Here is a 72089-nt window from a genome sequence, read left to right as displayed (position 1 = left end):
GCTTCGCTGTTCTGCTCCCTGTGTACATGCTGCATGGTCCATTCTTTAAATCAGTGCAGTATCACTTGGATTTTTTCCAGATACCTTTGCATCCGTTCGTCTTTAACCTCGAAGACGCCATTCACCTGGTTAACGACCAAAAGAGAGTCGCATTTTTCTTCGATTATTTCAGTCCCCATACTCCGAGCTAATTCCAAACCTGCAATCATAGCCTCATACTCGTCTTCATTGTTAGTCAATTTAATAGTTCTAATGGATTGTCGAATGGCATCTCCGGCGGGAGTTCTAAGGACGATTCCTAGCCCGGAACCTCTAAGGTTTGAGTCCCCATCCGTGTGTAACGACCAAATACCCGAAGCTCTTCCCGAGGTTAGCAGAAGTTCTTTCTCAACCTCGGGGATCATGGCCAGAGTGAAATCTGCCACGAAATCGGCCAAAATTTGGGACTTAATGGCCGTCCGAGGCTTAAATTCGATATCATATCCGCTAACCTCTACGGCCCATTTAGTTAGTCTACCCGATAATTCCGGTTTATGCATGATGTTCTTTGGAGGGTAAGTAGTCACTACGCATATCGGATGGCATTGGAAGTAGGGTTTGAGTTTTCTAGAAGCACTTACCAATGCCAATGCTAACTTTTCAAGGTGGGGATAATGGGTCTCCGCATCCCCTAAAGTTCTACTCACATAATATATAGGGAATTGCGTACCTGATTCTTCTTAGACCAAAACACCACTTACTGCTACCTCGGATACGACAAGATAGAGAAACAATTGTTCGTCCGCTTTCGGTGTGTGCAGTAGAGGTGGGCTAGACAAGTACCTTTTTAACTCTTGCAATGCTTTTTGACATTCCGGTGTCCAAACGAAGTCATTCTTCTTCCTTAATAAGGAGAAGAAACGGTGGCTTTTATCCGAAGACCTCGATATGAATCGACTCAACGCTGCTATCCTTCCGGTGAGTCTTTGCACTCCTTTGACGTTATTTACCACTTCAATATCCTTGATTGCTTTGATCTTGTCTGGGTTAATTTCAATCCCTCGGTTGGACACCATGAAACCCAAGAACTTGCCCGACCGGACACCGAAGGCACATTTCTCCGGGTTAAGCTTCATGTTGTATATACAGAGCACATCGAAGGTTTCCTGCAAATGTTTTAAATGGTCTTCTGTTTCCAGGGACTTGACAACTATGTCATCAATATAAACTTCCATTGTTTTTCCTATCTGTTCTTCGAACATCCCATTAACTAGGTGTTGGTAAGTTGCACCGACATTTTTTAATTCGAAGGGCATGACATTGTAACAGTAAGTCCCGTACCGGGTAATAAAGGATGTTTTCTCTTGATCCTCCGGGTGCATCCAGATTTGGTTGTACCCGGAGTAAGCGTCGAGAAAACTCAACATCTCATGCCCGACCGTCGCATCGATCATTCTATCGATGTGAGGCATCAGAAATGAATCCTTCGGGCATGCTTTGTTTAAATCCTTATAATCAACGCACATTCTAAATTTATTACCTTTTTTCGGCACCACCACTACGTTAGCCAGCCAATCCGGGTATTTTACCTCCCGAATAGAGCCTATTTTCAAAAGCTTTGTTACCTCATCCTTTACGAAGGCATGCTTCGGTTCTGCCATAGGCCTCCGCTTCTGCTTCACCGGGGGAAATCTCCCGTCGAGGCTGAGCTTGTGAGTTGTTACTTCCGGTGGCACACCTGTCATATCTATATGGGACCATGCGAAGCAATCGGCGTTAGCTTTAAGAAACTTAATTAACTTGTTCCTGAGCTCCGAGGTTAACTCCGTGCCCAGGTATACCTTTCTATTCAGTAGATATTCAAACAAGATGACTTGCTCCAGCTCCTCCACTGTAGACTTGGTTTCATCCGAGTCATCCGATAAGACTAAAGATCTAGGTACACCGAAATCATCTTCTTCATACCCCGGGTCCGACCCCTGCTGCTCCGCTGTCGAACCCATACACTTTAGTTGCTATTTAGAGTTCTTGCCACTGATTGGCTCGTCCTCTTTCGGATCCCTTTTTTGGGGAATGAGTGGCGCTTCCTCAACCGCAAACATCTCCCTTGCAGCGGGCTGTTCTCCTCGGATGGTTTTCACCCCCTCCGGTGTTGGGAATTTCAACAGCTGATGTAATGTCGATAGGACAACCCTCATGCTATGTATCCATGGTCTACCGAGCAAAGCATTATACTTCATGTCTCCTTCGATGACATAGAACACCGTCTGCTGAATGGTGCCGTCAATATTGACCGGCAAAGAAATCTCCCCATTTGTAGTTTCACTCGCCATATTAAACCTGCTGAGTACTCGAGTTACAGGTACGATCTGATCGAGTAGTCTCAGTTGTTCGACTACTCTCCACCGGATGATATTGGCTGAGCTACCTGGGTCAATCAAAATACGCTTGACTTGTGATTTGAAAATAATAATAGAAATTACCAAAGCATCATTGTGCGGTTGAATGATGCCTTCTGCATCCTCGTTGTTGAAGGAGATGGAACCTTCGGGCATGTAATCCCGGCTGCGCTTCTCACGTACAATGGAAAACTTTGTCCGTTTCATCACCGGGCCTCGAGGCGCATCCATACCCCCGATTATCATGTTGATTACATGCTGAGGTTCCACCGGTTCAGCCCGTTTGTTTGACTCCCTTTCCTTGTAGTGGCCTTTAGCTCGCTCACTCAGGAATTCACGAAGGTGACCATTTTTCAGTAACCGGGCCACCTCCTCTCTCAATTGGCGACAGTCTTCAGTTCTGTGCCCATGGGTTCCGGGGTATTCACATATCACGTTCAGGTCCCGCTGATCGGGATCTGATCTCAATGGTCTCGGCCATCTTGCTTCTGCGATACGGTCTATGGCCGAGACGAGATCTGAGGTATTGATACTGAAGTTGTACTCCGATATCCTCGGCAGGTCTCTATTGGTAGCTGAGCTCCCGGCATCACTTCTAAATGACAGACCTCGACTGTTCGACGGCCGCTCGGTCCGTTTATCATCCCTACCGGAGAACTGGCTGGGACCAACCCTTGATTTTTCCGACCTGAAGCTTGGCTTTTCTGAATGAAAGTACGGCCTGTACCTTTCCCTCGATGGTCTTGACTCCGGCTCATAATTTTTCCTCGATCTCTCAAAGCTTTTGCTCATATTTACAGGTCCCGGGAGGAGCTCAAGTTGGTCATCCTTTACCCGGATCTTTGATTCATACCTGTTATGAACATCAGCCCAGGTCACAGCCTCGTATTCTAGCAAGTTTTCTTTTAGCTTGAACGAGGTCGTCGAGCTTCGAGGATTAAGCCTTTTAGTAAAAGCTTGCGCAGCCCATTCCTCCGGAACAGGAGGGAGCTCCATCCGTTCCCTTTGGAACCGGTTGACAAATTCACGTAATAACTCATCATCCCTTTAGGCTATACGGAAAATATCCGCCTTACGGGCCTGCACCATTTTGGCACCGGCATGAGCTTTTATGAACGTATCCACAAGCATTTCGAAAGAAGTGATTGAATGCTCAGGCAGATGGTCGTACCAAGTCAATGCTCCCTTCGACAGAGTTTCCCCAAACTTTTTCAACAACACGGATTCAATTTCATCCTCTTCGACGTCATTGCCTTTTATGACACAGGTGTATGAAGTCACGTGTTCCTGCGGGTCCGTTGTGCCGTCATATTTCTGGATATCCGGCATTTTGAACCTCTTCGGATCAATTTCGGAGCCGCACTCGGAGGAAAAGGCCTTTGAATGTACCTCTTCAAATCCGGTCCTTTCAGAATAGGCGGAGCCCCCGGGATCTGATCCACCCGAGAGTTATATGTTTCCACCCTCTTTTCAGTTGAGTCTGTTGCACCTTATTTTTACCAAGGCTAAACAAAGCACAACTTATGGAGCTCTGAAATAATTAATTATGTACAGAGTCGCCACCTAGCATTTAAGGTATACTAGGGTACCTATAAATTATTAATATATGCAACTTAACATGGTCTACGAAAATAAGTGAGATTCTAGGTAAGGGTTCAAATTATTCCGAAGGGTAGGTGTTAGGCATCCTTCAGAATCCAAAAATGTGGTTCCCGGCTGGACCAATTTAACTATTCGAGGGATGTGTAAAAAGGCTTGATTATTACTTACAAAAATTAGTAGAATTTAGACTAAAGAATAACTAATATGACTATTCACATAAATAATCGTGCAATATGTATTTTTTACATATGTGATATAATAATTACTTTTTTTAAAAAAGGTTATGTGCAACTTAGAAACTTGGGTATGTGACAAAGGTATAAAAAGAAAATGGACATGAAATTATTTTGCACTCGAAGTGAGTTAACTAATTTAACTAGTTAAGTATGTACGCCTAATCAATTAATTATGAGAGTACATTCTAAAGCCTAAATATTGAGACAAATCACCCAATTTATTCACTTAAGTGTGCTAAGCTATTGAATTAAAACTCTAGCGAAACATGATAACTATCAGAATATTAACTACAAAAATAATAACTGTCTAATATTAATTTATCTAAAACACATAAAATTTAAATCACCTAAGCAGATCATAAATAAATACCACTAGCCTACACCCTAAAAAGTAAAGTTTCACTATATTTTATGCTTGCATAATTTAAGAATGTAAAAAAAAAAAAAAAAATATATATATATATATATATATAAACAAAGAATTTAAGAAGCTATTTGAACTTCTTTGAGTGCCATCTTCCAAAAAATAACTTCAGATACCTGCATGAGACTTAATAAAAAATGTTAGTAAGAAAATAAATAATTATCGGATGAATTAAAAAATAATAAATAAACTTAAAATAAAAATCCGTCTTTGTACATGGAAGGCCTTGGAAATCGACGGAAATTTCTTCATCGGCCAAACTGTCTTTCGAATTGTATATGACCCTGAACCTGACCCTGATGATGTCCCACTTGATGATGCCATGACCAAATATTTTTTTATGACCAAAACTTAGGTACAATAGTGGTACAATAATTGCAAAATTAGCAGGACCCCAGAATAGTGATTTTGGTGAGCAAATAAAGAGTAATATGAATATTTATATCTATGTGTATGTAATAATAGAAATAGTTATTTAGATGAGAATTAATTAAGGAGCATAATTGATTTGATTTTGTGAGATGTAGTAGAACCAGTAGAGGAAGACAACAGAGAAAGATTGCACCAAATGGGTCCTGCGCCTATATGTGGAATTTATTATTATAAAATCAGAAAGTAAGAGTTCACTCAGAATTGCGGACATGAATTTCAAAGATGAAAAATAGTAAGTTTAGCATCAAGATTTTCTCTAAAGCCCCAGATTATTCTGAAGCACAAGTGGGCTAGTTTTTGTGTGAAAATCTTGAAACTAAACGAAACTCTTGAAACAAGAAACAAGGAAAAAGTGAGCCTTTGAAACTGAAGAGAAAAATGGAGTGGCTCTAGCTAGAAACTATAATAAAGAGAAAAGGGAGGAAAAAGAGCAGAAAAAATGGTGAAGGGTGGTGTGGTTGCTCGCTGGCTGCTCCGGTTCACCGGAGCTTGAAGCTCCTCGCCGGAGCAGCGAAGAAGATGAAGTGGGGATTGTTTTGGTGGTGTTGTGGTGGTTGGAGTTCACCGGAGGCTGCTGGAGGTTCGGGAGTGAAGGGGATTCGCGAGGAAAAGGGCTGGTTTTGTGGTGGTGGGCAGCGGCGGCTGTGGGAAAAAAATATGAGAGGAGGGAAAATGTTTAGGGTTTCTTTTGTTGGAAGAGAGTTAAAAATCTGAAAATTAAGTGTGTGTGTATTATGTAGAAGATGAATACCCCCTCCTTTTCTTATAATGCAAAATGGCCCCTGTTTTGTCCAAAGAATAGAAGATTGCACCCTTTTGTCTCCTCAATGCTTACCTTAATCCCCTTTTTTTTTAAAAAAAATGATAAAACCTTGACTTGATCGGATTTTACTCTGCGTTGAAAAAATTAATTACTCCGATTTTCTCTGCACTGTCAGACTGTACTAACATATAGTTAATTAATACATGTATAAATAATAACGCAAGTATAAAATATAAACTTTAATGTCTATGATATGAAAATGTATTGCTATAAAATTAAGAAACAATTATTAATTGCACAAAAAATGATAATATTACGCTGTACATGTGCAAAATAATGATTCTTGAAAAAATGACAATAAATTGAGAAAATTCCTAAAATAAGGATAATCATCAATAAATTGTTGAAAAAAATGTAAAAATGTGTAAAAAAATGTATTTCGTGCTCTTTAACGAATCAGCCCCCCCCCCCCCCCCAAACGTTAATTTTAAGCACGTCGAGCCAAAATTAGGTGTCAACAACTTGTCCCCCTTCGACCGGAGACGATGAAAGAGTTTTCGGACGAAGACGTTGACATGTAGCCTATTTTGGCTCGACAAAGAATTGTTAAAAGAATATGTACGGAGAAAGAGGCCAGACGTTGGTAGAGCTTTGACAATACTCTCAGTCTGTAGGTAGGGTTGCCATGAATAGATAAATGATAAAATGGGAAGGATTGTTCAGGGCTGAAAAAAAATGTTCGTACACCCTCATCGTCGCTTCCAAAATTGCCCCCAATATCGAGCTACGAGATACTGGGACGGTGCAAGATTGCATACTTGCTGGGGAAAGAATGATTCTCGTCCCGATGTGACCGAACTCTGCATAGAACTTCCTACATATCTCGTCAATCAAGAGAATTAGGTCAATGTAGTTCGAAAGGTGATAACTAATGGATGCTGTGGCAAATTTTGATCGTCCAATCAAAATTTTGCCCCAGTGTTGTTAGAATGGTCCTAGCAAGTGTAGGATGAAGAACGGTCGTGCTATGTAACGCCTTTGCTTCGGCGAAGCATGCAGGTTCAGTGCAATGCGGCTGCGAGCATACGCAGGGGCATTTGAAAATAATAAAGAAATGCAGGTGCGGTGCAATGCGGCTGCGAGCATACGCAGGGGCATTAAGAAAACAATAATAAAACAAGGCAGATGCGGTGCGATGTCTTATGCAGAAATTTTCAAAGGGCGGTGCGCGGCCCGTGCAACATATGAAAGGCGGTGCTCAGCCTTATGCAGAAATTACAAAGGGCGGTGCATGGCCCATGTAACATATGAAAGCGATGCGAAGGGCGGTGCGCAGCCCGTGCATCATATGAAAGGCGGTGCTCAACCTTATGCAGAAATTACAAAGGGCGGTGCATGACCCATGTAACATATGAAGCGATGCGAAGGGCGGTGCGCAACCCGTGCATCGTATGAAAGACGGTGCTCAGCCTTATGCAGAAATTACAAAGGGCGGTGCATGGCCCATGTAACATATGAAAGCGATGCGAAGGGCGGTGCGCAGCCCGTGCATCGTATGAAAGGCGATGCTCAGCCTTATGCAGAAATTACAAAAGGCGGTGCATGGCCCATGTAACATATGAAAGCGATGCGAAGGGCGGTGCGCAGCCCGTGGATCGTATGAAAGGCGGTGCTCAGCCTTATGCAGAAATTACAAAGGGCGGTGCATGGTCCATGTAACATATGAAAGCGATGCGAAGGGCGGTGCGCAACCCGTGCATCATATGAAAGGCGGTGCTCAGCCTTATGCAGAAATTACAAAGGGCGGTGCATGGCCCATGTAATATATGAAAGCGATGCAAAGGGCGGTGCCGCAGCCCATGCATCATATGAAAGGCGGTGCACAGCCTTATGCAGAAATTACAAAGGGCGGTGCATGACCCATGTAACATATGAAAGCGATGCGAAGGGCGGTGCGCAGCCCGTGCATCGTATGAAAGGCGGTGCTCAGCCTTATGCAGAAATTACAAAGGGCGGTGCTCAGCCTTATGGAAAAATTACAAAGGGGCGGTGCGCAGCCCATGCAAAAATTACAAAAGGGCGGTGCGCAGCCCATGCAACATATGAAAGGCGGTGCGCAGCCTTATGCAGAAAATTCAAAGGGCGGTGCACAGCCCATGCGACATATGAAAGGCGGTGCGCCTAAAATGTCCTATTAAAGGCGGACTAGCCTAAAATGTCCAATTAAAGGCGGACAAGCCTAAAATGCGGTACTTTTGCGAACAATGATGTTGCCTCTACATGGCATTTGAAAGTGATAATGTAATGCAGGTGTGGAAGGTAACGCCTTTGCTTCGGCGCGAATGAAGTGCAGAAGGTAAGATCCTTGGGCCATGAAATGGTGCCTTTAGGCGATAAGAATGATGCCTTTAGACTATGACGCCCTCGATGTCCTATTGTGGGGCTGAACGAGCCAATGCAATGTCCTACTGTGGGGCTGGCCGAGCCCGTGCCTTTTCTCTCGAAATGCGCCATTGGTGGAATTTTTGAGGGCCCCCTCAAAAATTTTGTCCCAGTTTAGAAAACAAACAAAAATTCGCATACTTCCCGCGAAATGCGATGTGCACTTGCGGTTTTTTTTTTTACTCAAAAATGTTCTCCCAATTTCATGCTTCAGCGGAGAAATACGAGGATCTTTCATGGTAAGACCAGATGTCGATACATCGTAGAGTTAGTAACAACACAACAACATTGAACTATATTTACTGTGCAACAATAAAAAACAAAATCAAGAAAAATAGCAAAATCATGAGAGCAAAATCTAGCAAAATGATTTTTTTTTTTAATAACAATGATTTATATAACATGCCTCAACTTCAATTGGTACGAACAATTAGTATTGTGCATAAGAATTCACCATTATTTATCGTCCAACAAACCAAGATCGACTTATTGGTAATTTCTACAGCTTCAAGTGGTACCTCAGACATACCTAAAGATCGACAAGATTGGTTCATTTTGCTTCAAACAAGGATTATAAACTATACCTATCCTCATGTTTCAAGTGCCCTCACCAGAAAGAAAGTCCCTTTTCACACATATTCAGTATTTTTGAACTTTGAGACATCTAGAGAAGTACACTCAAACTCAAAAAGATGTTCAATGCTTGCAATTGTAATACCATAAGCTTGGCCGTCATGTAAGTATCCACTAATGAGAGAAACCTTAGCATAGAATCCCGTAGGGCTTGTTATGGTGTTGTAATGTAGGCTTGGGAAAAGGGTAGGATATTATTTGGGTAAGGAGTGACTAATCGTTCCCTAAGCGTTGCACTATGTCTGTGCTCAGACACTTTGTTTTATTGTCCCTTTCTTTTGTACTTGTGCGACCTCTTTTGCAAGTTAAAGCCCGTTTTTTTTTTTTTTTTTTTTTTTTAGTTTAGGGTTGCATGCCCGAAACTCTGTGGGGATTAAGGGAATTGACCTGGGTTGCATGCCCGAGGTCTTGATAGTAATTCCAGGTTGTATGCCTGAGTGTGAAAAAAATAAAAAGAAATAACGGGTTGTATGTCCAAGATTCAGAATGACTAAGTTTTTTTTTTTTTTTTGTGGGCTCTTTCTTGCTTTGGAGGTCGTTCTTAGCCTTTGTTTTTCTGGGACGGTCGAATCCCTTTTTTTTTTTTTTTGAAGCTTCAGCTCAGATTTCTATCCGCGGTTGCACGTTTTTAGTGCGCTCAGGGAGGTTGGGCCAAGAGAGAGATAGTGCATGTAAGCACTCAGAAACGGTATAGGCTTATGATGTGGTTGTCAAAGAAAAAGCTTTAGGCTCAAAGGGGGAATGCTAGGGATAACGTCATTTGGTAGGCTAGAAAGGCTCAAACGGGTCAAAGAAGGCCTACGATCCTTTTCTATGCTGAGTGTTACTCATAATTTCGCCTCAACAGACATTCAGGCCAAATTCTAAATCACAATGCAATGCAATTGAACGTTATATAAAGCTCACCACACAATGCACATGAAACAATGAGGTTTGTTTTGTTCTTGTCTTACAAGCATGCAAAAGAATTTTTCAAGTGTCAATTAAAGTGTGAATGAGAGGTACCAAAAGAATCTATAGTTTACCACGAAGTCAGTCCTCTCCATCATATTGATTGTTACTTGTTTCTTTCCTATGCACATTCTAACTGTGTTGGTACCAACCAAGTCAAAGATATGAATCTAAAAAAAAAAAAAATTGTATTTTTTGAATGGGGGTACCGAACCCAAAAAGGGTTGCCTACGTATCTCATCTTTGATGAGAATCAGGTGCGCGTAGTTCGTTTAGATAGGATAGAAAGAAATAAAATATTTTTGTGATTTTTCAAAATAAAGGATTTGTTTTTGTGATTTTTTTTTAATAATGAATACCGAACCCAAAAGGGCTGCCTACGTATCTCATCAAAGAAGAGAATCAGGTGTGCGTAGTTCTCGCTGATAGGGTATAAAATGCATGATTGATTTTTTTTTATTTTTTTAACAAAATGCAGGGTTCAACACGAGTCAACTAAAAATAATTAGATAAAGTGCTAAGGCAGTGCAAAGCAAATAACACAATATTTATTTAAAAACAAAACATGTAACAAATAAAGAGTATGTGAAAAATGAAAAGAATGTTCGAAATAAAGGATAAAATTCAACCTAGCTAAAAACAACTGCAAAATGGAATGTACAGTAACCTAGGAATTCTAAGAGTTGGTTTTCCAATGACACAAGGCTCCCGAGCGGACTACTCGAGTGAGAAGGCTACGCGGTCCCCGTTACTCGGGCACCCCGCGCATACGCCAACTCTCCTAAAATTTGGATTTTACGAAAAAAAAAATCACGGGTGCGCAAAACACACCTCGCGTGTACGTGTGATAGTGTGAGTTTTCCAGAAGTGGAGGAAATATGAACGGAATGCCAATTTATATAAACCGATAACACGTATGAATATTAATATAAAACCACAAAAAGATAGCAATTAAAGAGAAACAGTAAAAGCAATATGCATAATTTACAATAAAGTAAAAAATGAGTATGGTAAATAAAACTTGCTAGTAAAAAAGGCAATAATACAGTGTATGAAATTAAACGCAGATATGTACGTAAACAAATAAGGGAACAAGGGAAAGTATATACATGACGAATAAATACAGGCAAGTAAAATAAAGGAAAAATTCAAATAAAGATAACAAACCTCGAATAACAAATTGAGTCCATATGGTTAGAACCTAAGTGTCCCCAGCAGAGTCGCCATGTTGTTGCACCTCATTTTTACCCGAGGCTAAACAAAGCACAACTTATGGAGCTCTGAAATAATTAATTATGTACAGAGTCGCCACCTAGCATTTAAGGTATACTAGGGTACCTATAAATTATTAATATATGCAGCTTAACATGGTCTACGAAAATAAGTGAGATTCTAGGTAAGGGTTCAAATTATTCCGAAGGAAAGGTGTTAGGCATCCTTCAGAATCCAAAAATGTGGTTCCCGGCTGGACCAATTTAACTATTCGAGGGATGTGTAAAAAGGCTTGATTATTACTTACAAAAATTAGTAGAATTTAGACTAAAGAATAACTAATATGACTATTCACATAAATAATCGTGCAATATGTATTTTTTACATATGTGATATAATAATTACTTTTTTTTAAAAAGGTTATGTGCAACTTAGAAACTTGGGTATGTGACAAAGGTATAAAAAGAAAATGGATATGAAATTATTTTGCACTCGAAGTGAGTTAACTAATTTAACTAGTTAAGTATGTACGCCTAATCAATTAATTATGAGAGTACATTCTAAAGCCTAAATATTGAGGCAAATCACCCTATTTATTCACTTAAGTGTGCTAAGCTATTGAATTAAAACTCTAGCGAAACATGATAACTATCAGAATATTAACTACAAAAATAATAACTGTCTAATATTAATTTATCTAAAACACATAAAATTTAAATCACCTAAGCAGATCATAAATAAATACCACTAGCCTACACCCTAAAAAGTAAAGTTTCACTATATTTTATGCTTGCATAATTTAAGAATGTAAAAAAAAAAAAAAAAAAAATATATATATATATATATAAACAAAGAATTTAAGAAGCTATTTGAACTTCTTTGAGTGCCATCTTCCAAAAAATAACTTCAGATACCTGCATGAGACTTAATAAAAAATGTTAGTAAGAAAATAAATAATTATCGGATGAATTAAAAAATAATAAATAAACTTAAAATAAAAATCCGTCTTTGTACATGGAAGGCCTTGGAAATCGACGGAAATTTCTTCATCGGCCAAACTGTCTTTCGAATTGTATATGACCCTGAACCTGACCCTGATGATGTCCCACTTGATGATGCCATGACCAAATATTTTTTTATGACCAAAACTTAGGTACAATAGTGGTACAATAATTGCAAAATTAGCAGGACCTCAGAATAGTGATTTTGGTGAGCAAATAAAGAGTAATATGAATATTTATATCTATGTGTATGTAATAATAGAAATAGTTATTTAGATGAGAATTAATTAAGGAGCATAATTGATTTGATTTTGTGAGATGTAGTAGAACCAGTAGAGGAAGACAACAGAGAAAGATTGCACCAAATGGGTCCTGCGCCTATATGTGGAATTTATTATTATAAAATCAGAAAGTAAGAGTTCACTCAGAATTGCGGACATGAATTTCAAAGATGAAAAATAGTAAGTTTAGCATCAAGATTTTCTCTAAAGCCCCAGATTATTCTGAAGCACAAGTGGGCTAGTTTTTGTGTGAAAATCTTGAAACTAAACGAAACTCTTGAAACAAGAAACAAGGAAAAAGTGAGCCTTTGAAACTGAAGAGAAAAATGGAGTGGCTCTAGCTAGAAACTATAATAAAGAGAAAAGGGAGGAAAAAGAGCAGAAAAAATGGTGAAGGGTGGTGTGGTTGCTCGCTGGCTGCTCCGGTTCACCGGAGCTTGAAGCTCCTCGCCGGAGCAGCGAAGAAGATGAAGTGGGGATTGTTTTGGTGGTGTTGTGGTGGTTGGAGTTCACCGGAGGCTGCTGGAGGTTCGGGAGTGAAGGGGATTCGCGAGGAAAAGGGCTGGTTTTGTGGTGGTGGGCAGCGGCGGCTGTGGGAAAAAAATATGAGAGGAGGGAAAATGTTTAGGGTTTCTTTTGTTGGAAGAGAGTTAAAAATCTGAAAATTAAGTGTGTGTGTATTATGTAGAAGATGAATACCCCCTCCTTTTCTTATAATGCAAAATGGCCCCTGTTTTGTCCAAAGAATAGAAGATTGCACCCTTTTGTCTCCTCAATGCTTACCTTAATCCCCTTTTTTTTTTAAAAAAATGATAAAACCTTGACTTGATCGGATTTTACTCTGCGTTGAAAAAATTAATTACTCCGATTTTCTCTGCACTGTCAGACTGTACTAACATATAGTTAATTAATACATGTATAAATAATAACGCAAGTATAAAATATAAACTTTAATGTCTATGATATGAAAATGTATTGCTATAAAATTAAGAAACAATTATTAATTGCACAAAAAATGATAATATTACGCTGTACATGTGCAAAATAATGATTCTTGAAAAAATGACAATAAATTGAGAAAATTCCTAAAATGAGGATAATCATCAATAAATTGTTGAAAAAAATGTAAAAATGTGTAAAAAAATGTATTTCGTGCTCTTTAACGAATCAGCCCCCCCCCCCCCAAAACGTTAATTTTAAGCACGTCGAGCCAAAATTAGGTGTCAACAGAGTCTACCCGCTTTGCCAATGTTTCGAGCATTCTCAGAACCTCGGTGGATGAACCAGCTCCGGACCCATTACTCTCGATCATCCGTGTTTCGTCCCTTCTGGGTTTGGCAACACCTTTCGTTCTCTCCGGGCCATTTCATCATTTTTGCTTTGCAACTGGGCTATTGCGACTCCTTGCTCGGCAATAGCTGCTCTCTGTTCCTGCAACGTTTCAAAAATTAAACACAAGTTAATATCATCCAGGGTGTCCGGCACTTTCCGGCCTTGTGCCCGGGACAAAGTAATTGAATTATGAGTATTTAAGGGATCAGTGGCCGGCTAGGCGGCATTTTCCTGGTTCACGATGTTCTGCCGGTTGAGGCCCTCCCTCGAATCAACGGAGTTTGGGTCGATGGGATCTGCTGGTGAGCCTCGTAGCCCACTGTTCTTATTTTCGGCCACAATCTCGTTGTTGTTAACGTGATCAGATTGTCCACTGTTTGCCATTTTGTCCGTTTTCACAGAGACGAACAAAGATTTTTTCAATCTTAACGGGTAAGAGATAGAAGCCAAGATCAAAAACCACTATTATCCTAGCCCCATGGTGGGCGCCAAACTATTTACCCCGAATTTAGGTAATCAATTGAATTTGTAAGTGAGGTATAGGATATGTGGGCAAACTTTAATCTATTTTGGTTTGGAATATATATATGGATTCGTGTGCAATGGTTTGTATATACGAATATATGCGTTAATAACTTGAATAAATACGTTGCTATGGATGATCAAGTAAATGATGTTAGAAGAGTAAGCTAAAGACAATATTATTCCACCTGATTCGGGCTAAAGAGAAAAATGATATTTTGATTTGCTATTACAATGCTTTAGATCCCAAAAATCTAACCCTTAAAAGTAGGGACATGCCTCCTATTTATAGTTTTGCCTTATGGGCCTTGCATACAACATAAAGCCTTTTTAGAATAAAGTAAACCCTAAAAGGATAAGGTTGGGTCGTACGGTTGTCGGTACAATGTGATTAACCGGACTAACGGCCACGATCAACTCGGTCATGCTGAAACCGGACCAACGACCACGATCAACCTGGTCATGGAGAAACCGGACCAATGGCCACGATCAACTTGGTCATGGAGAAACCGAACTGGCTGTGATGCGGAGTTTGATCCGGAGATACTGGACCAAACAAATTTGCTTCACTTTTCTCAGGTCAGCCGCAGCCGGTGCAATTCCATCAGTTCTAAGGGAAGACTCGGTGACCATGCCTGTCTCTTCTTATCTCTAGTCCCCGGTCTCACCGGTCTCACCGGTCTTGCATATATCTGGTTTTTACCGTATACAAATACAATGTGATCCGAAGGAGTAATATGTATACGTTATGTATTTGGAATGTCAAAAATATTTGATAATATTATATGCTTATAAGAATATTATTCTATAAATAATTGGAGAAAATCAAATTCGTTTAAGTATTGAATTTGTATAAGAGTACTTTTAATGTGATTTTTCTTTTATTAAACTCACTTATGAAGGGAGTAGTTTATAAATATTTTATTCAAGCCTTATATAATACTACTCTACTACACAATTCAAAATAACGCATAAAAAGTTAAATGGATTTGGAAGTAGATCTTCCTTGGGGGGGATGTTGTGGGAATTTTTTATTGTCCACATCTTGAAAGGCAAATAAAGACTAAACAATGACAAAATGGTTGGAATTCTCTTCTTTTTTTAAAAAGAAAAAATAGTAGGCATATGTAATTTTCCATCATAGGCCAAAATGGTTGGAATTCATGCTCAACAAAAAGCCACATTGTGGCACAGGTCAGTCCTGCCCTCACTTCTTATGAAGATCATTTATTGTGTTTGAGCCTTCAACAACAACATTGAGGAGTAGAGCTTAAACATTTTGTATCACATTGGATGGAAAAATAGAAAAAAATAATAATAAGATAAGATAAAACCAAGTACTGGCCTACATGTGAACAATTTCACGTGGAAACAGATGACTTGGTTGCTGAAATGTCATTTTCCCAATTTTGTGACATCGATTTGCCCCCAATCACCAATGGTACCAAAAAGTTTAGATAAGTAACATCTGCCTTTTATTTTGACAATTTAGTACTTTTTTGATCTCAATATATGTGATATAATTTCATTTGATACGTAGTTTGAGAAAGAAAGGAACACTTTTAAAATTCATGATCTAAAACAATTCATAAATATTTGTGTAGTTATAAATCATTTCATTAAATATAAAAGAAAAAAAAATTAAGTTATATTATTTCTAATTTTTTTTTTTGGGACGGACTACAAAGAAAGTGCATCACTAAGCGAGTTTGGTTACAAATCTCCAGTGATTTTAGGGGTTTGGGGGTAGCAAGCTACACATAGATTAGTAATGCAAAAATTAATAATGCAAAAATTAGTAATACAGGAATTGTAATGCGGAGATTATTTCCTATTTAATTGTTAGTTTGACATATTATAAATTAGTATACAATATATAATTCAAAAATATTTGACTACATCTTAAACAAAATAAAAATGTACTTATGATTATGTGGGTTAATTTTGTCATTTAAATATTTTTAATCCATATATTACTACTATTCGCATTAAATAATACATAAGTTTCCACGTAACTTATGCATATATTACTTATAAGATATTTTCAAATCCAAACAAAAACAAGCAACCAAATATCAGCGAATTCTGATTTCTATGCGGAGATATAATATTCTCCAAAACAAACCAAACTTTTTAATTATAATTTACCTTTAATTTAATGCTAATTTGTATGTGGGGATTAAATTTTCCAAAACCCAAACCAAACAACCCCTTGGTATTGGAAGAGCTAATACTTGCATAAAAATCAACCATACTTATAAAATGTTTGGTTGGATTTAGGAGGTTTAATCACACACATAAATATCATTAACATTAATTAAAAACACTTTGTTGCACCTTTTTTCCGCCTTATAAATAATATACGCAAAGTTATGCGAGAATTTATGTGTTACTTTCTACGAGATAAATTGTGAAAAAGTAATACGGATATTAGTAATACATTTAAAACTGCCATGAAATAGAAATAATTTTTTATTTTGTTTAAAAAGTAAATAATTATTTCAAACTATTATACTAATATGTAATATATCATAACTAAACACCCGACATGAAATAATTCATGCATTCTACAATCATTTCATTATCGAAAAAGGGTCAAATTTAACTCTGTACTATTAGAAAAGGGCTAAATATACCTCTCGTTATACTTTGGATCAAAATATGCCCCTACCGTTATACTTTGGGGCTAAATACATCCCTCCTCCGTTAAGTTGTCCAAAGTGGACATGTATTCACACATGACATTAGCATTTTGATGATGTGGAGGCCACGTGACATGCCACCTCACAGCCCCAACTACCGCCGCTGCCTCCATTAACCCGTCCAATACTCATTGTCTTGAATAAATAGATCTACGTTGGACTGTCAACTTGCAATTTTTCTGATTCATCACTAAGATTAATTAGGTACAAATCCGCCTTAGCCTAGAGTTTCTTATTAAAGATTGAAACCATGTGTTTATTTAAAGGCCGTTGTTGAAGAAGCTACGTGCGGTTGTCCTTTAGTTAGGTCCTTGTGTGGCATGCTTCCGTCAAGGCGCTGTCATCGTCGATATGACTACTTCCGAACCTACCCTGGCCGTCGAAATTCACTCTGCCACCGGCTGCTCCGCTACGGGCGCCCCCTTTGGGCATAGTGATGATGTGAGGGGAGGAATTAAAATGGGTTGGGGGTGTGAGGTGGCATGCCACGTGGCGTCCGCCTCACCAAAATGCCAATGTCATATGTGAATATATGTCCACTTTGCACAACTTAACGGAGAAGGGGTATATTTGAACTCGTTATACCCAAAGTATAACAAGGGGTATATTTGACCCTTTTCGTTTCATTATTGATTCTTATATTACAATCTCTTCATCCACTATCCATCCATTCATTATTAATCTGTAAATTATAATCCTTGCATTATTAATTCTACACTGATAGTCATAATTAGTCTCTAAACCAAATGACCCTTTAATGTTTCACTTCTGGTTCCAAATTAAATTTTTTATTTTTTGTTTTTTATTTTCCGATATATATAGCCATATCGGGTGGTAGAAGCAAGGAATATATGACTCCAACAGATGCTTAACTACCAAAGCATCTACGGTCAGTCTTACCATGGAAAATTAGCAAATATCTAAAAGAAAAAATTTCACCCATCATCCTTGCTTTTCCAACGGATTGACATAATCTGTTTTCAATTATCCCGTAAAATCTTCTACCAGGAAAATTTAGAAAGAAACGAATCTACACAATTAGTTTTTCTTCAGGGAGGGGGTTGATTACTGATGGTTATGCATTCATCTACGTTTCAACCTGCCATCGGCAGAATTACACCTGTCAACATTTTATAGTTAAAAACAAAAACAAAAGACTCCCTTGCCTTGCGTTAACAATTCACTGTCGACTTAGGATACTGGTTGGGAGTGGAAAATGTAGTAATTCACCCACCAAGACGATATGATCTCCCTCTGAATGCTACACCAGAACCGTTATCAGGTTGCACAGGGTTCGTTGTTGCTACACCAGAACCCCTATCAGGTTGTGCAGGATAAGCTGTTGCTCCACCAACCCTATAAGATCTCCCTCTGAAAGTTGCACCAGAATTATCAGGTTGTGCAGGAGTAGCAGCTGGTGCACCAATCCTCCAACGCATAACCAGTTTATGTCTATGCATCACCAGTTAAAGAAATTTGCAGAAAAAAATATATTCATTTCTTAAGTGCAGAAAAAATGAGCATTTTCTTAACCTCCTCTTGTTAAGATTTTCTAAGGTGGAAATCAGAAATAAAATCCAGATTAGCCAAGGACAACCGGGGGGGGGGGGGGGGGGGGGGGGGGGGAGCCCGATGCACAAAGCATCCCGCGTTAGCAAAGTTCGGGGAAGGGCTGCACCTCAAGGGTGTGATGTAGACAACCTACCCTAATGCAAGCATTAGTGGCTCCTTCCACGACTCGAACCCGTGACCTATAGGTCACACGGAGACAACAAAATAAAATTTAGGTCTATGAAGCATTCAACTGCAATGACCTCTCTGGTGCTGCTCTGTGAAAAGATACTAATATGGTGATTTCAAATAGCAAGTTAAAAGAACATCTAGATGACCATTGGTCAAACTGCAATCAAAAGGATACACCCACATTGGTGTCTTCAGCAAGTTCTTCCCAGTGGCAAGTGGATGCAACACGGTTAAGAAGTAATAGAGATGTCCAGCAATGATCCCCAAGAGATCTGGCAAAATTGGTGAACCAAAAATAACATCTAAACCCAGCATGGCCCAAGGCAAGTAAAATGCCTGCAAGTCGCATAGGAAGAAGCTTTTCACCAATGGACAATTAAGATAAAGAACATACGAACCAGAGAGGCTTGAAATATCTAAATGAAAGCACAGAAGCATACCTTTAAGGTCACAAGACCATAAATGTTGATATTAGCAGTTGGGAATTCTCTACTCCAGACATACAGAAGCATGAAAACCAGTGAGATACCCAAGAACGGGGACCAGAAGAATGGGATTGCAGATAAAGCCTACAGCGAAACAACAAATTGAAAAAATGAAAGATTGGTTTTATGCGTATCAAAGGAATCAAACACCATATTCACTGTAAAATAACCAGTAGAACTGTAAATAGGATAGCAAGGGGAAAAAGTATGAGGTCACAGCTAAAACAGGCTCATGTCTTGGCCTCTTGGGTAATTTACTCTCTAAATGTTCTTCAGCATCTACATACCAACAATGTCAAAGCTCCAAATATCATCATCCACAGAAAATCTGCTGTTCGTCTTTGAAAAGGTCCACTCTCCAGTTGCACTCCATATCTTGCTCTATAACATCAAGAAGCAACAATCATAATTATTTCTTAAAACGGTAAAAAGGAGACCTTTTTGCATTTCATATCTAATTGCATTCTTTAATAGCGCACGACTACCACTCAAAAGTGGTGAGTACTTACATCATTAAGAGGCGAATCCCAAAATTAATTGAGAACTTCCCAAGAAAGAAGAAATTTGCAATCAATCTCCATACCTGAAGCAAATGTAGCATCCTATAATTATTTGAGAAAATAAAACATAAAAAAGGAATTACATGTATCAGGGGTACTCGAACAAAAAGCGTTTCAGGCACCATGATCTAGGTAAGTGCATGTGATGAAAAGTGTTCGTTTTCTGGCCTCAGCATCATTTAATTTAATGCAAATCAACAAAAGAACATTACTTACTATTATCTTTTGTGGAAGTAAAGACATGTAGCACAAGCCGAGAATTGTTAAGAGTAGGCATTGATTATCAAGAAATACTAGAAAATTCAACAATTCAATGATACGGTGCTTTAATCAAAACTATAAGTAGGCGTTTTCCTAAAACTAAAATATTTAATACCGTTATAAAGTAAATGCATTATAATAAAATAAAGTAGCAAGAACAGAGATAGAGAGACAGAAAAAAGTAACTTTTCTTTCCTTTTTGATTTTTTTTTTTTTTTTTGCAATCCCTTTTACAGGCATAAATCGGTACAAGACTTGGAGAAGTCATCCTTCTATGGTAGTAAGAGTGGGGTCCATCACATGGGCATCCACATATATGAATTATTTACAACATTTCCCATGGATGTCCATGTAAAAGAGAAATTCTAGCCCCAAAAATAAAAAAAGTGTACCTAGTTAGTCGTAATACGCATTGCTTTCTGCCTCATTAAAAACTTTACCGGTAAACCAAGTAGGACAAAACCTTGGTTAAGGAAAAGAAAATGCAGCGCGTATTTTACTCTCCCGATGAAAACATCATTTAGTGTCTCGGAGACGACGCGTTCCAATCTTGTATATCAGCTTCACTGTGAACATATCTGTCAAACTATCACTTGAACGAACACCTATATCACCGTTCTAGCGAAGACCATGAGTTAAAAAAATTTGGTGAAATATGTTTTGTTTCGTCTCCTTTAAGGTAGTCTCCTCTTAGTAGAGCTATGCATGCAGGATTGTCTTCGTATAATGTTGTTGGACTATGCCTCTCCAATGAAAGGCCACATGTTTCCTGGATGTCTTATGTTATTGATCTCAACCAAATGCATTCTCGACTTGCTTCATGAATGGCTATTATCTCTGCATGCTTGGAAGAAGTAGCAACCATAGGTTATTTTGTTAAACGTCATGATATGGTTGTACCTCCACATGTAAATAAATAACCTGCCTGAGATCGACCTTTATGTGGATTAGCAACCATAGGTTATTTTGTTAAACGTCATGATATGGTTGTACCTCCACATGTAAATAAATAACCTGCCTGAGATCGACCTTTATGTGGATTAATGGTCCCTCGGAGGTATTTAAATATATGCTTTATACCATTCCAGTTTCTTGACATCATCGGAAAGAATTATTTATCATGGTCCTTGGTGCAGAAATTCACCTTGACGCTAAAGGTCTTGGGAATAATATTAAACAAGGAAATGAAGCATCAACTCAAGATAGCAATACCAAGCCATTCGGGGTGACATAAGGTCAGTATCCCCGACAAAATTATGGAGCTAACATGAACATCATCAAGCCTTGGCCAAGATACAAAAATATACATAGGATCTCTCATCTAGCTTACTTAACATAATATGGAAGGAGAGAACATGGACATTGCTCACTTAGAGTAGAATCATTTCTTTTGGACGTTCGTTTGCATATACATGTAGTTGGACTCATGCCATAGAAGAAAGGAGATGAAGAAGCCTTAACATACCTTTATGACGCTTCGCTTGCTTGCCACAACCACCTGCTCGTTATGCTTCAATCTCAACCTAATAATCATAAGCCAATGCTGTTATCACAATTTGCCAATCCTAATTTTACGTATCTAAGTGACGGGTAATTTCTACGATAATTCGGGTAGCATTTCCTACATTTTTCAGATCCATGATGACCATAATAACAACAACCCATCCTAATTCAAGTTCATATAACTCAATTTATAGTCAGTAGGCCGATACCTCGAGCGACAAGCTCGGTTTACACTCCACAAGGCTATTCCTTTTTTTTTTTTTAAAGTTATAATTGATTATAATTACAAGGTAATCAGTTTACAACTTCAATTTCCAGCTATATCCATCATTACATCTTTCCCTACCAATCCAACAAGCTATCATAATCAATTCCAAATTCTAGTGTCAAATTCATGGATTTCTCATTTGCATGTTCAAATCCCAAGCTATATACACCTAATTCCAAATAAAGGAGATGGAATCTTACCTCAATTGGCTTCAACACCCAATCCTAGCCCAAAACCACATCCACTCCAAGAACGAGAAGAAGAACGATGATCCTGCAATGTTTATGAACTTTCGAGACCCAACTTGCGTAGATTACTCTTGGATTATGATTTATATGGTAAATATATAGAGCGAGAGAAAGAAGGCTTAGAGAGAAGAAAGAGCAAATTTGGGGGTGAGTTGGCATGAAAATTTTGGCCTTAGCACCTATATATACTAAACCCACCGCCTCAATGTGGGCCATATTTTTGAATGGGCCGTACCGGGCACAGTACTAATTTGATTTGCGAACCGTCTGTTGCATTGGAAAGAAGACTCTCTGAACTTGAATTTAGATAGATGATGCATCCCATAGTTCCTTATATATTAGGAGATATACCTCCTGATAGTTGGACCAAAATCCTGCCTAATTTTCCTCGAATTCCGACGAACTTAAATTTCTTCCATTTGCTTGATCCCGAAACCTTCCCAATCATGCTTATGAACCTCCTTAACCTTGGGGATAACGTAGTTGTGCCATTTGAACGCTTACGACACTTCTGCTTCCATGGCCTCAACTCCCAGCGCAAATTAGCATATTGAGGGACGGGATGTAACATCCCCTCCCCCCCCCAAAGAACATTCGTCCTCGAATGTTGGGGTATATGGAACGAGTATTTCGTCGTGAACGTTACACCAATCCTGTTAACAGTAACATCCATCCTTTGTGCTATGTCGCCTTACTTGCCATCGCATACACGCCAATCTCATATACTTCCTTTCCTAAAATAAGAATAGACTAGGCCATCTTTTACCTTATGAGCTTGTTCCGTTTCTGTCTTCTGACGATCATTACCTCCTGCTTGGTATAAACGAAAGTACTTTAGACCTTATTTCCTTTTTGGACTTCCTCTGTCATCTCCTTGGTGTTCTTATTCCTTCACGATGTTTCTACCGACGTCACATTCTAAACTTTAGGTTTGCGACCTGCTGATCCCGATACCGTAACTGACTTTTTGGACAGCTTCAATCAAAACACCTGGGGAAGGATCTCTGATATATTCTCGTAACAACATGTAGAGTACCGAATAATCGAATTCTGACCTCGAAAGAATTTTAATTCATGAATTAATTGCCTTAACTTCCCAACAACTTAATATGGCTCGGCGTACCGTGGACTTTTGCCCATTCCGATTTCTTCGATCATCCTGCCGGAATCTTCCAGATCTCCACCTCAAACTCCAACCTCTGGCCCTAAGCCCCTGATCATGATTTCCGCAGGCTCCGAGCTACTTGCATTTGACTGTTAATAAAGTTCGCTATCCTTACTGCTTGAAGAACTAAGCAGACCCATACTATCCCGTTTTCGTGATTTTCAAACCATCCAACTGAAAGCCTACTTTTTGCATCCACACCCACTCTCATAAGGCACCGTCTCAGTGCTGGGCCCTGGCTATTGCTGTAACCCACTCGATAAACAATGGGCATCATTCCCGGTGGTTCGAAACCTAAACCTTTCTAAAATGACTTCTAGAAGGTAGCCACGAAACGAGCCCCTCCGTTCAATGTGATAAAACCGACTCGCCAAATAAGGTCCAAAGTACTTTCATTTATACCAAGCAAGAGGTATTGATGATCAGAAGACAGATACGGAGCGAGCTCATAAGGTAAAAGATGACTTAATCTATTCTCATTTTAGGAAGGGAAGTATATGAGATTGGCGTCTATGCGATGGGCAAGTAAGGCGACATAGCACAAGGGATGGATGTTACTATTAGCAGGATCGGGGTAACGTTCACGACGAAATACTCATTCCATATACCCCAACATTCGAGGACGAATGTTCCTAAGGGGGAGAAGAATGTTACATCCTGTCCCTCCGTATGCTAATTCGCGCCGGGAGTTAAGTCCACAGAAGCGTAAAGGCGGAAGTGTCATAAGAGTTCAAGTGGCACAACTACGTTAGTCCCAAGGTTAAGGAGGTTCATAAGCATGATTGGTAAGTATGGAAAGGTTTCGGATCAAGCAAATCGAAGAAATTTAAGTTCGTCGGAATTCGGGGAAAATTAGGCGGAATGCTAGGCATGATTTTGGCCCAACTTTCAGGGGGCATCTCTCCTAGTATATAAAAAATTATGGGATGCATAACCTATCTAAATTCAAGTTCAAAGAGCCTTCTTTCCAATGCAACAGACAGTTCGCAAATCAGAGGAGTACTATGCCCGGTATGGCCCGTACAAAATACGGCCCACATTAAGGCGGTGGGTTTGGTATATATAGGTGCTAAGGCCGAAAATTTTCATTCCAACTACCCCAAATTGGCTCATCCTCCTCTCTACATATCAACTTTCTCTCTCTCATATATATATATATATATATATATATATATATATATATATATATATATATATATATATATATATATATATATATATATATATATATATATATATATCATAATCCAAGATTAATCTACGCAAGTTCGGTCTCGGAAGTTCTTAAACATTGTGGGATCATTGTTCTTCTTATTCTTGGAGTGGATGTGGTTTGCGCTAGGATTGGGTGTTGTTGAAGCCAATTGAGGTAAGATTCCATCTCCTTTACTTGGAATTAGGTGTATCTAGCTTGGGATTTGAACATGAAAATGAGAAATCCATGAATTCGACACTAGAATTTGGAATTGATTATGATATCTTGTTGGGTTTGTTGGGAAAGATGTAATGATGGATATAGTTGGAAATTGGAGTTGTAAAACTGATTACCTTATAAATATAATCAATTATAGCTCGTATGAAAAAAGGAATAGCCTTATGGAGGGTAAACTGAGCTTGTCGCTCGAGGTATCGAGCTATTGACCATAAATTGAGTTATATGAACTCAAATTAGGATGGGATGTTGTTATTATGGTCCTCATGGATCTGAAAAATCTAAGAAATCCAAGGGAAATGTTGCCCGAATTATCATAGAAATTACTCGTCACTTAGATAAGTAAAATTAGGATTGGCAAATTGTGATAAAAGCATTATTCTATGATTATAGGTCGAGATGGAAGCATAACGAGCGGGTTGTTGTGCCAAGCAAGCGAAGCATCATAAAGGTATGTTAAGGCTTCTTCATCTCCTTTCTTCTATGGCAGGAGTCCAACTACACGTATATGCAAACAAACGTCCCACAAGAAACGATTCTACTCTAAGTCCGGCAATATCCATGTTCCTTCCTTCCATATTATGTTAAGTAAGCTAGATGCTCCCATCTTGATGTTTATGAGAAATCCCCAAAACATGAAAGGCTATGAAATCATATGTAGGTATATTCTTGTATCTTGCCAAGGCTTGATGATGTTCATGTTAGCTCCATAATGTTTTCGGGGGATACCGACCTTATGTCACCCCGAATGGCTTGGTATTGCTAATCCATGTGTTTCATGCATCATGTATATGTATAAGATAACACCCTGGGCTATAACCGGCGGGCATGGCACTAATCTGCGCTATATATGTATATTATAACACCCCGGGCTATAACGGCGGGCATGGCACTAGGGTGCAATTACACCACTGCAGTTGCGCATGTTATATGATGAGATGAGCCCCAAAGAGCAGCATATATGATATGATACTAGCCCACAGAGGCCTATATATGTATATGTATATGTAAAAAAGTCTGCTTGCATAATGTACGCCCACAGAGGCATCCAGGTTCCAAGTTGTTTCCTTCCGGTCTTCCTTACTTATGTTATCTTTATGTCATGTTTATCCTGCCTTACATACTCGGTACACTTTCTGTACTGTTTTCCCTTGCGGGGACACTACATTCATGCCCGCAGGTCCGACTCCTCAGATTGACGTACCCCATCGGTAGGTTGCTCCAGTTCAGCAGTCGACCGCCCAGTTCCACTACTTCGGACTTGCTTTGCTGTCATTTTGGTATGCACTGTATATATTTATATTTTGGATATGGCGGAGCCCTGTCCCGACTGTTATGTCAGTTAGATGCACTCTTAGAGGCTCGTAGACATGTGTCCTATGCACAGGTTTCTTATGTATAGCCTTGTCAGCTCATGACTAGTATGTAAAGCTTCTGGTATGGCCTTTTAATGACTTATGCATCCTTATGGTGGCCTTGTCGGCCCGTGTACATATATGTATGGTTATAGCCCATGCTTCACAAGGTGATGATGGTTGACATAATTTCTACTCGTTACTCCGGTATACGTAGGCCTTGTCAGCCCTGGTGTTGTGAGCAATGTATGATAGATTTTTTTTTGGATGACATGGGAACCCGCACCCGCTGCCCTTCGGGTACGCACTGGGTAAACCCAGCTCTGTGCAATAGCTCGTAAACCACACATGAGAGACAACCCACACTAGGCAAGCCTCGTGCGACGAACTCAACCAGAAGGCAAATCCCATGCGACAGGGGGTTTCGAACCTGAGACCTCCATTATGAAAACCCCATGCTCAACCGAGTCACCCTTGCACCTAATGTATGACAGATATTACAAGCATTGTTTAGGAAGGCAAGCACCTTACGCCTTTTGGCGTGAGGCGAGGCGTAGCGATCCTTCGTCGCCATTTACAGCCAAGGCGTGGTGTTTTTGGAAAGGCAAGGTCGAGACGAGAAGGGCGAGCATGGCGACACCTTTTAATTAAACAAAAAAAAAAGTGTGTAACTTAAAACCATACAGAAAAAGAGAGCAAAAGATTAATTTTTACCTAGGGTTTCACTTTCAGTTGTCTCGTCTTCCATCTTCCTCCACCGTTGCTGATAGGGTTTTCAAGTAAGCCCTGTTTCTTTTCTTCTTCTTCTTCTTCTTCTTCTTCTTCTTCTTCTTTCTTCTTTCTTTCTTTGACTTTTTTGGGAGCCGCTGCAACAGATTAGCCTTTTTCAGGCAGATCTGACTTTTCCGGCAACTGGCCGGTGACCCAGTTCCGGCAAATTTTTTGTTTCCATTTCAGTATTGTTATTTATTCAAGTTATATGAATTTTTGCCTTTTATTGTTATATAAACAAACTTCAATCATGTTGAGTATAAAATATTTGCTAGTATTTTGTTGAGTAATTGAGTTTTTGGGTATTTATAATTCTCGCCTCGCTTCTAAAAAGCGCTCGCCACGCCACGCCTCACTATGAGGCTTGAGGCTAGCCCTTGTCGCCGCGCCTCGCCTCTCACCATCCTCAACACTGATTACAAGTAGGCACTTGGCCTTACGGTCAGGTGCCAGTCATGCCCCTCCGGCTTGGGGTGTGACAAAAGCGAAGGCTATGATTTTCCTTCGACATTATCTTCGTGAAGATTAAAACCTAAAAATTTAATTGTGAAATATCCACTTGAATTATGGATTAATTTGACGGGTCGATATGACTACCCAAAACTTACGATATTACCAAAAGCTTGATATGAGTGGATACACCTTCAGTTCCAAGATTTTAAAATCACAATTGAGTATAATTTTGTTAGTCACAAAGAAAGTTCTATATTAAAATTATGTGGAGACATTATCTCTAATGAGAACTTACTGGAGAAAACTTCTACGACTTTTCATGCTTCAAATATGCTGCTACAATAGCGATACCGTGAAAAGAGATTTAAGAAATATTCTCAATTAATTACATGCCTATTTGTGGCTGAGCAGAATAATACTTTGTTAAGAAAAATCATCAAGCCCGTCCCACTAGATCTACTCCATTCCCTAAAGCGAATGTTATAGCAACATATAATCAGTCTGAAAGAAAACAAAATGATTCCCGTGGTCGTGGACGTCATAATGGTGGACATAAGCATGAGAACGATAAGGGTTCTCAAGGTAATCCTTCAACAGGCAAAGTCAAAATTTGTCACCGATGTGGTATGAAAGGTCATTGGCCACGTGTTTGTCATACGCACGATCATTTTGTCAAACTTTATCATGCCTCCTCAAAACGAAAGAACATAATGTGGAGGCGCACTTGACCTTTCGAAATAATGATGATGAAACAACTCCCTCAAACAAATATGATGATATTGAGGCAAACCTTACTTATAAAGATGATGACTTTAAAGCCCTCCCAAAATTTTACTCATTTGGAAAGTGAAGACTTTTATGATGATATTGACTGAGGAACTGATCATCTCACTGGGGAATAAAACTATAAGAAAAGTTGTTTTCTTTTGTGTCTACAACTAGATTGTTTTTAAATGTATTTCCTAAAGCATCATGTCTGGCTAGTTTCTACATTCTAGTGCAGTTTGTTAACGTTTCTTTTGTTGTTAGTTTTCACGTTTCTTATTTTATGAAAAATATGAAAATTTCTCATTCATCAGTTGGACCCAAGATCAATTACAATGATATATGTCTTATAGATAGTGCTACAACGCACAACATTTTAAGAGATACAAAATATTACTCTTATTTGGTGATGAAAGAAGCCAATGTTAATACAATATTTGGTAGTACAAGACCAACTAAAGGCTTCGGAAAAAAAACTTACTACTCCCTCCGTCCCAAAAAAATTGTCTTCCTTTTCTTTTTTGTCTGTCCCGAAAAGATTGGCACCTTTCTATGTTTAGAAATAATTTAACTTTATCAGGTGATTTACAGCCACACAAATATCTAAGGCTTGTTTTGGACCACACATTTCAAAAGTATTCCTTTATTTCTTAAATTTTGTGCCAAGTCAAACTAAGACAATCTTTTTGGGACGAAGGGAGTAAGTTTCAAAGACATTCGCCAAAATGACAATCATATTGAGAATACAAATGATGAAAAGATTGAATATTTTTATATTACTACAAAAGATGGCAAGTAAGAAATATATGCTTGAAACATTACCCGCTCTTTCCAGCATTTATTACACAAGTATTAGCATGGTTGAAACACATGTCATAGTAAACCGGAAGTTTACTAATTCAAATGATTTTATTATTTGAATGCCCAATTGGGCCATCCCAATTCTAATATGATGTGCAAAATAATTGAGAATTCATTTGGGCATTTTTTGAAAAACTAGCAGATTCTTCGGTTTAAGAAATTCGCTTGTGCTACATGTTCTCAAGGCAAATTGATTACTAGACCATCAGCAATTAAAGTTGGGATTGAATCCCCTGCATTTCTGAAACGTATATAAGGTGATATATATGGGCCCATTTACCAAACAGGGCCAAATATACCCCTGTACTATGAGAAACCGAGGGAGTACTAAATATGTGTACTCCTTAAAGAGAAGTGTTCAAAGCACATTATATATCAATGAACATCCAAGGGGGAGTGTTGCAAAATATATATATGTCCATTAGTTGGCAATAGGCTTGAGACTATTTGCCTAAGAGCCTTAGGGACAAAGGCAAAATTTGTGGTGAACAGATTTTGATAAGTTTTTCCTTGTCTATTCTGTAACTTGGAGTCCAAGTTCTTGTATCTATAAAAAGGGAGTTATTCTCCCAATTGTAGACACCACAAACAAGTGAAATACAAAGTTTCTCCCCTTTCTCATCAAGCTTTTCTTCTTTGCAATTATATAGTTTTATAACATGTTATTAGTGTTTTAAATAATTCATATGGTGGATGCCCATGTAATGGACCCCACTCTTACTATTGTAAAAGAATGATTTCTCCAAGTCTTGTTACCTTTTTATGCCTATAAAAGGCATTGCAAATAGCAATGTAAAACACACTCAAAAAGGAAAGAAAAGTTACTACTTTGTGTTTCTCTCTGTTATTGCTACTTTATTTTATTGCACTGCTTTTATTTTATAACACATCATATCCTTGAGTTCTTAGGAGACACGAAACCAAGTCTAGTATGAACGAAACCAAGTCTAGTATGAACCATGGCCATTTGATCAGAGCGTGACTAGTAGTCTCCTTGGCCCCTTGGTTGTTTGTGGGGAGAGGGGGGGGGGGGGGGGGAGGGTGGTTTGTGCAGTAGAGGATCGTTCTAAGCCCCGCCTATGGTGCTCGAGTGGTCTAATGACGTCTGAATGACTTCATTTTTATTATTTTCAGGTACCTGAACCTCGCCCGAGGTTTTATAATTGCTGTCTTGTTGCTCTTTTAGAGCAGCTTCCTCCACATTATGACCATTTTGATTGTTTGCTCCTTTTCTTTTTCGAGATTTTAATCTTTGGAATCGATCGGTCTACCACGTTTTAAGCGTGGTTTAGACTCATTTGCCTTAGTTGATCATCCTACCGGAACATAACTCAAATTGGAGCATTAGCAGCTGGAATATGAGATTTAGTAACTCTTGATAGGTCAGTTAATGCATTTTGCAATTGATTTCAATTTTTTTCAGTATTTGCAATATTTGGCTAATAGATTATCTTTTGAACTTCCAGTTCACATTGATTTGTACAAGGATCTAAATGAGATAATGACAATGCATTCCAATCTATCTCCTTTTTCAACTGCTTTTTTTCTCCCCCTAATGCTAGGTATATTGATGCATCAAAATGGCAATCAACAAATATTGCCTTAAATAAATCTCCAGTCATATGTTCCAAATATTATATAATACAAGGAGATTCATACCCAACACATATTCCCAATCTTATTTGGGAATCCATCTTTGTGCGTTGTGGTGGAGCAATTGGAACATACACCGCACATCCAAATATTCTAAGATGGGAAATATTTGGCTCCTAAACAAAAGTCAATTGTAACGGGGAGACATTATGATAACTTATAGGCCTGATCCGTACAAGAATTGTTGCATGCAAAATAGCATGACCCGATATCGAAATGGGAAGTTTTGTTCTTATAAGCATTGGTCTAGCAATTAATTGGAGGTGTTTGATCAATGCATCTGCTAGACCATATTGAGTATGAACATGAGCACCACCGTTTTCCCAATTGATATACAATAATCATTAAACGCTTGAGATGTAAGCTCACCGGCATTATCGAGACGAATTGTCTTAATTGCATAATCTGGAAATTGTGCTCTTAACCTTATATTTGAGCGAGCAATCTCGCAAATGCCAAATTGTGAGTTGATAATAAACACACATGTGACCATCTTGTAGATGCATCTATTAAAATCATATCATATTTAAATGGTCCACGTGGTATGTGAATGGGCCAACATAATACGTTTCAAGAATGCAAGGGATTCAATCCCAACTTCATTGTTGATGGTCTAGTAATCAATTTGTCTTGAGAAAATACAGCACAAGAGAATTTCTTAAATGGAAGAATCTTCTGATTCTTCATTGAGTGCCCATATAAATTCTCAATTACGTTGCGCATCATATTAGAACCTGAATGGCCCAACCAGTCATGCCAAAGAATAAAATCATTTGATATAGTAAACTTCTGGTTTACTATGGCATGTGTTTCAACCATGCTAATACTCGTGTAGTATAAGTCGGAAGAAAGACCGGATAACTTTTCAAGCACATATTTCTTACCCGACATCATTGTAGTAATATAGAGATATTCAATCTTTTCATTATTTGTAGTTTCACTATGATAGCCATTTTGGTGAATGTCTTCGAAACTTAGTAAGTTTCTTTGAGACTTATTATAATATAATGCTTTATCAATTATCAAATTTGTTCCTTCAGTCAGTAATAGATTAGCTTTTCCTCAGCTTTCAATTAATCTTGTACTACCATATATTGTATTAACATTGACTTCTTTCATCACCAAATAAGAGAAATACTTCTTATCTCTTAATATGGTGCTCGTTTTAGCACTATCTATATAAGACATATATCATCGTAATTGATCTTGAGTCTAACTGATGACTAGAAATTTCCATATTCTTCATAAAAATACAATGCACATTATAAGAAACGTGAAAACTAACAACAAAGAAACATTAAGAAACTGCACTAGAAATGTAGAAACTAGCAAGACATGATGCTTTAGGATATACATTTAAGAAAGAAGAACCTAGTTGCAAACATAAGAGAATACAACAAATTTTCTTATAGTTCTATTCCCCAATGAGATGATCAGTTCTTCCGTCAATATCATCATAGAAGCCTCCAGCTTCTAAATGAGTAGTATTTGACAGACCTTTAAAATCATCTTTATAAGCAAGATTTTCCTCGGTATCATCATATTTGTTTGAGGGGACTGCTTCATCATCATTTCGAAAGGTCAAGTGCGCCACTACATTATTTTCTTTTCTTTTGAAGGAGGCTTGGTAAAGTTTGACACGGTACGACAAATACGTGCCTGATGACTTTTCATATCACATCGGTGGCAAATATTGACTTTACCTCCTAAATTATGATTAAGGCATAATCCAATTCTACAAGGAACAGGAGTTCAAGACATGATAACTTTACCATATTTGAGCACATGGAATTAGCTTGGGATTAGGAGAAGAAGAGGTCGTACGCGTGAGTCAAATCCAAGTCCAACAAGGATTGGGTTCTTGCAATTAATTGAACCAAGTCTTGGTTCGATTGGCAGAACTAAAAGAGGCTATTCTACTCCTATATAAAGCATCACATTGGTGCTTGTTGAAGACGAGAGACTCAACTACAAAGAGAGAATAAGAGCGAGATCTTAACACTGAGTGTTCTTCAGCTTGAGAGAATAAACTGCGACAAAGAACCTGTGCCTATCAAGTATAATCTTTATAGTTCTTGTTGCTTAGTTTAATTCTACAAGTTTATTTGTAACCTTTACATTTCTAATGATTTGTATTAGGTTGTTATTGGGTTGTAAGGAACTTCATAGACTGTGTAGAGTCTCTGAAGAAGGTGGAGAAAGTACCAACAATTAGTAAGAATTGTTGAGGTTTGGGGTAGGGGCTGTTAGAGACAGTTCCTTAGGTGTACATGGCGTTGCAACATTAAAAGTTGCTTGTGTTATAGTGGAGAGTTGGGGAAAGCCTATTGAGATAGGTTGTGGTTTTTGCCTCACTTGAGCAAAGGAGTTTTCCATGTGAAAATAATTGTGTTGATCTATTATTCCGTACTTTACCTTCTTGCATAATTGCTGAAAGAACCACGTTCTTTCAGTTTATAGATCGCAGCAAATTAACACTTATGTATGTCTATACATCCGATAAGAAAGGGTATTTATATAATGAATCTTATAACAAATTAAGGAAAGACAATCAATTAGAATAAAAAAAGAATTATATTCTTGTAATTACGCGAGGAAAATAAAGTCTCCTCATGTTAATTAATTAACACAATCAGCAGTGTATTGTATGACATATTTTGGTGTCTGGTTAGAGTCGTAAAGATGCTAATATACAGTGTTTATAAGTCAATGTAAGGATATCTACCTGATACTTAGAGAATACTAGCTCATATAATAATGCAATATCATCCGGACGGCACAATCCCAACTGAGATGCAGCTGTAAACAACAGACAAGCAGTTCCGTAAGCCTTGCTAATAGGCGGAAGTGATTTATAGAACCTGCAATGAGAGAATCAATTAGATTTTGTTGTGAAAACATCACATGGAAGATAATAAAGTATAAAGCAGAAAGCATTTATAGCAATGACCAGAAGATGGACGAAAGCTAGCTAAATGGATAAAAACATGGAAAGCAAAAGATAACAAAGCTAAACGCCAAAGGTTATAGGTAGGAGGACAGCACCCCAAAGCTATCAATTTACTCCAACTCTCAAATCAGTACACACATATATTCCAAACTTCTCCTTTCTTTGGAAATGACATAAGCATTAGATTCTAAAGGACCTCTCACTTGAGCACACACCACAGAAAGATAAGTTTCAGAATTTGTACAACTGCGCAGCGCAAACATGAAGTTGCCATAGATAAATGCTTAACAATAAGCAGAAACAGAATCCATTGGACCTCAGATTTAGGAGGAATCGCCAATATTGAAAGAAAATAACCCCATTACCCAAGAGTTAACCGATAGCGAAACTATTAGAAGAGGTAGACTCTTTCAGGTACAACAGTGGCAGCTCATAGTGAACTATATTACAATCCCCACTCTAGCAAAATAGAAATGGTTAACAGTTTCCAGGCAGTTAATATGGAGCCAAAATACCAAGAAAATTGACCTGTCTTTAGGGAAAGAAATGCATAAGGCTTGTCTCATGCAATTTTAAATAAGTTGTCTCATGCAAGATAATGTACAAAGAGGTCAGAATAGGACAAAATAGATGCTACATGCATGAAAAGATGTTGTCATATTTACCTTCACTATTTAGAGGTGACAGGCATCTGGGAAGTATTTCTTTGACTGTTTGGCTTAAGCAGTGCAATGCTCTACACCGTCAAAGGTGCCTTACCAAGCTGGATCAGATGGAGGACAAAAGAACTAACCAAAAACATGTGATCTCAACTCTAAAATGCATTTCGTGGACAGTGTGGAAGTAATGGGATGCCAGATGTTTTTGCGGAAGATCAGTGTCATGTCATATTAGGGAAATACAGATGACAAAGCACAACTCATTGATGAAGATGAAGATAAATAGCATTCAATAAAGATGGACACTAGCTCATCAAGCACTTACATTCTTTTTTTTTTTTTTTTTGAAAGAGGAAACATCCTTTTCTCTTTGTTTTGTTGATATAATATCAACTCTTTCTATTTATTTTAGCCATGGAAGGACTTAACAGTATGACGAGAATTGCTCTACAAAACAGGTGGATAAGAGGTTTCAAGATTAGAGGTGGAGGGAGGAGGGCATGGAAATCTGTCAATTGCTTTATGCAAATGACACAATAATTTTTTGTGAGCCAGTAGTTGACCAGATCCAATACATCAGAGTAATGTTGGTAATTTTTGAAGCTACCTCTGGTTTGAAAGTGAATTGGAGGAAAACCAGTCTATTTCCCATAAAAGAAGTTGCCCGCATACAAATTCTGGCTGATATACTTGGCTGCAGGGTGGACAATTTGCCTACTGTGTGTTTAGGCATGCCTCTTGGCAGTAGGCATAAGGATGTGGAGATTTGGGATAGCATAGTGGAGAAGACAGAGAAGAGACTAGCACAGTGGAAGGCACAATTCATTTCTTTAGGGGGAAGAATCACTTTAATCAATTCTGTTCTTGATTCTCTTCCAACTCATGTGATGTCTTTATTCCCCACTCCATCCTGTGTGGCGAAGAAGCTTAACAGATTGAGGAGGGATTTTTTGTGGAAAGGAAACAAAGAGGGTAGAGGTTATAATTTAGTGAAATGGGATGTAGCACAGCTGAGCAAGAGCCAAGGTGGTCTTGGCATCAGAAACTTGAAGATACAAAACAACTGTTTGCTAATGAAGTGGTTATAGAGGTTCAGTAGTGAGGAAACAGCTTTGTGGAGGGAAGTCATTCTACATAAATTTGGCCAAACCAGCCCTTTGTGTTCCAATGAGGTCAATACAACTTATGGAGTCGGAGTATGGAGATCAATCAGATCTCTATGGTCAAAACTGCAGGGGAATACTAGCATTAAGGTGGGAAATGGCACCAGAACTAGGTTTTGGAAGGATATCTGGATTGGCCATGCTTCTTTAATGGACTCCTTTCCTGACTTATTTTTGCTGAGCAACAGACATGATGTCAATATCAATGATTGTTGGTCTCCTCAAGGTTGGAACTTATTTTTGAGGAGAAATTTGAGTGATTGGGAAGTGGGGAGGGTGGCAAACCTATTAAAGGAGATTGAGGGTTTTTCTGGCATTTCAACTGAGGCAGATTCATTGAGATGGAGACATACTATGGATGGAATTTTCTCAGTCAACAAGATCTACCAGAAAGAGATTAATGCAGAGGTGGGGAGCAGTACAAGGACTTGGAAGAATATCTGGAAAAGTTAACTAAGGTGAAATGCTTTACATGGTTGGTGGCCAAAAGGGCTTGTCTCACTCATGAAGTACTACGAAAGAAGCATATGCCAGTAGTGACCAGATGTTTTTTATGCAATGAGACTGGAGAGACCAACAATCATATATTCCTTCATTGCAAATTCACTGCTCAAATATGGACTATGTTCTTCAGTCTCACAAAGATCAAGTGGACAATGCCAAAGCACACTGCAGATCCGATGAGTTGCTGGATTAGAAGAGGGGGCAGTAAGACTCAAAAGAAGTGGTGGAGGATTATACCATCCTGCATTTGGTGGACTGTTTGGAAGGAGAGGAAGTAGATGATCTGGTAGATTTCTTAGGAGCCCTATAAATCTGTTTTTTTCCTTCTTTTTTTTTTTTTTTTTTTGGATGACATGGGAACCCTCAGCCGCTACCCTTCGGGTGCGCACAGGGTAAACCCAGCTCCTGTGCAATAGCCCGCAAACCACACAGGAGAGATAACCCGCACTAGGCAAGCCCCGTGCGACGAACTCGACCCAGAAGGCAAATCATAAATCTGTTTTTTTTTTCTTTTCTTTTCTTTCTTTCTGTTGAACTCCGTGTTTTTGGAGGTGGCCAGCATTACCTTAATGCTGAGGAATACAATAGTATCAGTTTCAAAAGAAAAAAAATTAACATTTTGTCATGTACCATTTATCCAATTCCTGCTCTACCCCATGATAATGTCAAATGATTTTAATATTCACAAAACTTACTTCAGCTGGAATGAAAATTTTCGAATTCCAGCATATCACCATCACATTAAAAGTAGTGTTAAGATGTTTTGAATTTTAGGTAGTTGGTCCATGATTATTTTTCTTCCTGAGTATGTTGAATCTATGGTTTAAACATGGAGGGTTTCAAACAATATTTAAGGCTTGATTCAAACATGTTGAGTAGAAGAATCAAGTTTGACAAGTTTGAAACTTTGAATTTTCAGATCGGGTTTATGCTAACCATATGCCTGTATAATCTGAATTGTCAAATTGGGTGTGTGCTAACCATATGCAGATAAATTGTGGCACTCCATTTCATCGGTTAGCTATGGAAGAAAATGTAATGAGAAGAAGAAAGAATCCTCCCGACGTATGAGGGATAGAAGGGGTTGTTAAATAGTTAATGAGAATCGTGAGATTCCTTTTTTTTTTTTTTTTTTCCTTTTGAAAAGTGAGACAGTATTACAAAATGACGTTTTGACACTAGTGTAAATTCCATCTTAAAGTGAATTTGTAAGGCATTACACTTTGAGGTACTTTATGGATGAATTAGAGTGTAATCACTAATTTTCTATTTCCTTTTGTATACTCTTTTATTGTAATTCATCCTACTTATCCGTTGGTGTAAAGATAATTGGTCGAGCCATCCAATTGATTGCCAACTTGGTTTTTACACTGTAGTATCATTCTCTTTCTATATCAAATGTACAGGTATCCTCACGGTATAACACAATGGTATCTAAAGGCCAAGGAGGGTTAAAAGTGGTGAACCTGGTGTGATGTGCAAACTTGACATTGAGAAGGCTTTCGACCAGCTCAACTGGTCTTACCTTATTTCTATTCTTAGAAAGATGGGATTTGGAGATAGGTGGATTAGATGGATCAGATTTAGTATTTCAGCTGTGAAATACTCAGTCATAGTGAATAGAGGACCAGTGGGGTTTTTCTCTCCTCAGAAAGGAATCAGTCAAGGGGACCCTCTCTCCCCCTTTTTGTTTATTATAGCAATGGAGGGTCTGAGCAAAATGTTGGACAAGGCCAGACAAATGCAGTGGATTCAGGGTTTCAGTGTGGGTTCCAGTCCTGGGGCCTCAATCACAGTTTCACATCTGCTATACGCTGACGATACAATCATTTTATGTGAGGCTGACTCAACACAAATGCTACACCTGAACCTTACTCTCCTCCTCTTTGAAGCCCTATCGGGTTTCCATGTTAATGTGCTGAAAAGCATAATGTATCCAGACAACGCTGTCCCAAACACTGAAGAGTTGGCAAGTATCATGGGGTGTACTATTGGAACACTTCCAACCACATACCTAGGTTTACCTCTGGGTAGCAAATTCAAGAATGCTGAAGTATGGAATGGGATCATAGAGAAGTTTGAAAAAAGACTGGCCTCCTGGCAGATGCAATATCTATCAATGGGGGGAAGACTAGTCCTTATCAACAGTGTGCTTGATAGCATACCAACATACTACATGTCACATTTCCCTATTCCTAGCAAGATATGTGGTCGGCTGGACAAGATTAGGAGGGATTTTTTATGGAAAGGAAATAGCAACTCTCACCGATTCCATCTCGTCAAATGGGAAAAAGTTATACAGCCAAAGAACAAGGGAGGATTGGGCATTAGAGATTTAGCCTCTCACAACAAAAGCATGCTTATGAAATGGTTATGGAGGTTTAGTACAAATGACTCTAGTCTCTGGAAAGAAGTTGTTGCTGCTAAGCATGGAAGAAGGGACAAATGGAGCACAAATACTTCCAATTTACCCCACGGGGTTGGTCCCTGGAAATACATTAGTAAGCTGTGGAGCGAATTTTTTTTATGAAGGTCTGGTTCAAAGCAGGGGATGGCTCACATATTAAATTCTGGAGGGACAGATGGCTAAGTAACATTCCGCTCATGGAAGTCTACCCAAGCCTGTTTCAGATTGCTCGAGACAAAAACTCCACAATTGCACAGAATAGATGTGGCAATAGTTGGAGTGTAGTGCTCAGGAGAAATGTGCATGATTGGGAGATAGGGAGTCTACTTGAACTACTTGCTAATGTGGAGAAATATAACATGAATGACACATGTGCTGATACATTGTTATGGGGAACAAATAACTCTTTCACTGTGAAAGATTGTTATCATCATATATGCTGCCAGAATCAGATCACTGAACTTTGGCCCTGGAAACTTATTTGGAAGACCAAAATGCCTACCAAGATCATCTGCTTTTGTTGGATTGCCGTCCAGGAACCATGTTTAACAATAGATAATCTGAACAAAAAAGGCCTCGAACTGGAAGATAAGTGCTATATGTGTCAAAATAGCCCAGAAACAGTCAATCACCTGCTCCTTCACTGTGCAGTGACAAAGGACCTGTGGAATATGTTCTGCTGTATTTTTGGCTTACAATGGGTCATGCCCCAAAATGTGAAAGAGGCTTATGCAGGCTGGAATTCATGGAGAGTTGATAAGTCCATCAAGAAAGTCTGGGTGATGATCCCTGGAGTTATTTTTTGGAGTTTATGGACTGAAAGGAACCGTAGATGTTTTGATGGGATTTCAACTCCAAACCACTCTCTTAAGGCTAGTTGTCTATTTCTTTTGTTCAGTTGGGTTAATCTAACCCCTGTATTTAGCACTGAACATTTTTTGGACTTTGTTAGCTCTCTAGTGCTAGTTTGACATATTGTAAAGAAGCTAACAACTATTGCTTGTGCTCTCTGTGAGCCCTTTTGTTTCTCTTGTAATTCTGCATCTACTTGATGCCTATCTATGAAACACCTTACTTCATCAAAAAAAAAAAAAATGGCCCAAGGTATTATATTCATGCAAAGGCATTTTTCACAACTATTAATATACCATAATTGTGTTGTTTCCCGTTCATTCGGAATGTCAATAACAAATATAATGTCAGAATGTAAGTTATCATGTATTTATCCCTACATGGGTTGAGACGGATGAAGTGATGAGGCCCATGTACACTTATGGTATGTTCAGATATTCTCTCAATGATTAAGCAAGATACAATGGCCAAGCTAGTTTAAGCATGCATGAGTGTGACAAAGGCAAGCTTCCGCGCAACGACTTCTTAGCGAGAAGTTTGAATGAAGATGAAGTCAACCACCATACAACCAAATGCTAGTGCCTAAAAGAGTCATTGTGTTGAATGATGCAGCTGGTAATGGAAGGTAATTCTGAGATCAAATGGACTATGCAGCACAACTCACACAAGCTCGGACAAAGTGTGTGCACTAAGGCAAAATTCTAGAGAGCTCAAGAAATTCCACATCACAAAGTTGCCATGAAGCCAGAGAGATGCAAGTAAGAGCTAGCCAAGGTGATACCACTGATAAGATCATGTATTGCTTTTTAGTGATTGAAAAGTGGTACTGAAAACTGCTTAGTCAAATTTGTTCAAGATGAAGCAAGTCTCCTATGTTAGAAAATTCAAGCCAAGGCAGATATCTATTAAGAGGTCTTGAATTTTCAAGAAATCAACAATTGCTGATTTTCTTCCTATGTTTTTGGATATCCAAATATTGATGGTTAAATTCAAACATGGAGGACATGAACTAATCTAGATTGCTTGATTGAAACATGCCGAATATAAGATTCAAATTTGATAAGCTTGAATGGTGTGAAGGCTTCGAGTCTCCAAATGGCGTGTACTAACAATATGCCTATAAATTGATGCTCCCTCTCTGATTTTAAGTCATAGAAGGAGATAAAGAGAATTATAAGTGAGAGTTAGAAAGAGTTGTATCTGTAGGACAACATTAAAGAATGAAATATTTGGACATTTCCTGAGTAAATTAGAGTGTTATCCGTAATTTGTATTCTCTCCGGCTTTTATTATACCATAATTCTTCATCACCCCAGACATAATTGGCCGAACACATAATTCCTGGTTTCACAGTTCATCTTTCCGTACGTATTATCCTGCTCATATCAAATGTACCATTCAATCCTCTCCACGGCATAACAAAACGGGGCCCTCCCTTCCAAACAGTGGAGCACCTAAATGCTGCAACCTATAGTATCATTCATTAGCATCAACCTATACTTTCAGTTAATTATTGCCTCTTCTAGCTGTAAATTTTTTTTTCCTTGTCAAACAAAAGATTGTTTTGAGTTCCCCAAAACGAGCTTATTTTCTTTAAAAAAAAAATGCTTATTTCAGCGGTTTGATAGTGATTTAATTTGATGTGTATAAACGGATGGCGCTTTTAACCAAATACAATTGATCAGAGGCAGTTTTGGCCCTTTTCCATTTTATTATAAACCGTCATTTTGGGCCAAAAGAAAACTGTGGGGGCTTTTTTACCTCAATAGGTGGACGGAGGGTATTTTTAAACTAAATCCAACAGCTCAGGGACAGTTTTGGCCCTTTTCCGTAATATATTGTTCCTCTTATGCATTTCTGTTATGCCATTACCTCTACAAGACATACTAACAGCTTCTACTCTCAAAAATCAAGGATTTCTGGTTGTTAATTTGGGTATTATTAAACAAAGAGCAAGCAACTGTCCACCCAGAATGTTAATTCCATCATTTAAACAGAAAACTTAATTGAGAATCTATTACTTCAGGCTACTAAACTAAAATTTCCAAATAGTCCAAACATCACACAACCAAAAGTTGCATAATATATCCGATCAAACAAGGCAAAATCCTCAATAATGGGCACCTAACCCACTGAAAAGTCCCAAGAGCTCAATATATAGAACACAAAGTTGAGAGTATTTGATAAAGAAAATAATAGAATTAGCATCAGATTACACATATACTGTCACATTCATTGAAATCAGGTGTGTCACACTACCGAGAATTACATACTATATTCAAATAATACCAAAATAATAATAATAATAATAATAATAATAATAATAATAATAATAATAATAATAACAATAATAATAAAGAACCACTAGCCAAGAGAGCATAGAATTAAAAAGAGAACCCTAAAGTGGCTAAAAAGCTTTAATTGGTTAAACATATGGAGTAACAGAGAGTTGAGAGCATTTGATAATGAAAAAACAATTAAGCGTGAAGGGGAACTTACTCAGCAGGAGATGACATCGTAAATTCAGAAAGCACTTGAGAGGTTGTTCGCTGAGGAAAAGATATTCAATTGAGGACAACAAAGAAGAAATTGGTAATAACGATTTCTACGAGAGAGAATGGGTTGTTTTTCTTTTCCAAATTCCAGAATCTACTCGATGTGATTTAGTTAGAAGGGAAGAAATGGGCAAACTTTTTTTTCTTTTATTTCATTAGTTGCTTCAATCACTTGACCAATCAGATCCAAGGAGTGACACAAGAACATGTCATTTCTATTAGTCTTTTGATTGGAGTTGCATGCCATGTCATTTTGGCATATATCTTTCTTTCTTTTTTTTTTTTTTTTTTGAACAATTTTTTTGTTTTTTTGACATATATCGTTATTAACTTTTTCAATTGATTTTGCGTGAAATAACATTAACTTTTTCAATTGATTTTGCGTGACACGTTAGTTCACATGTGACATCAATCTGAACCTCTAGGATGGAGGTGGAACTAATAAAGTTAACTTGCCATTTGAAATCCAAATTATTGTGACTAATCCAACATGATTAGACTATTAATTATAATTAATTCAGCTATATTAGCTCGTAATAATTATTTTAATTAATATATTTTAATTTATATAGTCCAAGTAATTTTATGGATTTTCAATCTAGTAGCAGTAAACTTTAAATGCCTGCAAATGTCCCTACTTCAAGATTTGTTGAGGGGTTGCTTTGTTGAAATTGAAGACGGGTCTTGAAGTACTTGATAAAAATACTCCATACATTTTAAAATGTTTGTATGGTTTTGACTTGACACGAAATTTAACAAAGTAAAGAATTTTTTTGAATATTTTGGTTTTAATTAAAGAGGTGTTGAATGAATCAAAATGTTCTCTAATCTTGTGGTCTTAAACAGGTCACGTGGAAAATTGGACTTAAAGAGTTGCCAAAAAAGGGAAGAGACATTATTTTTTAAACTAATTGAAGGAGAAAGTAAGACAAACATTTTAAAACGGAAAGAGTACTACTTTATTTTGGCATTTATGTGACTTGAATGAATCTTTTTCATCCTTTTTTTAAAAACTGAATTCGAAAACTTATAATTCATGAACTTGACTTGAATTCCTCTATCGAAATGAAAAATTCAATTTAACAATTAAACTTGACATGAAATTTAACAAAGTCAAGAATTTTTTTGAATATTTTGGTTTTAATTAAAGAGGTGTTGAATGAACCAAAATATCCTCTAATCTTGTGGTCTTAAACAGTTCATGTAGAAAATTGGACTTAAAGAGTTATCAAAAAAGGGAAGAGGCATTCTTTTTTAAACTAACTGAAGGAGAAAGTAAGACAACCATTTTAAAACGAAATTAGTAATACTTTATTTTGGCATTTACGTGACTTGAATGAATATTTTTCATCCTTTTTTCAAAACTGAATTCGAAAACTTATAATTCATGAGCCTGACTTGAATTCCTCTATCGAAATGAAAAATTCAATTTAACAATTATTTTGTGTTTTTCATATTTCAATGAGATTTTGAAATCTTTAGGATTTTCCTTGCACATGTGGGAAATATTAAAAGAAAGAGAAAATACATAAAATTCCTTCTATACTTGTTCCGAAAATTCACTTTAGCACTGTAAATTTAGGGGTGTTTATGTGCCCCCCAATCTAGTACGAAATAAAATTAATACCCCCTTAAAAGGTGACAATGGCAAAAAAAATGTTATCAGCTTTTGGGAAGCGCGTGAAGAGGAAATATACATTAATAATGGTCCAAAATGTACATATGTCATCTTCAAATTGGATATGCAATTAGGTATAATTATTCTTTTTCCCGTTTTTCGTTTCTCTTTTATCTCTTTTCTTCTAGCTTTCTAGATATTCCACGATTTAGGGCAAAAGACAGAGACTCAGTCGTATGCCGCCATGTCCATGTGACTCTTCCACCACAGATCCATAGCCGCCGCCATATCACCACCCCTGTTCCATCTTCTTCAAAGCTAACACCACCGATAATCATTCGAAACACCCAAAACATAACCACCAAACCGCCACTCGAAGCTTTAATCACCAGCCGCCTCCCTTTTCACCTTCAGAGTTCTGGCAGCGGAACCTTTGGGTTGTTCATGAGATGAAGACATATCTTATAAACTAAAGATTTTCCCAAGAGAACATTTCAGTGAAGAAAAGCTCAATTTCTTGATGAATTCTGTAAATTGGGTATCCAAAATGTGTGAGTTTGCAGGGTATTTCAAGATTTGAAGAGAGAAATTTGGGGTGGATGATACGCTCGAATTATACCTTTTATTACCGTAAAGCGGACGATGTCAAATATAGTAACCCAATAAGGTTGGGGTCGAATCCCACAGGGAATAGGGTGTGAAAAGGTTACTAAAGTCGTAGAGTGCTTAATTTAGGTCTAATGTCTTAATCCGATGATTTTTGTAAAAGTTGGTTGTTTATGATTAATTTCTAACTAATTGCTTTGGATTGTAATTTATGATAAAAGAAACCAAGGTTGTGCCTCCTTTAGATAAAGTGTATGATCATGGGTAGTGATCTTGATATACTTCTAATGGATCGCCTGTATGGATGCACTTAGCCTCTATGTGAATCTTTACTATTTCCTAATAAATAAAGATTATCTCTTTCTATGATTCTCCCAAATATAAATGTTGATATGAAGAACGGTTAATTATGCCAAGTAAATTCTTCTTATTCCTAAGTGAATTTATTAAACAAAGTTTAAAGCTTTGAGTTCTTGTTATTTATTCTTACCAAACCCTAATTATTTTCCCAAACAAATCAAGGTTATGGCTTTAATCAATGTTTGCAACCATTAATTATGAATGAAGAATAAATAAACCCTAACAATCCATTATGCATATATCAATCTCAATTCCCAATCACAAAACACCAATCCTTAGGTTCACAACCTTAGTAAAGGAATTTAGCTACTCATAGAAGAAGAAGAACAACAACAATAATAAATAATTGAGATCATAATGCTTACGAATGATTGATTGAAATTGAAGAGAAATTAATTGCAATTGTTTGTAATCCCAAAAATACTTCAAAAACTATGAGTATTCAATGCTCTACGTTCAGAGTCAAACTATAAAAACTGATAATAAATAAAAGGCGGAATAGTCTGGGAGGCCCTTGTACTTGTCCTGATTTGTCATCCCGGTGTTTGTACTCGTGGAGTTTCATCTAGACCCCTGAACTTGTTCAAAATAAGTATTTTAAGCCCCTCTGGCCGTTGACCGAGCTTATGTGGCATTGATATGGCTGAAGTGGACAAAGTGCGTGATTTACACACACATTTGGTGCGTGAATCAATGATTTTACTTCATTAAATTTAAATAGAATCAGAAAAATAAATAAATAAATAAAAGAAAACACCCGTCCCCTTCACACCCCCCACCCCATCCCACCCCCTCGGACACAACTTGAAGGGAGAGGAAAACAGAGGAAATTCCTTCAGCCACATAACGAAGTTCCTCTGAAAGAGAAGCCTATTGCTTATAGCTTTTTCAGTCCAGCTCCAATGGTGAATACGGAGGTAGAGGCAATGGACTTCGACTATTCTTCTTCTTCTTCGTCAGATTCAGCCCTTTCATAACCCCTCAATTCTTCCTTACAGATTTTGCTTCTTTCCCCTTCCCTTTTCCTTCAACGTTAAAGAAGAATATTTAATCAATCAACCAATTAGTCGGGTGAGCTATACGAATCAGATTTTACAAACCAAAAAATGAAGTAAAATATATGTGGGTCTGCCCTTACTTTCGCCGACGGTAAAGTAATGAAAAATTAAGTCTTTGAGGCTTTGGAGGGGAGATATACGATCGTCAATCCGATATATTCCGGCAACGGTGAGGAGAAATCCATCTATTTTTTTTTCTTTTTGTATAAAAATTAAACCGATCTATTTATTTCACCAACGGAGCTATTTTTGCAAAAATTTATCTGGTTTTCTCATCGGCAGAGGTATGGATAAGTTGATCTGGTTTTTTCATCGCGGAGCTATTAACGGAAAAAATGGCTAAGATCTGCAAAATACTATTCCTAGCTACTTTAATTTTTTTTCTTTTCATATAAAAATTAAATTTTGAAAAGGAAATAGAGGATTTTTTTTTAGTAGATGAATATAAACAATGACGTGGCGAATGATGTGTCTTGAATGTTTCTGACGTGGCTATGATGTGTTATTCGTGTCAGAGCAAGTGAGCAACACACAGTGATAGAGGGGTTTAAAATACCTATTTTGAACAAGTTCAGGGGTCTAGATGAAACTCCGCGGAGTACAAACACCGGGATGACAAATCAGGATAAGTACGAGGGCCTCCCAGACTATTCCGTCTAAATAAAACCCTGCATTGGACTATTTATAGGTTTCAAAAACGTAAAATTACAGAATTGCAACTTAGTCCCTGATGGCACCAATTACAGTCCGTAATTCAAATTACGGATCGTATTTCATTTAATGACTTGGTTTTCCTGCTGAAACTCGGACAAAATCTTCATCAAGTTTTACGGACCGTAATTGTCTGGACATAATTCTTCATCCCAAAACTTGCCTTTCTATTTTCTGCCACATCGAAATTTACGTTTTGAATTACGGTCCGTAATTTGAATTACGGATCGTAATAGTTGTCCGTAAATGTTGACCTTCTTTTCTGCACCTCTGTTGCAGCTTATCATTCATTACGATCCAAGATTACGGTCCGTAATTTGAATTACGATCCAAGGCTAATTCTGCAACTTTCCAGTTTTTGTCCTTTAAATGCTTATCTACCTGCAAAAAAACACTAAAACATATTAAAACGACACTGACTTGCTTAAAAACAAGTAAAACTTAAGGTCAAAAAGCATTGAATGTGCCATAATTTCACGGCACATCAACACTCCCAATTTAAAGTCTTTGCTTGTCCTCAAGTAAGTAATACGACACACACGACTCAACTAAACTTAGATACAACAGAGCACTAATGTCTACAATGGTTCTACCCCCGAACTACAGGCACACATGTTTATCATCGATAACCACCTCATTTTTTTTTTCAAAAATCAGTACATGACTCACTTTAAGGACACTACAACTCACAGTGACCCTTCAATCCATGACATAACATTTATCAGACGCATCAATGCACTCAAACGCCGCTTTTTTAGGGAATGCTCATAATTTAATCCTAATGCCCTCACACGGATCAAAGAATGTCCCTCACACCTATGTATAACGAGATAGGGACCAAGGCAAAGAAGAAAAGAAACACTCTCACTCACAAAGAAGTTCAAGTATCACAAATGCACATACCATAAGCTTTCCCTTATTTTCGATGCTATACACTTCGGACTGTTCGGTTGAGATCACACTATGACTTTTATTGGGTTGTAATGTAGGCTTCGAGATGGGAATGGTACATATTTGGATATTAGTGACTCACCCTCATTGACACTACACTATTTTTACCTTAATTCACCTTTACTTCTCCCTCTCTTTATTCCTTTGCTTTTGGTGTGGTTTCTTCAACATATTTCAAACTGCTATTATCTTCTTCTTCTTCTTCTTCTTCTTCTTCTTCTTCTTCTTCTTCTTCTTGATTTTTATTCTTCTTTCTTTTTAAGTACTTACACAACTTACTTAATCAACCACACCGACTTCTTTACTAAGAAACTTACAGCACCCCCAACTTATGCTTTCACACACGTTTCACCCCCAACTCAGGCTTTTAGCCTCATTTCATCAATTCCTAGTGTCAAGGAGGGAACAAGTGCAAACAATGGAATTCATTTAAAACAAGGGTACCGCTAATTGCGGTTAGTCAAGAAAAAGGCTAAAGGCTCAAAAGGGGAGACTAGTGATAATATTCATGGACTGGGTAGGCTTTTAAGGCATAATTGGCTTCAATATTCACACAAAGAAAGCCTAGGATCATTTCAACAACCAACCTATCCTTAGTAATTAAGCACGACTAACGGGGCAGGTTATATATTGCAAATGCAAATACATGAACACATACGAACAACTCACTCACACAATGGCATAAGGATTTCACTTTACACAACATCCCAAGAAATCAATTTTCTCACACGATACCCTCATAATCATCATGTCATGAAAAAAACCAATCACGTCAATTCGTAGTTATTCCTAAGCATGCAACAAAAATTTGAGGGGTTCACCATTTTTAGCAAACACAACACAAGCATGCCGTAAGTTACAAGAGTACTACCATGTAAGTCAAAAATACTCTATTATACCTAAACACTACCTAAACATGCTAGGTTCAACATAAAATAAACCTCTCGGGAAAAGAGCACATGGCAAAGACAAGCCGAGGGGGTCTTAAACACATGCATACAGAAACACAACCCCTACCCCAACTAAAAAACTGTGCACTGTCCCCAGTGCATCAATACAAGCATAAAGGAAGGGTAGGGGTACCTGGGCGCCCTAGGCGCTATGCTCATACCGAGCAGGCTCTGTAGCAGCTGGGTCATCCGCCGAGGGACGACTGGACGAACCTGAATCCTGGGATGCTGTTACACCTCGGAAAAATCTTCCGTTGGTACGCAAGTGAATGAACTAGCAAAATACGAGTATCGGGTTAATGATGACTTAATGGCATTTTGGGAAAGAGTTATAACGTCCCTTAGATTGGTATTGAAGTGTTAAACAAGTGTTAAGAAGGTTCCATGAGGATCGGAGATCAAACGAAGTGGCGAAACTAAGTTCAGTGACTGATGAGTTCTACGGCTCATTATACGGACCGTATAATGTTATACGGACCGTATAGTGGACCGTAAAACCATCACAGTGAAGGTTGGTTGCTGGTGAAATTTTACGGTCAGTTATACGGACCGTATAAAATTTATACGGACCGTATAACGAACTGTCGAATGGTCACAGTGAAAGGTTGCTCACTGGTAACGTTTTACGGTCAGTTATACGGACCGTCAAGTAGTCACAGTGAAGGGGTGCTGGGCAGAACCATTTCACGGTCTATTATACGGACCGTATAACCATTATACGGACCGTATAATGGACCGTATAATGGACCCCGACAGTTCAGTGATGATTTAATAAATAAAGACCAAGTTCATGAAAATCATTTCCACATTTCCTCTCTCTCTCTAAAACATCTCTCTACAACTTTTGTACAAGTTTTCAAGGGTATTAATCCATCAACCACATTAAACAAGTAAATCCAAGGTAGAAACCCATCAAGGATCATCTAAAGTCAAGAAACCCAAATGGAGAAAAACTAGGGTTTTACTCAAAGTGGAGTATTATCAACAAAAGCTTGTCCCTACAACTTCTAAGGTAAGATTCATGATTTTTATATGATGTTTACGGTATTGGAGAATTAAAATGCATGAATTGTAGAAAACATGGTCCACTAGGGCATGAATGATGAATAGTGACGTTTTTGAGACATAGTTTGAATTGAATCATGATTGTTGTTGTATTGTGATATGAGTGTGTTATAAATGACGTTAAGATCATGAAATAGACATTGTATATGGATGAACGAAGTTGGGTGTTGTGACTATAAATAGGGACAAATGGAAGTGAATTGAGAATGTGGATAATGTAGATGATTAAATGCCATGGAAATGATATTATAAATGTGTTGTTGACGTTTGGGGGTTGAATTATGATATGGACAAATGTTGTATAGATAAAGGAGATGTTGTCCAATTTTCTCTAGTTCTAGCCACGTGCACTAGTTATCGATACTAATGATAGTATGACCTTAATGAAGGTAGAAACGTGAGCATCGAAGGAGTACGTGCAAGTGTAGAATAATTCGACAAAGAGGTATGTAAGGCTAACCCTTCTTTCATAAGGCATGGTTCTTTGGCCAAACTCCTAATCCCTCTATATGAGCATGTTGACTACAAATGTTTCACATTCCGAGCTCATAAGCTCACTATCCTTGATTGGTACTACGAATGCGCTACGCACCTCAGGTGACGAGTAAGACTACGATATAGAAGTAACGATAACGATAATGATAGTAATGATGATGGTGATAATAATGATGCTAAAGGTGCCTACGGGCTGTTATACTCATACGTGCCTATGAAGAGCTATGATAAAACCCCGAGCTTATAACGCCGGGTAGAATATATGTGTATGAATATGTATAGAATATGTATACGATTACGAAACGCGCGCACACATCTGCAGATGGTACGGATAACCCTGAAGCCTTGGTAGGGCCAGGTATGAGTAACATTGAGCCTTGGTTGGCCAAGTATGTATATGAAATACTGATCCAATGAGGTCGGGTACGCTATGTAAATGCCATGTATACGAAATGACTATGTATGTATATACTATGTAAAAGAATGTGATGAGGCTATGTATAAGAATACGAATAAGCGACATGATGATGATGATATTATTGTCTCCCCTCCTATGCTATTCCATATATTGTTCATTATGTTGTATATCAATGTTAATCATGCTTTACATACTCAGTACATTCTTCGTACTGATGTCCTTTTGTTTGTGGACGCTGCGTCATGCCCGCAGGTGCACAGGGAGACAGACTTGACCCATAGCTGCCTATTTGAAGATTTCATAGAGAGCTCCATTTCCTTCGGAGCCATATCTTTTGGGTACTCATTCTTTTGTGTATATAATTATGGGCATAGCGGGGTCCTGTCCCGCTCATGATATGTCATACTCTTAGAGGCTCGTAGTCATGTGTATGTGGGTAGAGATGTTTGGCCATGTCGGCCTATGTTTTGTATATCTTTTGTTGGCCTCGTCGGCCTTGTATATTTGACATGGCATAGATGCCCATGATATGTTAATTGATGATGGTCGTCCAATGGGACTAGCTGGATTAATGATTTAAAATGCATGAAATGAATTATGGTTCACCTAGATGTTATGATATGCATGGTAAGGGGGTGCCCGGGTGGGGTAGCACCGGGTGCTCGTCGTGGCCCCCTAGTCGGGTTGTGACAAAAGTGGTATCAGAGCAGTTCAGTCCTAGGATGTGTCTACGAGCCGTGTCTAGTAGAGTCTTGGTTATGGGTGTGTTGCGCGCCACACTTATAAACGAGAAGCTGCGGACATCTTAGAAATATATGACCTTGTTTCTTCATAAGAATCGTGCTATAAAGCTATGATGTAAGAAATTCTTGTTCTTAAATCGTGTGTTGTGTATTTCAGGGATGCCTAAAAAGAAAAAGGCTACAGCAGCCCAAAGGGGCAAGACGGTGGCAGAAAAGCGAGCTGAAAGAGCACCGCCACCGGTAGTAGAGGAAGATGAGTCCCAGAGTGCGGCTCAATCTCAGTCCTCCCAGACAGTGCCTATTACCGAGGAGCACGTGGGAGCCTCAGCCCCAGCTCCAGCTCCTCCGCCGAGTGCTTCAGGCCAAGACGTAAGAGAGGCCATTAATTTGTTGACTCAGTTGATTACGGCCCAGACTCAGAGGCCAAGCGCAGGGCAAGGTGACAGGACTGTTAGCGCAAGGGCCCGTGACTTCATTGCTTTGAAACCCCCGGAATTCTTTGGGTCGAAACTGGAGGAGGATCCCCAGGACTTTGTTGATGGTATGCTAAGGACGCTCCGATTGATACATGCTTCAGACACCGAATCGGTGGAGCTAGCGTCATACAGATTGAGGGATGTCTCAATCCAGTGGTACACGGTTTGGATGGCTTAGCGGGGAGCCAATGCACCTCCGTCGGTATGGCAAGAGTTTTTCGATGCTTTTCTCCGTCACTACATGCCTCCAGAAGTTCGGCGAGCTAGGGCCGATAAATTCTTGAATCTGAGGCAAGGTAGCATGAGTGCTACAGAGTATAGTCTCCGCTTCAATTCCTTGGCTAGGTATGCTTCGGCCATGGTAGCGGATATGGGCGATCGGGTGCACCGGTTTGTGAAGGGCCTAGGGCCACATTTGATGGATAAATGCTTGACTGCATCTCTTCAGGATGGCATGGATATTGCACGTATTCAGGCGCATGCTTAGGAATTGGAGGAACACCTACAGCAGCAGAGGAATGAACGTGAACAGGATAGGGGACATAGCAAGAGGGCTAGATCTTCGGGGCCGATGAGTGAGTCCAGAGGTGGGCACCGGCAGCAGCCCCTTAGGCATGCAGGCTACTCTATGACCAGTGCGCCCCCACGGTTTTCAGGCCAGAGATTGGATAGATCTGCTCATTCAGGGTCGAGCCCGAGTTATTCAGGGCCTCAGTATAGAGATGATTCAGGCCAGTCTAGACCACCCGTGCCACGATGTTCCCAGTGTGGGAAGTTGCATTGGGGTCAGTGCCGATCAGGTTCAGATGCTTGCTATTCTTGTGGTCGACCAGCCCACATTATGCGTGATTGCCCCTCAGTACAGGGTAGAGGTAGGGCCCAGCCATCAGGGTCGATAGCCGGGTCTTCAGCATCTGCACGCCCTATGGGGACAGGTTCACATGCGCCGGTTGGCCATGGTAGAGGTAGAGGCAGAGCTCCCAGTTCCAGCGGTCCTCAGCACCGTATTTATACTTTGGCTGGACGCCAAGATCTTGAGTCTTCTCCTGATGTGGTCACAGGTATATTATCGGTATTCTCTCATGATGTATATGCTTTGATTGATCCGGGCTCCACATTGTCTTATGTTACTCCATATATTGCTGGTCGATTTATAATTGAGCCGGAGTCTATTAAGCCTTTTGAGGTGTCTACGCCCGTTGGCGAATCGGTGATAGGTAGCCGAGTGTATAGAGATTGCGTAGTTGTGATATGTGACCGCCGTACAGTAGCTGATTTGCATGAACTAAAAATGGTAGATTTTGATGTTATTATGGGCATGGATTGGTTGGCTTCTTGCTACGCCAATGTTGATTGTAGAACGAAGATGGTTCGTTTCCAGTTCCCGGGCGAACCAGTCTTAGAATGGAAAGGGAATACGGCGTCACCAAAGGGTAGGTTTATTTCCTATCTAAAAGCGAGGAAGATGATCACTAAAGGGTGTATTTATCACCTAGTGCGAGTTCAAGATGTAGAAGCTGAGTCGCCGACTCTTCAGTCAGTTCCGGTAGTGAACGAATTTCCGGATGTGTTCCCGGAAGAGCTTCCAGGCCTTCCTCCTGAGCGAGAGATAGATTTTGCGATTGATGTGTTGCCAGACACTAATCCCATATCTATTCCTCCCTATAGGATGGCACCCGCAGAGTTGAAAGAGTTGAAGGAGCAATTGAAAGACTTGCTTGAAAAAGGCTTCATTCGGCCTAGTGCATCCCCGTGGGGAGCACCCGTATTGTTCGTCCGGAAGAAGGATGGCTCCTTGAGAATGTGCATTGATTATCGGCAATTGAATAAAGTGACAATTAAGAACAAGTATCTCCTCCCGAGGATTGATGATTTATTTGATCAATTGCATGGTGCCAAATGGTTTTCAAAGATTGATTTGAGGTCCGGGTATCACCAAGTAAGAGTTAGGGAGAAAGATATCCCTAAGACAACTTTCAGAACAAGATATGGCCATTTCGAGTTCCGAGTAATGTCGTTTGGGCTAACTAATGCACCGGCAGTGTTTATGGACTTAATGAATAATGTATTCAGGCCTTTCCTGGACCTATTCATGATTGTATTCATCGACGATATCCTAGTGTACTCTAGATCCGAGGCTGAGCATGCGGAGCATTTGCGAACCGTCCTTGGAGTTCTTCGAGCTCGAGAGTTGTTTGCAAAATTCTCCAAATGTGAGTTTTGGTTGAACTCGGTATCATTTCTGGGCCATATTGTTGCGGCGGATGGTATAAAGATCGAGGCAGTGAAAACTTGGCCAAGGCCCACAACCCCTACAGAGGTTCGTAGCTTTTTGGGCTTAGCCGGGTATTACAGAAGATTTGTTGAGGGTTTCTCTTCTATTTCTGCACCGCTCACAAAGTTGACTCAGAAGTCAGCTAAGTTTCAATGGACAGATGCTTGTGAACGTAGTTTCCAAAAGTTGAAAGACAGATTGACTTCTGCCCCAGTCTTGACACTTCCAGAGGGAGTGGAAGGGTATGTTGTTTATTGTGATGCTTCAGGCGTCGGGCTAGGCTGTGTATTGATGCAAAATGGTAAGGTGATCGCGTATGCTTCTAGACAATTACGGAAACATGAACAGAATTATCCTACCCATGACTTAGAATTGGCCGCGGTGGTCCATGCTTTAAAGATATGGAGACATTACTTATATGGTGTCCACGTGGATATTTATACAGATCATAAGAGTCTCCAGTACATCTTCAAGCAGAAAGAGTTAAATTTGCGGCAACGACGATGACTAGAGTTGCTAAAAGACTATGACGTCGAAATCCTGTACCACCCCGGAAAGGCAAATGTTGTGGCCGATGCTCTTAGCCGCAGGTCTATGGGAAGCTTATGCGATGTGCGACAAGAAAAGAGAGAAATGACCCGTGAGCTTCAGCAGCTAGCCAACCTAGGGGTCCGAGTAGTGGACTCAGGTAGCAGCAGAGCTACCATTCAGAATTCGGCAGTTTCGTCGCTAGTAGCGAAAGTAAAAGAGCGGCAAGGTGAGGATTCCAGGCTAATGCAGTACAGAGATTCGCTCGCTCAGAAAGAGGGGTCACCATTTGATATTTCGGGAGACGGAGCCCTCCGATGCCGAGGCAGGCTATGTGTCCCCGATGTGGCAGACTTACGCCACCAGATTTTGAGAGAGGCTCATTGTTCCCGTTACTCCGTTTACCCTGGAACGACGAAGATGTATCATGATCTTAAGTCTATATATTGGTGGAATGGGATGAATAAAGATGTAGCGGAGTTTGTAGCCCAATGTCCCAATTGCCAACAAGTAAAAATAGAACACCAAAAGCCGGGTGGCTTATTGCAAGATATAGAAATCCCAACTTGGAAGTGGGAAGTGATTAATATGGATTTCATTACAGGGCTACCTCGTTCTCGACGCAAGTATGATTCCATATGGGTGATTGTGGATAGACTCACTAAATCAGCTCATTTCTTACCGGTCAGGACGACCTATGTGGCAGAAGATTATGCAAGGCTTTATGTTAAAGAAATAGTGAGACTCCATGGTGTCCCAGTGTCTATTATCTCCGATAGAGGAACTCAGTTTACGGCTAAATTTTGGGAGTCCTTTCAAGAGGGTCTAGGGACCCAAGTGCGCCTTAGCACGGCATTTCACCCACAGACCGATGGGCAAGCTGAACGCACCATCCAGACTCTTGAAGATATGTTACGGGCATGCATGATAGATTTTGGGGGAAATTGGGATGACCATTTGCCACTCATTGAGTTTGCTTACAAATAGTTATCACTCCAGCATCCTAATGGCACCATATGAAGCTTTATATGGGTGAAAGTGTAGATCCCCGATTGGGTGGTTTGAAACGGGAGAGGCCAAGTTAATGGGGCCCGATTTGGTCCAACAAGCCATAGAGAAAGTCAAGCTCATACAAGATCGGTTGTTGGCGGCTCAAAGTCGCCAAAAGTCTTATGCGGATAATCGTCGAAGGGACTTAGAGTTTCAAGTTAAGGATTGGGTGTTTTTGAAAGTGTCGCCGATGAAGGGCGTTATGAGATTTGGCAAAAAGGGGAAGCTTAGTCCCCGGTATATAGGGCCTTATGAAATTGTGCGAAAGATAGGCAAAGTGGCCTATGAATTAGACTTACCTCCAGACTTGGAGTCAGTTCACCCGGTTTTCCATGTCTCGATGCTTCGGAAGTGTGTTGGAGATCCTACGAGGGTCGTCCCAGTGAATGATATTCAAGTGACAGAAAAGTTAACTTATGATGAAATACCCATTGCCATATTAGATAGGCAAATACGGAGGCTTAGAAACAAAGAAGTGGCCTCAGTTAAAGTTTTGTGGAAAAATAATAATCGAGAGGAAATGACATGGGAAGCGGAAGAAAATATGCAATCCAAGTACCCGCATTTATTTCAGCCCTTGGGAGAAGTCCAAGATGAGACGTCAAAATCATAAGGTATGGATGTTTTCCTTTTATGCTTCTGGGTCGTGTGTGGCCAAAATTTTCATGTTGTTATGATGTGGCCCTGTGTGGCATCGATATTATGGGTTGTTGTGACAGGTTGTTAGTGCCATGTTATAGGGGAAACTTTGGCGAAATTTTTATAAAATCCCGGGTGTTCTCAACATTCGAGGACGAATGTTCTTAAGGGGGGGAGAATGTTACACCTCGGAAAAATCTTCCGTTGGTACGCAAGTGTATGAACTAGCGAAATACGAGTATCGGGTTAATGATGACTTAAGGGCATTTTGGGAAAGAGTTATAACGTCCCTTAGATTGGTATTGAAGTGTTAAACAAGTGTTAAGAAGGTTCCATGAGGATCGGAGATCAAACGAAGTGGCGAAACTAAGTTCAGTGACTGATGAGTTCTACGGCTCATTATACGGACCGTATAATGTTATACGGACCGTATAGTGGAGCATAAAACCATCACAGTGAAGGTTGGTTTCTGGTGAAATTTTACGGTCAGTTATACGGACCGTATAAAATTTATACGGACCGTATAACGAACCGTCGAATGGTCACAGTGAAAGGTTGCTCACTGGTAACGTTGTACGGTCAGTTATACGGACCGTAGAACTGTTTTACGGACCGTATAACGGACCGTCAAGTAGTCACAGTGAAGGGGTGCTGGGCAGACCCATTTCACGGTCTATTATACGGACCGTATAACCATTATACGGACCGTATAATGGACCGTATAATGGAACCCGACAGTTCAGTGATGATTTAATAAATAAAGACCAAGTTCATGAAAATCATTTCCACATTTCCTCTCTCTCTCTAAAACATCTCTCTACAACTTTTGTACAAGTTTTCAAGGGTATTAATCCATCAACCACATTAAACAAGTAAATCCAAGGTAGAAACCCATCAAGGATCATCTAAAGTCAAGAAACCCAAATGGAGAAAAACTAGGGTTTTACTCAAAGTGGAGTATTATCAACAAAAGCTTGTCCCTACAACTTCTAAGGTAAGATTCATGATTTTTATATGATGTTTACGGTATTGGAGAATTAAAATGCATGAATTGTAGAAAACATGGTCCACTAGGGCATGAATGATGAATAGTGACGTTTTTGAGACATAGTTTGAATTGAATCATGATTGTTGTTGTATTGTGATATGAGTGTGTTATAAATGACGTTAAGATCATGAAATAGACATTGTATATGGATGAACGAAGTTGGGTGTTGTGACTATAAATAGGGACAAATGGAAGTGAATTGAGAATGTGGATAATGTAGATGATTAAATGCCATGGAAATGATATTATAAATGTGTTGTTGAAGTTTGGGGGTTGAATTATGATATGGACAAATGTTGTATAGATAAAGGAGATGTTGTCCAATTTTCTCTAGTTCTAGCCACGTGCACTAGTTATCGATACTAATGATAGTATGACCTTAATGAAGGTAGAAACGTGAGCATCGAAGGAGTACGTGCAAGTGTAGAATAATTCGACAAAGAGGTATGTAAGGCTAACCCTTCTTTCATAAGGCATGGTTCTTTGGCCAAACTCCTAATCCCTCTATATGAGCATGTTGACTACAAATGTTTCACATTCTGAGCTCATAAGCTCACTATCCTTGATTGGTACTACGAATGCGCTACGCACCTCAGGTGACGAGTAAGACTACGATATAGAAGTAACGATAACAATAATGATAGTAATGATGATGGTGATAATAATGATGCTAAAGGTGCCTACGGGCTGTTATACTCATACGTGCCTATGAAGGGCTATGATGAAACCCCGAGCTTATAACGCCGGGTAGAATATATGTGTATGAATATGTATAGAATATGTATACGATTACGAAACGCGCGCACACATCTGCAGATGGTACGGATAACCCTGAAGCCTTGGTAGGGCCAGGTATGAGTAACATTGAGCCTTGGTTGGCCAAGTATGTATATGAAATACTGATCCAATGAGGTCGGGTACGCTATGTAAATGCCATGTATACGAAATGACTATGTATGTATATACTATTTAAAAGAATGTGATGAGGCTATGTATAAGAATACGAATAAGCGACATGATGATGATGATATTATTGTCTCCCCTCCTATGCTATTCCATATATTGTTCGTTATGTTGTATATCAATGTTAATCATGCTTTACATACTCAGTACATTCTTCGTACTGACGTCCTTTTGTTTGTGGACGCTGCGTCATGCCCGCAGGTGCACAGGGAGACAGACTTGACCCATAGCTGCCTATTTGAAGATTTCATAGAGAGCTCCATTTCCTTCGGAGCCATATCTTTTGGGTACTCATTCTTTTGTGTATATAATTATGGGCATAGCGGGGTCCTGTCCCGCTCATGATATGTCATACTCTTAGAGGCTCGTAGTCATGTGTATGTGGGTAGAGATGTTTGGCCATGTCGGCCTATGTTTTGTATATCTTTTGTTGGCCTCGTCGGCCTTGTATATTTGACATGGCATAGATGCCCATGATATGTTAATTGATGATGGTCGTCCAATGGGACTAGCTGGATTAATGATTTAAAATGCATGAAATGAATTATGGTTCACCTAGATGTTATGATATGCATGGTAAGGGGGTGCCCGGGTGGGGTAGCACCGGGTGCTCGTCGTGGCCCCCTAGTCGGGTCGTGACAGATGCCTCCCTCAGAGAAATGCGCATGACTTGTTTCACCCGCCTCTCCTCCTCTCGGCGCAATCTCTGGTCCCGCTCTAGTGGGTCCTCCTCTGATGGGTCCATCTCATCCCGTTTTCTCTCTCTTTTCTTTAGTGCACGGGACTCGTCCCCATCCTCTTCCTCAGAGTCGAGCAAATTTGTAACCGGGATATCCAAATCCAAGTTAATATATGGGGTAGGAACTGGCTCTTCTACTCGCTTTTGCGCCTTTAGCGCTTCAAAGTTGGCCTTCAACTTGACCAATTCATTTCTCAATGTTGTTGAACCACCTCCGGGTGCGGCCTTCTCTAACTTAACAAGTCCCGTCTCAAACCCATCTAATATGGACTGGAAGACCTTATGAGACTGTTGATATTCTTCTCTGATATCTGCCTTGGCATCTCTGATTTGTTTTGCCAGCTGAGGCTTAATCTGAGCCATAATCACACCAATCTGCTTCTCCGCCTTTAGTGTCCTGAAGGCTATCTCAAGACAATTGACTCTGGAGAAATTTAGCAACTCTGCATCTAAAGCTGCTACTCGTGGTGGAACAGACGAAGCAGTAGCACCCGTAGAAGTCGCGGGCGCGACAACAGGTTGTGGTGGCGGCATAGCAGTAGTTGCAGCTGTAGCATCAACAGGCACCGAACTCGAGTCAGCGGCAGTGGCATCAGTAGTAGTGGTCGGAGCATCAACAGGCACCGAAATCGAGTCAGCAGCAGTGGCAGGGGCATCAGTAGCAATAGTTGTAGCATTATTACTAGTAGCTACGGGAATAGTCTGCTCAGGGGTAGCACCCTGCTCAGTAGGGCTCAAACTCAAATCGAACTAAGTCTCGTCGGCATCAACGGCCTGCTCTAACCAAGCATCATCATCCTCTCCCTTCTTAATCAACTTCCAATCTCCCACGTGAGCTGCTCTGGTAGTATGGTCTCTCTCGGGAAGAGGTTTTACCAATGCTCTCCGACATAACTCTGTGATGAGACACGAAAATACCAAGGAGGACTTAGGCTGGTGTGATCTGCCTCAAATCTCCTCACTGATCAGACGCCCGAGGTTCACGGGATAGCGGGCCATCAATGCAGCGACTGTTACAGCCTGATTAGTGGAAAGGAAATTATCAGCCTTAGTTGGAAGCACTCTGTATCTGACTAGGCTCCACCAGAATTTGCCTTCAGTGGTCAGACAACTCTTGTAAATTTTTGCTGGGTGCTTGTTTACCTATTCTTGATCACCCTTAGCTATCAAGGATGCGACCCACCTCTTCACGGACCTCTCATATTTTCTGTCTCTCTTATCAAAGAACTCATGCTCATCGGCTGGGTCCGTGAAATCATCACCGAAGTACACTTGGTTGATTGCTTTGGAGGAGATTCCCATCTTGACATTCCGAACTATGACAAAATCAAGCATGGGAACTTCTGGCCAGGGGGTACTGGGTTTCTTCATTATATGTAGGAGGGCCCCGTAAGACACATAAAACTTCCGCACCATCTGTTGACAATACTCCCCGGGCGGATGGCTGAACACACCAAGCTGATGAAACTGTAAAGTCTCCGGCAATGCGAGGGTACTGTGATAAACCCTCGAATACCAACATCCGTTATTCCAAAATATTCCTCTGCGACTTCCCCTCTTTTTTCGTTAGAGCTAACCCAGCCTCATAAAATTCCTTGGATCCTTTCACGGAATATCAAAGCTTCTCTTCCTCCAATTTCTTAATATCTATGGCCAATCGGCGACCCTGGCCTTCTTCCCATGGATCTGGAGATGCCTCGAAAATCTGAGCATGGCTAGAAGCAGGCTCAGATGAGCCACTTGCTTGTCCTGTTTCTTCTGTTCCCTCATGTCCCGATGTGGCTGTGACTGACTCCCCCTCTTCAGACTGGGAGGAGCCAGACTCGGACTGTGAAGGTGTCATTGTCTCGGGCTCAGGCTCAGTATGTGAGGCCCTCCTCTTTTTCTTTTCTGGCATGACTTCTACCTCCTCTTCAGACTGGGAGGGGGAATCATGCAATGCATGCTCAATCTCAGGCTGTTTGCCTCGGCCTCTACCTCTGCCCGAAGCTCGGGGCCTCGTAGCTCTTCTTGTACCATGTTTCATTGTCATTCCCGTAAAAGAGGCACTTATTAGCTACAATTTAAATAACTAAGTAATAAAAAAAATTGGATTTTTTTTTGTCTATGACCGTAATTGAAAATTACGGTCCGTAATTTGAATTACGGTTCGTAAATTGGTCCGTAATTCTCAATCATAGGTTTGAGTTTACTAGCTGTGAGCGTAATTAAAAATTACAGATCGTAATTTGAATTACGGTTCGTAACTTAGTCCGTATTTTTCAATCACAGGTCACAGTGTAGCTGAGTTCAACTTTGCTTCGAGGTTTGATCAAACCATCATACACACCAAATTTCCACATGGTTTCAATTCATATGGGGTTGGGTTACTCAGACTTCACCCTTTTTCAATTTTAAACTCAGCAAAATTAACGAACAATTGGCGGGCATAATAACCTCGGAATCCAAAATTGAATTCGTTAGTTGAAATGCCCTCCAACCCATTGGAGTTTTGATTTCTCAAACCCATGAGGTTATAACAACAAGTTATACTTAACCCCCATTGATAAATGTCATTAACCATGGAATCTCAAATTTAAAACCCTAGTTTACTCAAGACCCACCATAAAATTTCAACCATATGAGTAAAGCAAGGATTAAAATGTCAACATACCTGTGTTTTGATGAACTTAGAGTAGATTCTTGGAGAGAATTTTAGTAAAAACCACAATCAATTAGATTTTTGAGCAGAGGGATGGCAAGAGGGTTTTCTGATGAAATTTGAGGATGGGTTAGGGTAGATTTAAGGAATTAGTAGAGGAATTTAATGGGTTTTGGTCATGGGGTCGTGGGGAGTTGAGGAGTTTGTGTTTGAAGTGGTGGGAATGAGAAAAGGCATGTATATTAAGTAATAAAATCCCTTTGCTAGACTTTACACGTTCGTGCCCGTAATTTGATTGTGGACCATAATTGGAATTACGGTCCATATTTCATGCTAACTTGTTAAGCAATTTACTGTTGTGTCATGAAAAATTACGTTCCTAGTTACGGACCGTAATTTGAATTACGGTCTGTAATTCTTAGGCATAATATTTCATGTTATAAGACAGTGCTTACTGTTTTGTGACATGGAAAACTACGTGCTGTATTACGGTCCGTAATTGAAATTACTGTCCGTAATCACTTGGCGTAATTTTCCATGTATTAAAACAGTGAGTCTGATGATTTTCTTACCTGTTGTTGCCCATGTTTTCTGCATTCTCATCCTGCACCAAAGCAAACGTTACCCTGTATACACATTTGTTCCTTTTTTTTCGTTTTTTTTTTAAAAGCGTACACTTGGGTTGCCTCCCAAGAAGCGCTTGATTTATCATCGCGGCATGACGGTGATACCATTTTATTCCTGGTCAGGATTCTCCGGGTCCGCATTCGATCCAAAGTGCTTCAATCGGTATCGGTCAAAAATTCTATCTCCATCAACCATTCCGTGATAGTGGTTCACCCTCTGCCCGTTCACCTTAAATGTCCAAGTTCCATCTCCGGACTTCCATTCAATTGCCCCATGGGGTGAAACACTTACCACCTCAAACGGACTGGACCACCTTGATTTTAGCTTGCCCGGTAGCAGTTTCAACCGAGAGTTAAACAGCAAGACAGGATCACCCTTGTAGAATTCTCGCTTCAGGATTTTCTTATCATGATACTGCTTCATCCTCTCTTTATAAAGTGCTGCACTTTCATACGTCTGGTACCGGAATTCATCCATTTCATTGTGTTGTTGAAACAACTTGAGTTTGGTCGCCTCTTTCCAGTTCATGTTCAATTTCTTCAAGGCCCACATAGCCTTATGTTCAAGTTCAACAGGCAGGTGACAAGCTTTGCCAAAAACTAGCTTGAAGGGTGAAGTCCCAATAGGAGTCTTAAAAGAAGTCCGGTAAGCCCATAAAGCATCATCAAGCTTGTGGGCCCAATCAGTTCTGTTTGCATTCACCATTTAGCTAGAATACTCTTGATCTCCCTATTGGAGAATTTTAACTTGCCCACTTGTCTGAGGATGATAAAGCGTTGCCACCCTATGTTTGACGCCATACTTCTCCATCAATCCCGCGATGGCTCTATTGCAAAAATGGGAACCACCATCACTGATTATAGCCCTCAGAGTACCAAATCGAGTAAATATGTTTTTCTTTAGGAACCCCTTAACACTCTTGGCCTCATTGTTAGGTAAAGCCACCACTTGTACCTATTTCAACACATAGTCAACAGCAAGCAAGATATATTTCATGCCTCCTGAGCTCATAAAGGGTCCCATGAAATCAATCCCCCAGACATCGAACACCTCCACTTCCATCACAAAGTTCATAGGCATCTCTTGCCTTCTGCCTATACTCCCTTGTCTCTGACATTGATCGTAAGACAGAACCAATAGATTTGCATCATGAAAGATAGTTGGCTAGTAGTAACCGCATTCAAGAACTTTAGTAGCAGTCTGGTTACCACTATGATGGCCCCCAACTAGAGAGTCATGACATGCCTTTAGAATCGCCGTCACTTCACTTTCAGGAACACAATGCCGAATGATGTTATCAGCGCATGTTACTGAACAATTATGGCTCGTCCCAATAGTATTGACGAGAATCCCGCAAGAACCTCTTCTTTTGGTATGCCTTGATCTCCTCTGGAATTATGCCTATCACCAAATTGTTGGTAATTTCTGCGTACCATGGTGCTACTTCCATTGACACAACCAACACCCTCTCATTTGGGAATGCATCATCGATATCTGGCTCATCCGAAGGTCTCCCGGCTTCTTCAAGCCTAGAGAGATGATCAACAACCTGATTCTCAGTTCCTTTACAGTCTTTCACCTCGAAATCAAACTCTTGCAACAACAGCACCCATCAGATCAATCGCGGCTTAGCTTCCTTCTTCGCCATCAGGTATCTTAATGCGGTATGATCAGTGTATACTACGATTTTGGACCCCAACAGATAGGCCCGAAACTTCTTAAAAGCAAAAACTATCGCAAGCAGCTCTTGCTTCGTCATTGTATAATTCATCTGAGCAACATTCAATGTTCTGCTTATATAATAGATCGGATGCATGATTTTATTATGTCTCTGGCCAAGCATAGCACAGATAGCAAATCCACTTGCATCACACATCAATTCGAACGGTAGAGACCAGTCATGAGAGACAATAATAGGGGTTGTGGTCAACTGCACCTTCAATTCATCGAATGCCTTTTGGCACTTCTCGTCAAATTTTTGAAACTTAGCCTTTTTTCAAGAAGCTTACATATCGAGTTAGCGATTTTTGAGAAATCTTTGATGAAATGCCTATAGAAATCGGCGTGTCCCAAAAAGCTCTGGACACCCTTAACTGAGATAGGTAGAGGAAGCTTCGCAATCACATCAATCTTTGCTTGATCGACCTCAATCCCTTTTTTCGAAATTTTATGCCTGAGGACGATCCCTGCCTTTACCATGAAGTGGCACTTCTCCTAGTTTAGCACCAGATTAGTCTCTTCACAACGTTTAAACACTTGACCCAGATGGTCAAGACAGTCATCAAAAGAATCACCAAAAACTGAGAAATCATCCGTAAAAACCTCGAGAAAGTCATCCACCATATAAGAAAATATCGACATCATACACCGCTGAAAGATAGCCGGTGCATTGCAGAGACTGAAGGGCATCCTGCTGAAAGCGAATGTCCCGTAAGGACAAGTAAAAGTTGTCTTCTCTTGATCCTCAAGGGCGATGTTGATCTGATTGTAGCTTGAATACCCATCAAGGAAGCAATAATAAGATCGCCCCGTTAGCCGATCAAGCACTTGATCAACAAAAGGCATAGGGAAGTCTCGAGGGGCGCGACGAGCACCCGGTGCTAGCCCACCCGGGTACCCCTTAGCTTACTCTTACTCTTACATCTAGGTGAGCCACATAATTAAGCATACATTTCTATTGATCAACCATTCTAGTCCCATTGGACGACAATGCTTTCATATTATGGTTGGCATCTATACCACGTCAATGTACATGAGCCGCCAAGGCTACCAAAATAATATACAGAATATAGGCCGACAATGCTAGACACATCTAACCATATACACATGTCTACGAGCCTCTAAGAAGAGTATAACATATCACATAAGCGGGACAGGACCCCGCTATGCCCATAATTATATACACAAAAGAATAAGTACCCAAAAGCTATGGCTCCGAATGAAATGGAGCTCTGCTATGTAATCTCTGAGAAAGCAGCTATGGATCAAGCCTGTCTCCCTGTGCACCTGCGGGCATGACGCAACGTCCACAAACAAAAGGACGATAGTACGAAGAATGTACTGAGTATGTAAAGCATGATCAATATCGATTTAGAAGCATAAATAGCAACATAAGAAATAGCATAGAATGGGAAATGGCAATATCATCGTCACGGGCACTTACTTGCCTTACATAGGATCTTTCCGTTTGTAATGCGTATTTACGTACATACATCCATATCTGTTCCATATCTGTACTCATATTCGTATACACACCTTTATTCGCATTCATATCATATCATGTTCGTTTTCATACGTATATCCATATCATATAGATAATCATATCATATATATCGTATTTACATAGCATACCCGACCATGCAGGGTCAGTGTTTCATACATACTTGGCCAACCAAGGCTCAAGGTTACACATACCTGGCCCTACCAAGGCTTCAGGGTTACATCTACCTGGCCCTACCAAGGCGTCAGGGTTGTCCGTACCATCTGCAGATGTGTGCGCGCGTTACATAATCATATACATACTTATTTACATATCTTACCCGACCTCATAAGCTCGGGGTCCCATAATAGTCATACATAGATACATACACATAATAGCTCATAAGCATCTTTACTATTAGCATCATTATCATAATCATCATCGTTATCGTCAACATTATTACCATTATAGTCGTCATCAATAACGTTATCACTATTATCATCATTCACCACATCTATATCTATAGGCTTACTCGTCATACGAGGGATTTAGTACAATCGTAGCGAATCAAGAATCGTGAGCTTACAAGCTCGGAAGATCAAATCATTTGAAGGATATCATAGTCTCATAGAAGATTTAGACGTTTGGCCAAAGAAACATGCCTTATGAAAGAAGGGTTAGCCTTACATACCTTTTCCGTTCAACTACTCTACACTTGCGCGTTCTCCTCCAATGCTAGCGTTTCTACCTTCATTAAAGTCATACTATCATTAGAATCGATAGCTATCATATATGACTAAAGCTATAGAAAATATTACAGTATCTCCTCTATTTATACGACATTCCTCCACAACGTATATCAACTCCCAAACGTCAACGATACATTCACAATACCTTAACAATGTCATTATTCATCCACATTAACCACATTTCTCAATTTGCTTTCAATCGCTCACATCTATGGCTATAACACACGACTATGTCCATTCACGTACATTACTCATCTCATGTTCTCCACATCATTTATAACACATTTGCATCACTATACATCAAGATTCATAACTCAATTCAAACTATTTCTCAAAATGACACTATTCCATATTCATGACCCATTTTTTCATACCTTTCTACAATCCAAGTATTTCAACTCTTAAATACCTTAAACAAAATAGAAATATCATGAATCTTACCTTAGATGTTGTAGGAACAAGCCTTCGTTGATAATACTCCACCTGAGCAAAAACCCTAGTTTACCTCCATGAGATTTCTTGACTTTGAATGATCTTTGATGGTTTTCTTGCACTTGATTCACTTGGTTTATGTCGTTGATCACCAAATATCCTTGAATTCTTGTGGAATATATGTAGAGAGATGTTTTAGAGGGAAGGGGTGTGAAGTGGAAGTGAAATGAAATAACCTTGGTCCCTTTATTTAATGAATCACAATTCTGCCTGACCGTATATACGGACCAACATACGGTCCGTATAATTTATACGGGCCATATGTCTGGCCGTATATTTGGTCCAGAAACTTTTTCCTTTCTGGGCTGAATATATGGTCCCAAACATACGGTCCGTATAATTTATACGGCCAGTAGGTTTGGCCGTATAACCCTAGTGGTTTCGAAGTCCGTTTCGTCGATTCGTTTGATCTCCAATCCTTATGGAACCTTCTTAACACTTGTTCAACACTTCAATACCAATATAAGGGACGCTATTACACTTCTCCTAGACATCATTAAGTCCTCATTAAATCGTTACTCATATTTCCTTTTCGATACACATCGTAAGCCTTGCCTTATCTTAGCTAACTTTCTCGTCTTACATCGGGTGCCTTTGAACTCTCACTTAGGGTCATCAATTGACGTTTCTTACTCATGGAAATATCGTATACTCGTACTCCTCACTAGTTCGTTCACTTGCGTACCAACGGAAGATTTTCCGAGGTGTAACAACTAGGCTCACCCATTTACTATCAGCAATCGGGTAAACTACTCCAATATCTAACCACTTGATGATTTCTTTCTTGACGACTTCTTGCATGTTCTCATCCAGTCTCCTTTGATGTTCCACACTCGGCTTGCTATCCTCCTCCAGCTGGATTTTATGCTCACAGATCCCAGAAGGAATTCCCTAAATGTCTGCTATGGTCCAACCAATAACACGCTTATATTTACGCAATACCTCAAAAAGCCTCTCGATCTGTTCCTCAGTCAGTAATGCTGAAACAATTACTGGTAATGTATTATTTGGACTAAGGAACTCATACTTCAAATGTGATGGGAGATGCTTAAGCTCAAGCTTCGGTGGTTCAATGATCGAAGGCTTTGCTGGAGGAGTTGTTCTATTTTCCAAATCAAGATTTAGCTTCTTTAGGTGGTAGGAATATGAACCCAACCGAACAAGCGAATTAATCATCTCCACATAACCCTCCATGTCTTCAGGATCAAAGTTTACAAGAATACCAGCAAGAGCTTCTCCCAAACTTGCTTATTCCATCTTGAACTCCACCGCTTCATCAACAACATCAAAAGAATCAATCACCGAAATGCTCTCACAAACACTTGGGAACTTCATCCACTTAATTTCCTGAAAAGTAACCTCCTCATCATTGACTCGGAATTTGATTTCATTTTTCTTCGAATCCATCAGAGCTTTTTCTGTTGCAAGGAAAGGTCTCCCCAGAATAATGGGAGTGTCCCGATCAACAGCATAGTCAAGAATCACAAAATCAGCGGGCAACATAAATTTACCAACCCGCACAAGAACATCATCAACCACGCCAATAGGCTTCTTAATAGTTCTATCAGCCATCTGTAACCTCATAGTAGTCGGCCTTGGCATCCCTAAACCTGATTCCTTGTAGATAGCAAGTGCATCAAATTTATACTTGCCCCATTATCACACAGAGCATAAGCAAAATCATGGTACCCAACAGAACAAGGAATGGTGAATGCCCCAGGATCTCCCTTTTCCTGGCCAGTAGTTATTGAAATGATGGAACTCACACTGTGAGTCAAACTCACGGTTTCATGTTGTACCGTCTTCTTCTTGGTCAACAGGTCCTTCAAGTGCTTGGAAAAATTGGGTATCTCCTTGACAGCATCCAGGAATGGAAAGTTCAGAGATACTGCTTCAGCTGATCATAATATTTTTCGAACTTAGCAACTTCCTTCTTCTTTACCAACCTTTGAGGAAAGGGAGGTTTAGATTTGAAAAGTTGTGTCAAAAGGCGGAGAGCCCCTTTCACAGTTTCCTTGATCTTTTCATCAGCCTCCTTCAAACTTTCTGGAATATCAACAACTTTCTCGTCAATAACAATTTCTGCCTCAGACTGCACCTCTTTCTTTTCATCAATCTGCTCGAGATCAACAACCTTCTTTTCAGCACCTTGGAGTACTTTACCACTTTGAGTACTAATAGAAAACACACGGTCTACACTGCTTTCCCCATTCTTCGGATTTGAAATAGTGTCACTAGCAAGTCTTCCTTTTTTAGGAGGGTGCTGCTCTCTAGAAATATCGCGCATCTGTGACTCGAGCTTCTGAATAGCTGCTGTATGGGATCCCACTGTCTCTGTTAGCCTAGATAATGTCATTTCTGACTTGTTTTGATTTGACAAAACCTTCTCAAGCATTGCCTCAACCCTCGAACTACCTTGCTCTGTTGACTGCCTTTTCGGTGGAATGTAAGGATTGGAACTTTTATTCCCAAAATTGTTGTTGTTGTAGCTCCCTTGGTTCGCACCACCATAATTATTATTGTAGTTCCCTGGGTTGTTATTGTTGTAGGTACCTTGGCCCTGCTAAGGTCTCCATTGATTCTGATTCTGGTAACCCCCTTGGTAATTCTGCCTTTGATAACCCACTTGAGAATTGTTCACATAGTTAGCATCTTCAAACTGCATAGGAGGTCCCTCGTGATATGGACCCTCTTGGACTTAGTATATCCCCTTTGGCGTACCTGACTCATCTTCACAAACATTTACCTTTTTGATCTGGGTTTCATCAAACTTCATGGTCAGTAAGGAAATATTCGTTGCAAGCTGAGCCAATGTTTGCTGAGTATCTTGATTCTCCTTCACCATATTCTGGATCATGACACTACCATAGGGCACAATATCTGCATTGTTCGAGTGCCAAGCCTAATTGTGCGTGGTCAGCCTGTTAAGTATGTTGGTCACTCGAGTGTAAGATTTATTCATAAAATAGCCATCAGCTGCGTTGTTTGCAATTGATTGCATCACGGGATCCAGCCCTCGGTAGAACTTCTCCATTAATATGTGATCCGGAAAACCATGACTTGAAAACTTCTGCAAATATTCTTTAAATCTCTCCCAAGGTTTATATAATTGTTCCCCTGGTTGCTGATTGGATTAATAGATTTTGTCACGAATCTCAGCCTTCTTGCTAGGAGGATACCACTTCTTGAGAAAGACTGCTACCATCTCTACCCATGTATTAATAGAATTTTGGGGCAGCTTCTCAAACCATGCTCTTGCATCTCCAGCTAAGGAATATTTGAAAAGTCTCAGCCGAATATCATCATGTGGAATGTTGTTTTGGATATGATGAGCACATACATCTACAAAGTTCTGCAAATGGCGTTGAGGGTCATTCTTGGTAGAATTTCGAAAGTAGCCCTCAAGCTTCAACAACTGGTAGAGAGAGGAGTCAATTTTGACACTTGTAGCCCCAACCCGAGGATGAAAAATAACAGATGCATAGTCCTCCTCAGCAACAAGATCAGCGAAGACATTCTCTTCATCTGTGTCATTCGCGTGATCATTCAATTGACCACCCTGGTTACCAACTGCTCCACGTTGGTTCAGCTGATTCTGATTCATGTTCACCTGGTTTACAAGGAATAGCAAACAAGATGTGATGGAATAAGCAAAAGACTTCAATCAAAGCAGACACTATTTAGTAATTTCAAAACCGTATTCCCCGGCAGCGGCGCCAAAATTTGATACGCTCAAATTACACATTTTATTAGCGTAAAGCGAACGGTGTCAAATATAGTAAACCAACAAGGTTGGGGTTGAATCCCACAGGGAATATGGTGTGAAAAGGTTACTAAAATCGTAGACTGCTTAATTTTTGGTCTAATGTCTTAATCCGATGATTTTTGTAAAAGTTGATTGTTTATGACTAATTTCTAACTAATTGTTTTGGATTGTAATTTATGATAAAAGAAACCAAGGTTGTGCCCCCTTTATATAAAGTGTATGATCATGGGTAGTGATCTTGGTATGCTTTTAATGGATCGTCTGTATGGATGCACGTAACCTCTACGTGAATCTTTATTATTTCCCAATTAATAAAGATTATCTTTTTCTATGATTCTCCTAAATATAAGAAAGTTGATATGAAGAATGGTTAATTATGCCAAGTAAATTCGTCTTATTCCTAAGTGAATTTATTAAACAAAGTTTAAAGCTTTGAGTTCTTGTTATTCATTCTTACCAAACCCTAATTATTTTCCCAAACAGATCAAGGTTTATGGCTTTAATCAATGTTTGCAACCATTAATTATGAATGAAGAATGAAGAATAAATAAACCCTAACAATCAATTATGCATATATCTGTTATATCCCGTATTTTGTACGTTCGGATATTTCAAAGTAGTCGTGATAAGTTAAGGGAATGACCATCTTCCAAAATTATTTTAATGTACAAGTTGGTTATGAATATTATGTATGAACATTATTAGTATGGAAATATTGAGAGAGACTAAGGGCAAAAAGGGAAATTCACAAAATGGCCCATGGTAATATTGCGGAAGGCTAGGGGCAAAATGGGAAATTCACAAAATATTCAAGAAAGTTCATGAAAAAGCCAAGATGGCCGTGTGGCATGTTCCCACATTTTTATTTTAATGAAGCTAAATTATGTAAATAAGACCAAAGCTTATATGGCAAGACATTGGTCATCTTTATTTTAATTTAAAGAAACTTCAAGAAGAAGGGTAGGTGGCCACTTGGTATTGGAAGGGCTAAGTATATATATAAACAAGTGGGGGAAAATAAGACATAATCATCTTTCAAGACAAGAAGTTTGGAGAAGAAGAAAAAGAAAGAAGAGAAATATAGTAGTGTTCGGCCATGGTGCCAAAAATTTGAGTCCATGGAATTGATCAAGAAAAATTATTTTCTTCTAGTATTCCAACTAATTTGAAGGCCCTCATTAACAAGAAGGAGTTGTTGGAGCAAGCAAAGCCTTTATTTGTGTAGTTCACAAGCCCTAGCCGAGTAAAGAAGTTGGGTGAGAAAGGTATGTGTTCAATCCTCTTTTACATATGTTATGGGTGGTTTATGCATGTTGTTGTATGAAGAAATGGATGAAATTCATGTAATATATATGTGTGTGGGTGTTGGCCGAATAGTAGCTAGGTGGGTGAGATGTGATGAATTGATTTTATTTAGTAGTTTGATTGTTGTGTTGTGGATTCCATGATGTAAAATGAGGATTTAATGGCTTGAAATGAAGTTGTAACCGTTGTGGTGTCGTTGCGGAAGCTAATGTGACACTAGCATGAATTCTTATGTTTGTATAAATGAAGTTGTTAATGTAAAATGTTGGTGGAATTCATGAATTTGGAAGTGAGACATTTGTTTGGAAGATTGTAAGTTGGGTTGTTGTGATTGAATTTGAAAGAAGGAAATAGGTTGTTATTGTTCTTGTTGGAATTGGAAGGTTTCGGGTGAATGTTATGTGAATTGAATTGAATATAAATGAATTGTCGTTAAATTGTATGACAAAGGTTGTTAATGTTAGAATGCGTCTTGAATTGATTGTTGATGTTGTTGGTATGATTGATGGTATTGTTGTTGATAGTTTGGCCGAGTTGAATTCTCGGATTGTTGATTGATGATTTGGGCCGAGTTAGATTCTCGGGGATGGTGTATTTACAGGGGAGATGCTGCCGAAATTTCGGCAGATTATAAATGAATTCATTTAAAGGATTAAGACAAGTATATGGTGATGAATCTAATGATTGCGTCAATCTTCTTGAATGTAGACTAGCGATAACGAGCTTGGACAATTAAGCGTAGCGAATAGGACGTGGAACATGTATGTTAAGGCTCGTCCCTTTCCTTCAAAGGCATGATCCCGATGTTATGATTTCATAATTGTTTCCATATTCTCCTTGTTTTCAAAAGATAGATGTTTATGATTTCAAGACATGATTCTTTTCCGATAACCCGTCAATGTTTTCCAAAAATGTTCGTATTTTTCCAAAATAAAGGTCCATGGTATTGTAAGCTTTTATGACAAAAACGATGGATATGTTTTACATCGATATTGTTGATGTCGAGGATGAGAATATTTCTATGATAACTATGATAAGAATGATTTCTTGTTTAAAGGTACTTGGTACGATTACTGCTTGATTTTTCCAAAAA

At 39.3% G+C, this 72089-nt stretch overlaps 1 protein-coding gene across 2 annotated transcripts; it reads right to left on the bottom strand.

Annotated features, from left to right (window-relative positions):
- Nucleotides 1-17832: 17832 nt before the first annotated feature.
- Nucleotides 17833-41675, bottom strand: LOC132641049 (derlin-1). Of its 2 annotated transcripts, XM_060357925.1 has the most exons (7): nt 41469-41675; nt 33160-33295; nt 19649-19722; nt 19427-19520; nt 19095-19223; nt 18830-18990; nt 17833-18363 (listed from the first exon to the last, which is right to left on the bottom strand). In XM_060357925.1, the coding sequence occupies exons 1-7, from the start codon at nt 41483-41485 to the stop codon at nt 18138-18140; spliced, it is 837 nt and encodes a 278-aa protein (XP_060213908.1). In that variant the 5' UTR covers nt 41486-41675; the 3' UTR covers nt 17833-18137. The 2 variants fall into 2 exon arrangements, with proteins under 2 accessions (XP_060213908.1, XP_060213909.1); XM_060357926.1 differs by lacking the exons at nt 33160-33295; nt 41469-41675 and adding an exon at nt 21426-21509.
- Between the last annotated feature and the right edge of the window lie 30414 nt (nt 41676-72089).

The sequence above is a fragment of the Lycium barbarum genome, chromosome 5 (genome assembly GCF_019175385.1).
Source record: "Lycium barbarum isolate Lr01 chromosome 5, ASM1917538v2, whole genome shotgun sequence".
NCBI classification, from domain to species: domain Eukaryota; kingdom Viridiplantae; phylum Streptophyta; class Magnoliopsida; order Solanales; family Solanaceae; genus Lycium; species Lycium barbarum.
This window is presented reverse-complemented; position numbering and strand designations above follow the sequence as displayed.

Excerpts from the sequence above, each read along its gene's own strand:
- LOC132641049 (XM_060357925.1), bottom strand. Across the intron at positions 19,723-33,159 it reads TAGTATTCTCTAAGTATCAG|GTATGGAGATTGATTGCAAA; the intron begins GTAGATATCCTT and ends CATTTGCTTCAG. Across the intron at positions 18,991-19,094 it reads ATGGTCTTGTGACCTTAAAG|GCATTTTACTTGCCTTGGGC; the intron begins GTATGCTTCTGT and ends TGCGACTTGCAG.